The 72,089-nt window shown below is 48.2% G+C and overlaps 1 long non-coding RNA gene across 2 annotated transcripts; it reads left to right on the top strand.

Annotated features, from left to right (window-relative positions):
* Positions 1 to 47,554: 47,554 nt before the first annotated feature.
* On the top strand, positions 47,555 to 51,231 carry LOC115324371. 2 transcript variants are annotated; one of them, XR_005717931.3, is made up of 5 exons: positions 47,555 to 48,346; positions 48,645 to 48,771; positions 48,851 to 49,238; positions 49,316 to 49,509; positions 50,610 to 51,231. It is a non-coding gene; the product is annotated as an uncharacterized LOC115324371 (long non-coding RNA). The 2 variants fall into 2 exon arrangements; XR_006076633.1 differs by having other exon boundaries at positions 48,851 to 49,509.
* The last annotated feature ends 20,858 nt before the right edge of the window (positions 51,232 to 72,089 follow it).

Here is a 72,089-nt window from a genome sequence, read left to right as displayed (position 1 = left end):
CGGGCTCACGCAGCCAGCGGCACAGCTGTGTTGGTTGTGTCGTCAGATGTTCAACAACGCCGAGGTATTTTCATTTATCATTTGGAATGGCTTCAAGAGTGGGAAATTAATCTATTTCGCGGATTGTTAACGCCGAGGCGAGTGCCCTCCGTTGCTTTGATTCTTTGATCTTGCGCCGTCGGGTTCATGAAGTCCGGAGTAAACGTACGTATACGTGCGTCTGCTGGTTCGGTGTTTTGGACTTCCTCAAAACTCTTTCTCACGCGCATTTTCCTTGTGAAGCTTAGTAGCTCATTACACCTCATCGTCGACTGCGCTCATTTGACTACGACGGACGAGCCTGCGTGATGTGAATTTCACTGCCTAAGATCCTTGGTGTGCTGTAAGAGGGCTAATAAAATATCACCGCGAACTTCTGAACAAACGAGTCGAAGTTTCGTCTGCTATCATAACTGATCGCCTGTCACAATATTAATCAGTAGCGTTCCTAGACTCCGTCCCCACAGGCACCGTTCTTCGTTGCCCGGGTCGCGGAGGCTTCTGGTGAAGACATCGTTCACGATGTGCCGGTGCATTCGGACAGCCTGCCGCATCCAGCTCCCCAAAGCAACGCCGCCAACGCAGCCCCCCCCTCCTGCCTGCCAGTTCTCTCCGCGTGGTGGCGCGAGCGTATGGATAAACATGGCGGCGCCCTGGAATTGGCGCGGACACTGGTCTATATAAGTCGAAGGCGTCCGTCATACGCAATCTTGCTTGAAGCCTCCCGAGCCTCAAAGGAGGACCAGCCCAGATCACCCTGCACTGCCTCGTTGGCGACCGCTCCATGGTAGCCCAGTGCCTGGCGTCCCACGTCTCTCTGCCTACGCTCCATATTGGCGCGGACATCCCCTGGGACACACACCACTGCATTTGCAAATGTTAGTCCGGGTACCATTACTGCTTTCCACAATTCCCGCGAAACGATGAACCTGTTGCAACTCCAGAGGCTTCGCTTACGGAGAATGCTGGCTCCTTGTAGGGCTGCTTGGCGGAGATGGGTGTAATGGCCTTGTAGGTAGTCTGTGTCGTTCGACATTGTGATGCCCAAGTACTTGTAAGAATTAAGAATTGGTACATCGGACCCTCCGGGACGAAGGCTATCGAGAGTTGTCTCGAGGGAGCCCGAAAACACTACCGCCACTGACTTGCTGGTATTAAATTTTGAACGAAGTCCCATAGCCTCCTTGGAGCATATGTCAAGAAGTTTTTGCATTTCCAACACTGATCCTGCGGTCAGTACCACATCGTCCGCGTACGTCAATCCCGGTAGAACCCAGTCAACTCGATCACCATGCTTAAAGTGACCATATTCCTCGGGCCCCGAAGCGGGACGCGTATCGGAAGGGAGGGAGGGGGGGGGGGGGGGGGGGGGGGGGTATTGTGTTGCGAGACTTAAAAAGTTTAAATTTCGGTAACAAACCATACCTTTCATTATTTCGTATACACCGTGTGCATTTCTTTTTCTTGATTTGCGTACTGTGTGGCTTGCAGCTACAGCTATCTAATACATTTAGTTGGAATATTCCTTTAGTATTAATGTATTTATTTTGTGTACTATGTTCATAGTACTGTTCACATCTCATACGCCAATTAACTTTCAGCATCTTCTCTGTCGAGCATATCTTGTTCCTTGATCAGAGGAAGCACCCTCTCACCGTTGTGATCCTTTCATTTAATCGAATCTTTCATCTATCCGCGGTTCGAGGAGCAAAAGTGGGACAAAACAGCGTCCCACAAGCAAGCTGGTGGGACAGCGTGACCACGGCCGGAAAAGCGGGACCTGTCCCGCTTAAATCGGGACGTCTGGTCACTTTAACCGTGCTCCAAATGTGCTAGTGAAAAGCCCAGTCCTGATTGTATAAGGTGCTTCTCTAGAGTGGATACATATAACATATACAATAGGGGAGAAAGTGGGCACCCTTGGCTTAAGCCCCTCGTCACCAGCACCTCCTCAGAGTGAGCATCATCAAGGTGGGTCATAACCGTGAGTGTTGTCCACTCCGGCGGCATGTCGAGCTGTTGTAGGCTTACAATAAGCTGGGCATGGGAAACACTATCATAGGCCTTTGCGATGTCAAGAAAACAACGTATTAGGCTCCTCTTCTCTTTCCGTGCAACCTCAATACATTATGTTAAAGGGATACTTCAACGAAATTTGAAATATTCCCGTCGTGTTCAAAAATAGGTTGAATATGATCCACAATATCCGTAAATGACAATCGCACGTTTGTATTTTGAACCTGGTGGCTGTATTTTTCGTTATAAACGGCCCACTCCGGCAAGCGCTCGGAGAAGGCCCAGCGGAGACCACGTGACATCCAACGCAATCGTGATGTAGGTCGTCTCAAGACGAGCAAAGCTGCGGCGAGGCTGACGTCGAGAGGATGGCCTAGTCCTTCCAGCCACCGAAGCGGCTGCTTTTGTACAAATTTTGAGTGACGGGTTAATCTTCTATAATCTTGTAGGGGGACAATAGCGACTTCTGTGACACACAAAAAGCATTCTCGGGAAGAGGGGAGTTCCTCCTGATCCTCTTCTCTCGTCGTGGCCGGAGGCGAGACAACCTCCGTCACTAGCTGCCAAGGTTGCTAGACGGGCATTACAAGCGAGGCGTTAGCGACATCCACCAGGTGCTCTTTGCTAGTCGTTTAATTCGTTTTAAAATTCCTTTTCATGACTTTTTTAACAAGATATTGGTATGTTCGATTTGATGGTGCGTTTTTGAACACATATAGACCAAAAAATGAGCGCCGAAATTTCGCTGTAGTATCCCTTTAAGGTAAAAATATGGTCCTCTAATCGGCGTCCCCGTCGGAAGCCTCCTTGGATTTCTGTCAGTATACCCTCCTCCTCTGCCCATGCGATCATGCGCTTTTTCATGATGTGGGCGAATACCCTATACACCGCACTTGTCACGGTCAGGGGTCTGTACTGTCGAAGGTACTGACGGTCACATCCGTTTTTAGGAATCAGGACAACCCTGCCGCATCCCCAATCTCGAGGAATCTCTTCTTTTCCAGCTGCAATATCATTAAAAAGTGCTGCGAGTTGGTCCCTGTTGTTGTCTTGTTGCGTTCACCAGCGACAAGAACGAAGTAAAGAACAAGATACAAATTCCACTCACCAGGGCAGGAAGCAGTTTGCAGCCGCGTTGCGAGCTCTTCGAAACGAAGAACAGCAAAACGTCGCCCCGCTGAACCTTGGCAGCGACTCCTCCGACGACTTCGACATCCTGGATATAAGCCTCTGTTCAGCAGACACCCGCCAAGACTGGATAATCACCGCATCCGTGGTTCAAGGCACTGGACCTCGCACCACAGTCGAGCTCAAGGTGGACACCGGCTCGCAAGCAAACCTGATCCCGTTTTCGGTCTTCCGAAAGGTGGGCCAAACATCTAGCCTTCGGCCCAGTGGCGCAACACTCAGAAACTACGATGGAGGTGTGATAAAGCACTTGGGCATTGCGACGTTGCGACTGAGACTTCATGGCATGGAAAGATCAGAAATTTTCTTTGTTGTAAAGAATGGACGCCAAGCAATCCTAGGGCTACAAGCATCGGAGATGTTCGGTCTTGTCACGCGCGTTGGATCTGTAGGCATTGAGAGGATCGTGCCTCAGGAGTTTGCAAGCGTCTTTTCGGGAACGGGTTGCGTCAGTCGTCGTTACCACATGGTTCTCCAAGAACACGCCCAGCCAAGTGTTCAGCCGGCCCGGCGCGTGCCTCTAGCTCTTCGCGAACTTCTGAAAAACGAGCTGCAACGAATGGTAAAGCATGGCATCATCGAGAAAGTCGACGCACCCACAGACTGGGTAAGTCCGTTGGTAATTGTAAAAAAGAAAGACGGGTCTCTAAGGGTGTGCCTCGACCCTAGACGCATTAATTCACAATTGAAAAGAGAGCATGACCAGTTGCCTCGGCGGGAGGATATTGAAGCCGAGCTGTCAGGAGCTCAATTTTTTACAACGCTGGATGCAAAAGCTGGTTTTCACCAGATTCCGTTGGATGAGGATACATCAAAAATATGTACGTTTGGAACGCCCTTTGGAAGATACAAATTTCTTAGACTTCCCTTTGGCATTTCTTCTGCGCCAGAGATTTTTCAGGAGACTCTAAATGAAATTTTTGATGGAGTACCGGGTGTACGAATCTACATAGACGATATTCTCATTTGGGGACGTACTAGACGGGAGCACGATGAGCGTTTGCGAATAACCTTGCAGAAAGCTGCAAGTGCGGGTTTAACATTCAATGCGGAGAAGTGCAAATTTGCCTTGCGAGAAATTACATTTCTAGGAGACATTATTAGCAGTAATAATATCAAGCCCAATCCCAGTTTGATCAGCGGTCTGTCATCGATGACTGTGCCAGAAAACAAAAAAGCATTACAACGTTTGCTGGGAGTAATCAACTACTTCGGCAAATACCTTCCTCACCTAGCGCACAAGACAATGTGTCTCAGAAGCCTACTAAGGAAAGATGTAATTTTCGAATGGTTACCAACCCATCAAAAAGAGTTCGATGATTTGAAGACGCTGCTTGCAAAACCACCACTCTTGGCAATCTTTGACCCGCAGAAACCTACAAAAATCTCGTCAGACGCATCCTCTACAGGACTGGGAGCAGTACTCTTGCAGCACAATCAGAATAATTGGCGACTCGTGGCCTATGTGTCAAGGGTATTAACAGATGTTGAATCGCGCTATTCTCAAATAGAGAAGGAGGCACTAGGGATAGAAATGGGCTGTGAAAAATTTCACCAGTTTGTCTACGGAATGCACACAACAATTGAAACTGATCATCAGCCACTTATCTCCATTTGCAAGAAATCCATAGGTGACATGCCCCCACGTCTTCAGAGATTCTTTATTCGTTTGCTCAAGTACGATTTCACGATGCAGTTCGTTCCCGGAAAGAACCTGCTAGTGGCTGACATGCTCTCAAGAGCACCAGTCAATGACGGCTCCCAAGAGTCAACTGCCGACGTTGAGATTCACGCAACCGGTGTTCTGTGGGACTTGGTGTCTGCAGCTACCCTGACACGGTTGACAGCAGAAACTGCAAAAGATCCAGTACTACAACAGGTAATCAACGCAATTACCTCACACCGGTCGAAGGCGCCTTCAAGTCTTTTGAGTCGGACTTAACGGTAATAGAAGGAATTCTATTCAAAGGAAGCAGGGTTATAGTGCCTCAAAGTATGCGTAAAGAAATGTTATTGCGTCTGCATGACGGACATCAAGGAATGAACAAATGTAAGGCTAAAGCACGCAGGCTTATTTTTTGGCCCGGATTAAACGAAGAAATAACATCGATGATAAACAGCTGCTCCGTCTGCAAGCGCTATGCCTACGCACTGCCATCTGAACCTTTTTTAATGCGTGAAACACCGAAACTTCCATGGAGTCGGGTAGGAACGGATATATTTGAGTTTGCCGGGAAATCGTATTTAGTTGTCTTCGATGCATTCTCTAATTACCCGGAAGTTGAAAAGCTAGACGACCTGACAACCACGACAGTGATCGAGAAACTGAAAGCCATATTCGCAAGGCACGGTGTACCGATGGTGGTCACTTCGGACATAGGCCCACAGTTTTCGTCTCACGAATTTAAAACATTTGCTATGTCGTATGACTTCGAACATTTAACGTCCAGTCCCAGGTTTCCACGCTCGAACGGCCTAGCAGAAAAAGGAGTTCAGATTGTAAAGCGAATTTTTAAGAAAACCAATGCGGTTGGTGAAGACAAATGGTTGGGACTCCTAAATTATAGATCGACTCCGCTTGAAGGGGGCCTTTCGCCGAGCGAGTTGCTCATGAAAAGAATTTTAAGGTGTAGGTTGCCCAATTACAAGCAGAGAAAAACACAGCGTAAAGAAACACCAGCAGCAACACAAAGGAACTAATCTCGAAGAACTTCACCCTGACGATGTTGTAAGAATCAGGAATGCTGGGTCATGGGAACCAAAAGCGAAAGTAATTCGCAAGGTTGCACCGCGGTCTTGCGAGGTGTGAACAGAGGACCATCGTTCATTTCGCAGGAATAGGCAGCACCTACAAAACACACAAGAACAGTTCCATCTGGAGGAGGCCGACGGTACTGGCAGTGAATCGGAAGAATCTCTGTACTCGAACGACAATGAAGAACCACCAAGAGTGTGCCAGCCCGCCGTAGCCACAGCTCCAAGTACGCCTGAAAACCGCCTCGACGCAACTAGAGCTGCGAGCACAACAGCTGGGGGTACCTCCCTTCAACAAGGGACCCAGCCTCGAAGATCAACCAGGCAGCGCAAGCCTCGGTTGTTTCGGCGGATTCATGGCGACAACGGGAAGTACGAGCGGCGTTTTCTGTATATCAGGGATGGCGCTCCATAGACCAGTGGTTCTGAATCAACATGGTTCGTAAACCGGCAGAGGTGACAGAGGATCCCATCCGCACCGGGTCTAGCACTTTTCGGTGTAGAGCGTTTTGCTGTAGGGCATTTCGGTGCGGACTTTTTGGTGCACAGACATTTCAGTGTACGGACTTTTTGCTGCAAAGACTTTTTGGTTTTGGACTTTTCGGTGAGCGGATATTTCGGTGCACGGACATTTTGATGCATGGACATTCGACGCTATGGTTTGCTCGGCAGTATCTCTTTTCCAACGTACGCAGACACGCTTCACATTGTGTTTGCGCGTTGAGTTGATAGAAATAGTCTCCTCTATAAGGTGTTGACTTTATTATTGGTCCTGCGTGTAGGAAACGACCCAAACAGCAAGACGTTTGAAGTTGTTTGTGTATTCAGAACAATTTTGAATATCTTCAAATGCGCCTCCTCCGCGTAATCGCACGACAAAAAATAATAAATTAATAATAAATTGTGATGACCTCGCACGACAAAAAAAAAAACAAAAAAAAAAAAAAAACAATGTAATTATTACTTCTAAACTCATTAGGGAATAAAGTAGGCGTGTGCGGGTACAAAATAAGTGTAATCAAATCAAATATCGATTTGAATCAAGTAAACAAGCCGAATTTGGTGAATGCTAAATCTATTTTATTTGGTATCAAATATTTGCTCATTCTCGTACGAAAAAAAAAAAAAACAGTGACCACAGATCATACACAGAGTATGATCTGTGGTCAACGTCTCCCTCCATGCCGTAATGATGTCGCCGGACGTAAAGAACTGCCTTACAATCGTGCTTATACAGGGCGATTTTTTTTAACCACTAGACATTTTTCTAAAAAAGACGTCAGAGTTACGCAATTGCGGTTTGTGCCTTATCTATAGTCATCAAAAGCACCAAATCATTCATTTTTAAAGAGATGTAGTGGACGTGAAGTGGCTCACGGCGTCCTAAAAAGCCTAATTTGGACGCGAATCGTGTTACCGCAATCTTTTCGGCCACCGCACTCCTCGCCCCTTCTACAGTGGCGTTGTCACAGCGATGCGCATGATTTGTCGCTTTAGCTTCATGGCGTTAGGCTGTGCCACGCGGAGATGGAGCCCACATAAAATCAGAACTATATTTTCGCGCCCAAATAAGGAGGACGCCGTATAATAGTGTACGCGCGTTACATCTTTTTAAGAATGGACGGTTTGGTGGCTTGCGATTATGGCCAACAACTTTCTAAATACAAGATGCCGTTTTCTTTTCTAATTAAAAGGTTAATTAGCGAATTTTAGGCAATCGGTCGGTTTTAGTTGCGTTCGTTATTGAACAATCCTCGCCTGGCCGTATAGCTCACCTACACAAACCGCAATGGCGCTAATTTTCACTGGACAATTTGGTGGCTTTCGATTACGCCCAACAACTTTATAAATCAACTATCCCGTTTTCTTTTATAATCAAAACGTTTATTAACAAATGTTAGGTAATCAGTCGGTTTTTGTTGCGTTCTTTCTTGAACCCAATCTTCGCCTGGCCGTTTAGCTCACATCCACAAAACGTTAATTTCCACGTTTTTTTTTCTAATATCTAGTAGGTGAAAAAAAAAAAAAACAAAAAAAAAACGTTGTATATAAAATAGAGGGCAGTTCTTTTCTGATATAAATAAAGCGTGGGGCACGCATCTTGCATGCATCTCTCATTTTTTTTCCGGCCTATGAAAACAAATCCCGGGACATTCGAAATTGAGTTTATGATGGGGCGGGCGCTTTATCACGGGGTATTTTGTCATGTTTCATAAGCTTTATTACTAGTCAGAAGGAAGCCACGCGAGCCGCATCACGTTGCAAACAGCTAATTCGGGTGTTTCTCAAGCAGCTCTAGGACTTTCCAATTGACATTTTGGTTCTTAATACATCTAAAAAAGTTTGGTACTTAGTCCTAAACATTTAGTTTATTAGGCATAATTAAAAATACTGCAACTCTCGCAAGACGTCTACCCAAAACATAAAGTTGGCTTCATTGGCGTAAAGTGGCTGCGTCTTTCATTTTTATGCTTGGTCTTTAAAGATTCGTGAAAAGCATTCGTGACCTTATCTGTCAAGGCGCGTACGCGGACAGCGCGGCCTCCTCGGCAAGTTGTTCCCTCATCGAAGACGACAATGAATAAAAGGTGCGATAAAAATCTTAATGCCTGAAAAAAGCGCAAGTTTAAAATAATTCTAAGGGTGTCAGTTGATTTTATTTTTACTATATTCAAATTTCAACACTCGTCGCGGGCAGCATGAAAGGAAGCACTGCACTCTTGGCGCAAACCAGTGCCCAGTCAACGGTTCTACACTCAAACACGCATCACCACCCGACCTGTTTGAAAAATAAATAATTTTCAGTACTTTTGGTAGAAAAGGCGAATTTTCTACTGAGCGTGATATTTTGTGGACCCAAAAGTCCTGTAGCCGGGATCGGTAGTTCATAGCTTCAGGAAGACGAAGAACGACGGATGCATTATTTCCCGCGGAAGTACTGTTTTGAATTTGAATTACATATAAAATTGTATATGCACAAATTGTGGCACGATACCGAACTTGCTTGATTACTTTTCTTTTAAAGACAACATAACCAGGCATAATCTACAGATATTGCAGAATTCATTTTAATTGGCGTACAGCGCGAAAGACAAGTATGGACATAAAGAACACAATAGAGCTCTGCATCTCTACTGCATTTCTTTCCGTACTTGTGGACAGTTAGTCCACATGATTATATTCAAAAACTGCCAAATCGTTTAAGCCTACCCCTTTTTATAATTTTTTTCGTAGATGAATTGTGGCGAATCCCGGCTGGGTTCGGGTAAAGATCTCGCACGTGTTCAAGGACACATTTCGGCATGATTTCCTGCTTGGTGACGACGTTGAGCTGACCGCTGTTCCACTCCTTTTCTAAGTAGGCGGGGAACGCCAGACGCCTAAATTATCCAAGCAGCCCCTAAACTTGCGGTAGTACACCTTCCGAACTCCTGGGTTTTTTTGGAGATGGCCTTCGCCCACCCTGACAAAGCCCCAAACAATTATGTAAGGGCTGCAGAGGCTATCTGGGCATTCCGTTTCTTCATCAGCGAACAAATGCGAACAGAAGAGAATGAAAACTTCGTAATACCTGCTGTCTTTTAATAAATGGCATAATATTGCTAGTGGCATAATATTGCTAGTTGCACTATTTTACGCGAAGAAAATTGTGATTTTGCGGTTCTATCTCCGTGTTTCCCGTTCTCTTTGCTGATATGCAAGATGTTTGTCGGGTGTCAAGTTTTCAGTTACATTTGTCGACAGAAACTAAATGCACGTTTGGCCACGAAGAAATTTTTTTCAAAGGCTGAAGATAGATGAAATATACCATAAACCGTTTCAGTTTTTATGGAAGTTTGTTTTTACTCTTCTTAGTAGCTTCAACGAGGCGGCCGTCACTCTAGAAAACACCTGTAGTACGAACCTATATATTATGCCCCAGAAATGGTCAGACTGGGTCCCTCTGACTGCAATATCTTTGACTTGTAATTACTCATGATTACTACTTTGTACAAAAAACAAAAACAAAAACAAAAAACACAATAGCGATATAATTACTCTTCAGTGTGCCGTTTTTAGAACGACAAATTTTCAACTCTCTGGGTAGAGCTCAAAGTTCGGATAAAAATACCCATCTCTTTTCCTTCTGCTGTGATGTTCAAGTTCCGTTCACTCGAGATAAATATGCGGTGGTGTAGCGTGTGTGGCCGCATGCAAAAGTATCTGAATGTAAAAGAACTTGTTGTTGGGCTAGTTGGTGTTGACTATCTGAGTGTGTTTTAAAACTGCAGAAAAAGAGCAAAAAAAAAAAAAAAAAAAAAAGAAAAGCGAGCCAGCCCGAACCCTTCCGAGCTCATATCCAGCCTGCCTAACTAATCCCTGGTTTTTGGGATTGAAGCAGAGAAGCTTGAAGGGTGACAGAGATTTTGTCGGGGGGCCGGTAAGCCCATTAGCACTCGTGCGAGAAGGCCGTAAAAAGCGAGGAGGAAAATGGAGGAGGAAAGGGGAGGAGGAAAAAAAGAAAAGAGGGGGAATCTTCTGCCACGCTGAAGAAAATTTTGAGCCCCCGCCTTTAAAGGAGTCATGAAACGCTTTTTCAACTTTTTTCTGTTTAGCTTTCCTCCTCAACTTATAAATCGCGCATTGTACCAAACAGTTCAAGAAGTCGGAAAGGGGGGAGTCCCCTCTTGCTCGGAATCTCCCTTGTGTAGCCCGGACACAGCCATTGTCCCCCTAGAAGATTAGCCCGTCGCTCAAAATTCCGACTAGTTGCTTTCCCCACCCCGTTCACCCCGAAGCTGACAGTGCTGTGGAAGCTACGTGCTCGTTGGGCCAGCCACACATTTTCCACGTGATCACGCTCTCTCGCGCATACCGACCCGCAGAGAATGAGGTCAGGTGATGAAAGGGAGGCGGCTGATTGGTCCGGCAAGCGCGTAGCTTCCACCGCAATGTCAGCTTAGGGGTAAAGGGATTAAGTGAGATCCGGTGTCGTGTGAGGTGCGCTTGGGCCCTGGTGACGCGCTGCGGGGGCCCGGTTATGGTGGCTAGTAGCCCGGTGACGCGCTGCGGGGTCCGCGGATGTATCACAGTGAAAAGGCGGAGAGCTTACGAAGGGAAGGAGGTACGAAATAGTCCGCTATGTTTTGCAAATTTTCGTAGCGAAAGTCAAGCTTCTGACTTTCTACCTTTGTTCTTTTGGCCCACTGAACGATGTGCTATTAGTAAAATCCCAATATAAATTGATTTACTCCACTCCAAAATTCGTTCCATGGGTCCTTTAAGGTAAAAAGATGGTCCTCTAATCGGCGTCCCCGTCGGAAGCCTCCTTGGATTTCTGTCAGTATACCCTCCTCCTCTGCCCATGCGATCATGCGCTTTTTCATGATGTGGGCGAATACCCTATACACCGCACTTGTCACGGTCAGGGGTCTGTACTGTCGAAGGTACTGACGGTCACATCCTTTTTTAGGAATCAGGACAACCCTGCCGCATCTCCAATCTCGAGGAATCTCTTCTTTTCCAGCTGCAATATCATTAAAACGTGCTGCGAGTTGGTCCCTGGAATCCTTGCCCAGTGCTTTGAGCACTCTTGCCGGAATGTTATCTAGTCCCTGGGCGGTGTTGTTCTTAATATGCGCTGGTGCGCGTATAACTGACGCCCTACCAATTGTGACATTATTGCAATCCGGTGCACAGTCTGCGTCTTGCTTGGGGCAGAGATTTTGTAGTGGTGTGTCTCCGGGAGGCGAGAAAATTTCAACGAGATGGTCTGTAAGGCATTGCCAAAGTTTCTCTGTGGGCAGCCCTGTGTCTTCGAACGCCCGGGGTTTTCAACTCCGTCCACAAATGCAAAGGGAACGCGAGAAAATCGCCGCTTCCTGATTGTTTTGGGGATCTACGGAACGACAATAGTTTTTGACATAATAAGGAAATAGTTTACAATAATTTGCGCTAAGTTGTGCGCCATGAAATAACTTAATTTTTTCTTTTTTGAATTGTCTGAACAGCATCATGCAGCAGACGGCGCGGCGACGTCACACCGTTCACGTGACCCGCTCCGGCCAATCCATAAAGTCGATCTCCGCTGCGTAAAACAATCGTCTGCTTCAAACGCCATTGCTTTGAAAATTGCCTTCGCAAAATTTTCACAGGCATCCAATATTATTAAAACTTTGATAAAGTGTTTAGTGCTTTACCAACTTCACGACAGGCTAGTTTCAAAAAGTGTGAACTTGGCATATATTTTTTAATCAGCCGTGTTGAGTCGATCTCCATGTAGGCCGCCTCCTGGAACCGTGAGTACCACGTGACTCGCGCCGAGCTGCTCTGTCGGCCATGTCGGCGAAACACGCGGATCAAAGGATTGCGCTACTCTGCTCCGTAGGAATTGCAAAGGTACAGTGGCAAAGGGAACAGCCGACAAACAAATCCAGACGAAGCCTTGGATTGGATTGGATTGAGGGTGCAACACTAGGCTTGATCCAGTTATTGATACTAGATTTAGTAACAAATGGGAAAGCCGCAGACCCCAATCCAAGCTTAAAGGGATCTTGCAACGATTTTCCTACTTCTTCCTCCTTAGCTTTTAATCCTCAACTCAAACGCGAATTGTGAGATCACGTCGTCGTGACATTCTTCGGCACCGGTGCGATGACTCCTAGCTTCCACCGTGCTTTTTATGCACACCATAGAACTTGTCATTCCCCAGTGACGATAAGTTCCGTCAGGGCACTCATCGGCCACGAACGCGAATCCGAATATTCGTCGACGGATTTATTGTTGACGTGCGCATACCTCCAAGTGACGCAGTTTTCGTGTCCAACGCGTGAGCTGGGCTCGGCTGACGTCAGGTTGGCACCGCTGACGCGCTTTGGGAACCACGGATATGTATCAGTGAAAAGACTGAGAGCTTTCGAAGGAAAGAAGGTACAAAATAGTCCGCTATATTTTCAAATGTTTGTACCGAAAAGCTGGCTTTTGACTTTCCACCCTCTTTCTTTTGGCCAACTAAACGATATGCGATAAGTAAAGTTCCAATTTAAAATCATTTATCCCAGCCCGAAATTCGTATTATGGCCCCTTAAAGGGGCCCTGCAATCATATTTAAGCGTCTACCTTTTTTGCGGTTTCCACGTCTCTTGGGGTTCGGGCAAGCCAGCGGGCACGGAAAGAGTAACTAAATATCAGTGCGCCATATTTTAACCGGACGACGCGGAAACCTCCTCCACCGACGAGGGCGACCCGCAGTACCGAAAGCGCGCAAAATGTGACGTCTTTGGTCCTTGGCTTGCCACTGGTCAAAGCCGCTAAAAGCTTTTTTTTTTAGTCGAGATACAAAATATAAGTGTCGCGAACCGTTTCAATTATGTATGAAAGTAGTTTTTGTTCACTAGTTTAGATCAGAAAAGAAACAAATGCAGTTTAGAAAGTACGGAAACAAGAAATGACCCGTCGACATACCCGCCACCAAGCGGCGGAAAAAACGGCGCATACTAGAAAGAACTAGTGGGATGAGGCTACGACGAACGAGGAGCGTAGAAAGGTCCCGGATGTACGCGGCGGCGCTGTGGTCGTATAACGGCTCAAGAATCCGACCGGTTCCGAGCGTTCCGAAGGCCTTCGGCGCGGGCCCTGCTGGCGATTCGGCCATTTGGCGGCGCGTCAGCGCGAAGTGGCTCTTGTTCTGAACTATTCTTTACCCCGTGTTTGCTGTCGTTCTTTACCCCGTGTTTGCTGTCGTTTAGTCGCGCTGCAAATGCAATACGAGCTGCCCTGGCCGTCCGCTTCATACAGCCTATCCAACACGTGCTTTAGTGGCGCCCTCTCGAGCCGTCGACACGGAGTGCGGCAGCCGTGTGCGCTCGATGAGCTCACTACTCCTCCTCTAGCTCAAGGCTACTCAAGGCAGGACCTACGACGTCATGAAGGAGGTTATTTTTTGTTTGTTTTTGTAATTCTAATTTGCCTATAACTTTTAAAATAAAGCGAAATTTGAGAAAAGTTGGATTAAGTTACTACGTTCAGTACGCTAAGGTTCAGTGCAAATTAAAAACCAGTAAAAAAGTCATTGCAGGGCCCCTTTAAAGGGGTAGGGAAACGAAATATCAGCGCTCATTTTTTAGCTTTAATGTGTTGCAATGTCGCACCCTAACTTCAAGAACACCAGTCTTCCGTTGAAAAGCACAAGAAAACTAATTTTAAAAGGGCACTCAAGCGGTTTTAGGAGAAGCTACTTTTTGGTGCGATTAAGGAAGTGTCAGTGAATGAGTATCTTCAGTTTTAGAAGGCAGAACCGTCCATTAATCATGCAGAAATAAAATACGTGCGGACTCTTTTTTGTGCTTGCGAGACCAATGAAATTATCGTATGTTTGAAAATTTTGGCGGTCTTTGTAAAGTTTCGCTAAAGAAACAATTTTCAGTTCATTTAAAGGTGTACTCCACCGATTTTTTGAGCTACCTCAACTAACCATATTTTCTGACTCCCCGGCCTTTACTCTCTCCGGTATGCTATTTAGAATCGCGAAATTCATAATAGGTATTGCGAAATCGGCAAATGAAAATGATGCAAAAACCAATATTCAAATATTCGCGCACTTTTCAGTGCCGTGACGTCAGTGGCAGGCAGGCTTGCCAGTCGAGCAAGTAGTCTAAAAATAGAATATGCCAATCATTTGTTCCGTGCTGAAGCGCGGATACGGGAGCGAGCTTCCCAAGCATTCATTTGACACCATGAAACTGCTTCGAATCAGTTTAAAACAAAATCTACAGCCCAAAGAGTGAACACCTGCCTTCCACTGACGTCACTTTTTCATTGTTGCCAGTAGAGAGTTCGAGCTTGAAAAACACGGTGAGGACCAAAACTGTAAATTCAATAACTTTGCAGAAAAACAATATTTTGACCTAATATTTGGGATACTATTTTCACGATGTTTGTTGGTTAGTTTAGCAAAATTTCAAGCAAATCGGAGACAATGAAAAAAACAGTGGACTACCCCTTTAAATATGTTGTGCATGATAATTTCCCAAGACGTAAAATATTTCTAGTTTAGAATACGCGATACTGCAATTATCGTTTCACAAACAAGGGACTACGTTTTCTCCTTGCCTTCCTCCGCGGGGGGTGAATTTCCCGTTCCCCAGGGATGCGCGGAAGCGCACGTATCTCCGCGCACTGCAGGCCGGTCGTGCCGGTCGCGGGCCGGCCGGCTCCTTCTATCCGCAAACATGGCGACGGTGGTGATCGTCGGCGTGCGTGGTGAAAGCTCATCGTTCCGCGTAAAAGCGCTATACTTGACTGTGAATTTTCGTCGTGTGTCGCTATGATAACCCAGCACGTACTAGAAAGGAACATCCACCTACGCGTGCGGCAATGTCGTGGCAGCACTCTCAAGACAGCAGAAACGCCCGTGCCGTCGTGTTCGTTTACTTCGACTTCAGTGGTGCTTTCTAAGCATTTGTGTCCTCAAACATCGCCCGGATTTCTTATTCGGCGCATTTCATGCGTGTGCTCAAGTTCAAGGTATTACTGGCGCGTACCGTATAAAGGATGCGAATTTTCACGCGTTTTCATCACCGGAAAAAAGTGTAAGCCGTTTACAACTCCCTGTAACACCGAATTAGAGCGCAGCTCTTGAGGAGGAGGGAAGGGTACTGGGGGGGGGGGGGGTGAAGTGACCTGGGGGGTCACGTGACGATGCCGATGATGTCATCAGTGACGTTACTGATGACGTCATCAGTGACGATGACGATGCGGACTCCGATGACGTCATCAGCGATTATGAAAATGCGGATGTCGGTGACGTCATCAGTGACGTCATCCGTGATGATGACGATGCAGATGCCGGTGACGTCACTGATGACGTCATCAGTGACGATGACGATGCGAATGCCGGTGAGGTCATCAGTGATGATGACGATGCGAATGCCGGTGAGGTCATCGGGGGGTCACGTGACCTCGGGGGGTGTCACGTGACCTCGGGAAGTCACGTGACTTTGGGTGTCACGTGACCTTGTGATGACCTTGGGGTGACCTTGGTTACGCCGACGCCGCTCAAGCCCGGAACGGGCCATTAAGAGCTGCGCTCTAAAGAAGTGATTAGCGTTAGCAATCCTGAACGCTCGCAATGTCTATCTGATCACGAAATCTTATTTCTACGATGCTATATCGCTGCTAAGATTACATTGTCTTTTATAATCGTAGAAAAGGCGTGTGGTGATATTTGTACTATTACAATGTCGTGTATTAGAGTCGTGATCGTCCAAGACGGCGGACTGCATCTTTTTATTTTCTTTTTTTCACCCACTGTACCCTGCAAGCCTATCAAGAAAAAATAATAATAAAGCTTTAGGCTATCGAAAACTGTCTGTTACGCTGTGCGTCCCCTTTTTAGGGGGGCCGCTGAAACAGCTGACGGCGGCGTATAGAAGCGGTCGCTGAGCTGACGACCCGCTGCGCTTGTTGTAGTGGTTGCAGGTGTGTGCACGCGCGGCGCAGTGCGGCCGTTCCGGTTGCAACGGACGCAGTCGTAGGTACGCACTCGTTGCACATGTCTGAGCCAGCATTTCCCCCGTACTCCCGAGGAGAAAGTCAACGTGGCGACATCGTTTGACATCACGTACCAGAGGTAACGCTGCGAAGTCAAACGTTGGTTTGGTTACGACTTGCCCCAACCGCAAATCGTTTGCGGTTGGCGCGTTTCGTCGTCCTCGTGACCTGAACATGACTTCGAAGCGCTGCTATCGTCCACATCGCACGTCGGATTGGCGTCATAGGAAATCATCCCCAAGTCGGCTGTCCGCCGAAGAATTTCAACCTCTAACGGCGTCAGGTCCTCGAGCGTAGAGAACTCCGCCATGATCGAAGCTCGAATGACAAAGAGGTTCGTCCGATGCGGCTACCTCGGGATCACTGCGCTGACTGCGCGACGGAACGTCGTCCAACGCCATTGGCCCGAGATCCTTTTGCTAAGCGTGCGAGGACCAATGAGAGTGGTTTCGTTTTCGGATGGATTCGAGGTTTGGCGGCCTTCAATTACATTTTTATTAAAGAAATAATCACCGTATGACTATACTTTTTGGTTTTTAGGGATACTTAGGGCGTCTAAATTCAGCTGCCCGAAGGAAAAATCCATCAATGTAACCCTGTTTGGCAGTCAATGTTTTCTAGTGGACCGCTGACTGTGCCTGACTGTACGTCAAGCATGTCTGATTGGCCAACAAGTTACTCTGACCGACAGTCAAACTCCAGTCAGACTCTGCTTGTCGGCTTTCTGATGGTTTCCTGATGGCAGTCGGCCGCCGCGAAATTCCATCAGGATGTCTTGGTGGCGATTCTGACTGTACATCGATTGTCTCTGACTGTACGTCAAAAAGCTTTGACGTGCAGACAGACGTACGGTCAAAGGACGTAAAGTTCGTTCGGACACCACTATTTCGTCAAATCTATGAATACGAAAAGTAATCTATGCGCGAGAAAACGATTTCGGGACGTGAGCCCATAAAACCGCTGACGTTAGATATTTGACACGCAACCGACCGACAACCTTGATGAGAAGCCCGCCGAAGCGCCGAGAACGACACTTCGCCACTTCGCTTCGCTTATAGAGGCTTCGCCGCTTCGCCGAGCTTTCATGAACGATCGCTCTCGACTCGTTTTGTTTGCCCGCTTGCTCCAACCTGTCGATCCTGCCAGGATTCTACAATGTCTTATGTTTTAGTAGAAGTTCTACCCGACAAGACCCAGCCTGTTGTGAGTTCCGACGATGTAAGGGACTTTAGCGGTGTAGTCGAAGACGACAAGGTGTACCAGGTCTACTGGGCCGGTGACGCGCGAACAAAAGGATCGTTATACGACGCGAAAGTACTCTACATGGCAGGTGAGTAGAACTGAAGTACGGCGAGTGATGTACGAGTGATTTGCATAACATACTGACGGCTTAACTGCATTTGCAGCCGAAGCATCTCGTATAAAACGATTATTGAAATCGAGTTTCAAAAACGGTTCCATAGCATAGCGGTTACGGTGTGCGATTTCTACACAAGTGGGCGCGGGTTGGAATCCGCGGTTGTTCTGCCTTTTTTTTTTTCTTTTTTTTTCTCGAACATTTTGTTTTATCGAGGCATTTGGGGATATTTATGAGTGCGTATAGCTTTACTCTTATATAGATGCTGCCCTTGTTGATGAAAATCCCTTGGCAGTGGCAGTCAGACGTCATCTGATCGACCATCAGATGACGTCTGATGGTCCATCACGTTCCACCAAGGCTGCTGACTGGCAGTCAGTGTCCCAAATTACGTACCTTGATGGAATTTTCAATAGGGTGTCATCATCAAAACACGTGGTGGATGCATGCGGAGTCTATTTGGCAGGTAGTCTAGCAACGTTGTGGAATCTGCTACGTAGTCGTGACGTAGCAGATGAATTCGGAGCAGCGCCGCCCTTTGGAATTTGAACATTTTCCTTATTAGCTTTCCTCCTAGCTCAACTCACAAATCGCGCATTGTACCAAACGGTCCAAGAAGACGGAACAGAAGGACTCCCCTCTTCTTCAAACCGTCGTTCGTGCAACCGGAAACAGCTAATCTCCCCCTGGAAGATTAGCCCGTCGCTCAAAACTCGAACAAAAGTTGCTTTCCCCACCGCGTTCGGCCCTAAGCTAAAGGGCTGTTTATACTCCGTCGTAACGTCAACGAGCGCACGCGCTCGTTCACGCTCGCTGACGCTGTCTGCGAACGGGGTGTCTATACTCCAACGTCAAGTTGAACGCGGCGCCGCGCTGAGCAGCTCGACGCGCGACGTCGTAGCTTGCGACGGACTTGGACATGCTCTACGTTCGACGTTGGACGTCGGCGCCGCCGACGCAGGCTATCCCAGAAGCCCTCGCGCGAATACCTCATTCGGAAATCAGGTTGGCGGGGTCGTCGGGGCCGTCGGGGCCAGTCGGAGTGTGGTGCGAGATGCTCATTTCTGGGATCTGAACCTCTCGTTCTTGCCGTGTGTCGTGTGCTGTTGTCATGTTCCCGTGTTGGTGTGCGTATTTAACGTTCGTGCGTTTGACAGAGCGATTGTGAGCATGGACGTGGAACGTTCCGAGGATGCGCTACCTTCGATTCTCGATAGGCCTATTGACCTAACGAGCCGGTGGTGGTGGGCCGTGGTGTTGGGGTGCCGGCAAAAGCTGGAAGCTCGATGACGCGCCAGAGGTAGGGTTAATTAGAATTAAGGATGACCTGATGTGTGTGCTATTTATTATCATGTGCCAGTCGCACTCACCGGCAGTCATTCCCGATCGAAAAAGCGTCGTCGAATGTACGGGAACGGCGGTCACGGAAACCTCTGAACTATTTAGCCGGCCAGAAATTTTAAATTGGGCTGTCCCAGCTTGTAAATGGTCTCAGCTTGTAAACGATAGTAGCGATACGCGATGACAATTGGACTGAATCCTGTATTGTTTGTATAGGCTTTGCAAAGTGCGTTACAATTTCGAACACGTACATTGCGTAATTTAGGCATCGTCCGCTCTCTTCGGTGTCCGTTTCTCAAGTCGGCGTGAAAGTCTACTATGATGATAACATTCCGGCTACCTGTCAGAAAGAGGTTTCTGTGGAATATCGAGTGCATAGATTTCATTGAAGCATTCCGGCGAAATCGCCGTAGTCGCTTGGCAGGATTCCGGCGAACCTGCAAGCAGCTAAATTCAAAGGTTATCGGGCTTTTTCTTTCTTTTCGTTGACATTTATGTGACATTTAGGAGGAAATAAATGCTGGTTTTCACTCGTTATCACCATCATTTGCTTGTTTTTGAACTGCTAAGCGCTACGCCGAATGATTGTTTTGAAGCGTGACATGACAACACGAGGACGAACCACACTGACCGATTGCCTCTAGGCTAGATGGCGCAAGCTACCGCCCATTGTGTGCGTAGAGACGATGCGGTTGCCACGGAGACGCGCATGCGTAAAGTGGGGCAGTTCGTCGGGGCGCGCTGGACCAGCGTTGGTCTGCGCTGGACTGTAAACACCATCGTTTGGGCGCTTCTCGGCTCAACGTAGTGGCCGACGAACGTCGGTCTGCGCCGGCGCGCGTTGCGTTCGTCGACGTTGGAGTATAAACAGCCCTTGACAGTGTTGTGGAAGCTACGTGCTCCATGGGTCAGCCACACGCTCGTCACCCCACGGGTACTTCGAACGGCTCGGTTGTAACGCGCTGACGCTATTGGGGAGGAGGACAGACCGTGACGCCCCAAGCGGTTAACTTTACAACTACACGTTTTCGCCGTCCCGCAAGGCCCTCCGCAACCCGCTACGATAGCGGGAACTCCACACTCAAGGCTATCGGCGCGCAGGCGCAGTAGCAACTTCTTCGTTGCGGAACGCTTAGCGGAGGGGGCAGCGCGGTCTACTGCAAGTCCGGCTTCAGGGCGCTGCCATCTTGCCTGTCTGGGGTGCGCTTGGACCAGTCATAATCCGATTACGAAGCCTTGCTAAGGCGTCGTAATCGGATTATGGCCGCTCCCGAGAGCGCACCCCACTGAGGAAGATGGCGGCGCCCTGAGACCGGACTTGCAAACGTGTATTGACTCAGCGCTCGGCCGACATTACCGAACGTGGCGTCAGTGTTCGGCTGAAGTTCGTGCCCTCCGGTGAGGGGGAGGAGGGGCTCTTTTGTTTCCACTACGACCTGCATGAACAATGCAGCATGCACGGTCCCAGCTCAGCACAAAAGCCGAAGTGGGTCAAGCTCGCATTCTCTGAGGATAGATCCGGCACTTAACGTCGCTTCGTCGATTGTTAGTATCTTTTACATTAAACTGTGCCCCGCGCTCTATTGTAGAAGATGACATGGACATGCCCATAAGGCCTGTCGGCATGTGCACAGGCCTTGTGTTGAGTAAACACCGAGCGTGGGGAGAACAAACGGGTCACAGCGCCCCTTATTAGCCCCGAGAGCGAACACAAGCGTCGCTGCGGTCGCCGCGCCCTGATTGGGTGAGGTGACCGTGACGTCAGGGGGAGGACTCCGCACCGCGATCTCGCATCGGCTCGCTTCCCTGCACCGGTTTCCTGGTTTGGCGTTGTGTGCCACAAGCTCTTCGAGGAGCTGGACTTCGTTTACTTGGTGTACAAGACGTTGAGTTAGGCCGATATTGATGTGCTCAGTGGCGGATCCAAGGGGGTGGGGGGGGGGGCGGTGGGGGCGATCGCCCCCCCAAACGCCTCGCCAGGCAACCCCCCCCCCCCCCCCCGGGGGTTCCTCGTCAGCTCAAAGAAAAAACGTAAGCAATCGACGCGAGGGACAAAAGATTAAAACAGCGGTGGGTGGACGCGCCTGCTGGGCGCTTCCAAAGTGGGGTTTATCTCCGTCAAGGTCACGGTACGTCTTCCCGACAGGGACGGCACCAGGAGTTTCGAAGTGGAGAGGCAGTGGGGCGGCGCAACAAATAGCAGGGTCCTCGACTGCAGGCACACTTCCAAACAAGGCCAGCACGTCGAGCACGGGGGGGAAATACCTTCAACTAATCTAGTCCCCTTTCTCTCTCTCTCTCTCTCGGTCTCCCTCTCTCTCTTTGGAGGTTGTCTGCGAAAAAATTTGTGCCCTGAAAGCTCCCAAACGCAGACGCCAAGCAGCCTTCCTCAAGGGTACGATCCTATACACAGCGGATTAACCTTCCTCTCTAGCGGCCGCCTTTTTATCACTTTTCGTTTGATGGTTTCTTCGTGGTTCTGGGCTTGTCTTTTGGCATGTCTTTTTTGGCTTGCTTTGAGATGCTGCCGCCCACGGGCTCACTAAAGGTATCCTATTGGCACGGTGTGCTCATTGCCAAGGGAAGTGCGGAGGGGACGTACCAGGAGGAGACGTTCCAGGGGGGGGGGGGGGATGCAGCTTGTACAACGAGGTGACCAATTGCTCTTCTCCACTGAGAGAGGAAGCAAATGCTCTGGCATAGCCTCCTCTATACGGAGAAAGCCTGGCACATCGACGACGGAGCCATAGAGCGCGCGGCCGCAGGAAAAAGGAGAGGAGGAGCGCGCCGAACGGTGACCAATATGGGAGCGCAGAGCAGAAAGGGCAGACCTAGACAGCGAGCGCTTGGGTCATGAGCGGCCGCTCCCCGAACCACGCTTCTTTTTGTGTTTTCGTCACCGTCGTTTTCGTACTCCGGGAGAAACGGGCGTGGCGATTCGAAAGGGCGCAGGGAGAAACGGGAAAGGATGGACGTTGAGTTTCTCCTCTCCGCGATAGTGACAAGAAAAGAGAGAGAGAAAAAAAAAAAGATTGTTTCTGCGTTTGGCCGCTCGCTCTTTTGTGGCGCTAGCGGGCAGGGTTCTCTCCGCTCCCGTTTCTCCGCCCCTACTTTCCCATTTACGGCGGCCGTCTTTTCACGCGACGCGCCAGGCTTTCTCCGTATAGAGGAGGCTATGGCTCTGGGTACAGTGTAGTCTGGGTCCGAGCTTCTCCTGAAGACGCTCCGGACTTCCCCACGACCTTGGCTTAAACTTAAGCCCGCTTTCGTTTTCGCCTTTGTCCCTCACTGAGGATCAGCGCCGCAGCGCGGAATACAGAAAGAAGCCGACGAGCGCCAGAAGGGGGAGATGTTTCCTTTAATGGGTTTAATACTGCCTGCGGTACGACTTCTCGTGGCGGGAAGCTAATAAAAGAAAGATAAACGGTACGAGCACTCTAAAGGCTGCAGGCTGCTTACACGGGGTCCTCAAGCCGACGCCGTAGGCATTTATTTGTATACAATGCCGTTTCAACTTAGGGTGGCGGGACATATTTTAGGAAAGGCGCCCGCTACCCCTTGTCTCCCCTTTGCGCCGTCTTTACTTTTCGAGTTAAACGCGGCTTCTGTGGATTGACGGCAGAGCGCGCGGCTTTGCTGAGCGAATATCTGTGTGTCGAACGGAACAGAGGCGGGGCTTGCTGGTTTGCAACTGCGGCTTCGAATTCCCTACCTAGGGACTTGGGGAAAACGAGCCTCTTCAAAGATGTGACTATAAATAAATTAAATAGACAGTGCCTGTGCCCGTTCGAGTGAACACCGACTCCCAAACATCCATGCTGCAGTCGTGATCGGCCTTTAGCCCAGTTGAGATTCGCCGACCGGACAACCGCTCTGCCCCATTATATCTCTGCACCTGTCCTCTCGACCCTGACGAATGAGCTAACTACCCAGAAACAAGTAAGTGTTCCTTTCATACAGAAAATATCCAGACGAAGTGCAATTGAATATAATTTGGAAGGATCCATTGCTTGTTTAAGGTCTTGTCTAAGTTTACAAGTTATAGTTGCCGAACTGCAACATGCCTTCAAAAAAATTCAACAATTATTCGCTTTCGTTATCTCCAGTTGCATCTACAACACGCGAAAACACGAGTTTGGATTGGCAATGCCGCATGTGCTGCGCTCTGGACATTCCAAATATACGGCGAATAACCGACGAACTTGCCTGGCAGCGTTCGTTTCGCTCTTTTTCTGTTTCTAGCGCGCTGCCACGTGAATGGAGTAATCCCGTTTTCTATGAACTACAAAATTCCTTGCTTTATGGTGTTCAGAAAGGATAGTGCCACCACAATTGTCTAGATACTTACGTCTGCGTGGTCACCCGAAAGGTTTTAATTCAAAGAGTTCATTCCCGACAGGCAAACCGATACAAAAGCTCTCATTATCTATATTATGTTATCAGAGTTTAGTAAAACGATAACTCCACAAAAGATATAAACACTCCCCCCCCCCCCCGCCGTTTTACACCGAAGAACCGCCCCCCCCCCCCCCTAAAATGGAGGTCTGGATCCGCCCCTGGATGTGCTTCCGTACATTTTATAAGCCTGCTTGTCCCTTTTACCTTTAAAAATGCGTTACAAATCCCGAAAGTTATCGGCGGAGGCGATTCCGCCGATGAACCTCCCCGTCCGTCCACACAACACAAGGCAATCTTGCGAGGGGTCGGTGAAGCGGTGTCGGAAGTGTTTCAGACGGTGGAATTCTGTTCCATGCATGTTCATGATTTAGCACGATATTACATCCGGCTTTCAAGGCATTTGAAGTGGCATTTATATCATGGGCCTTTGGGTGGTCGGACAATTAGCTCGCGACCCCGACTCTGCGTTGCCACTCTGCATGCGCTGGTTCGCAGATGTTTTAAAGGCCCTGCGCCTAATGATCCTTGATGTGCTCGTGGAACAGGGTTGTTTTACATAAATGTAGCTTCTTCGTGAATTAATTATATAGTTTATACGGGGATGCAGGCTTATTTCTTAGAATATTCACAATTACTGGAAATTAGTATGTATAGTAGCAGCAAAAACGGCCGAATTGCCCCCCAGTTGCCTGTATTATATGTATTGAACTGCCCAAAATATGCACAGCAATAGTGCCGTAATTTGGAATATTGATACTTTTTTCCTGACATTCTTTATTCCAGCTTTGGGTATTCGGAAAATACACCGTTCAGTCTGAATTGTCATTTCCAATTAAAAGAGACACTGCTAGCTGCAGGTCCCCAAAAGCTTCCTCAGCCTCCAGACTCCCTACAGCTGGACTCTCTGACAACAGAGGAAAACAGGAGTAAAAGCAAGCATGTGAACGGCTGTCCAGTGGTAGGTGCAGCACTAGTAGCAGAATATTTGGAACCCTTGAAGGGCGACAGTCTGCGTGAGAAAAGCTTCTGGTATTTTAGCTTCACGACAATTCGATTTAAGTAAAATCTCAATTTTAGGGCTTAAGGAACTAATAACGAGCTAGACACCTTCGCCTAGGTTTGTTATACATTACTTGAGGGTTGATATAAACAAGTTCAGAGATACCACCCGTGTAGTCCATTGAAATACTATCCGAATCCAGCAAAGGTCAAATACGAGCAATGCATATAATAAATGTTCCTTGTTTTTTTACTTTGCCCCTGCACTTGGGCTGTCTTACTTGTGATTCTCTCCCCATAGCCAAGACTGTACTTAGTATGTTGCTTGAGCAGCATTCAGCTTTTCTGCTTCGGCGATCTTGTTTAAAAACAGAGGTACAAAAAAATAATAATAGTATACCTAACCTTCCAATTCATTCAGACCATCAGCAGCATGTATTGTGCGAGATGTAAATCTATAGTGATGCTTGTGCAATTGTGGCCATATTTCTTTATTTTCGTATACCAACTGTGATTCATGCGTTACCTGCCCTGTCAACCATGCGTACAATTTCGGTTGAAGTTTCGCCTGAAGCTACAGGCTATACCTCAATAATGTCTGATATGAAAATTGACACTTCCAACGAAAAACACGCCAAAAAAAAAAAAATTTCAATAGGAACGAGCGCGCCGACAGCTAGCGTCGTAACAGCCTCCACAAGGCGAGCGGGGCGAGTCAAGGAAAAATTCTCTCCTCGCCGTGACGTCACCCCAGTTCGCCGTAAGGGGGCACCACGCGAGCTTCTCGGGGCTAATAGTTCGATCTCCTGCCCATTTTACACCACCACAACGCTGACAACGCCACCAAGGGCAAAGCTCATAACCACGCCTGCCTTGCTACTCCACGAACACGGGGAATCTTTTCTTTTTGATTTTGTTTGCGCCGGATATCCCATGACGCATCGCGCTCACCGCTCGCCTCTCTTCGAGCGCTGGCTCGAGTGCACTGTTTGGAACAAAAAATATAGCCAGTCGTTCAAAATACAAACGTGCGATTATCATTTACGGCTATTATCCGTCATGCTTGACTCATTTCCGACTGAAATTTGAATATTTCAATTTTTGTTTCCGTACCCCTTTAAAGCGAAAGTATCTAAAAGTGTGCATCTGGCAGGCCATGCTGCCATTCGTTTATTGACGTGTGTGGTTGAGCTTCATGTTTTCATTGTGTTTCCGGAAGTGGCCTCTTCACTGACGATGTCGGCGGCAAGAAAGTGCTCGTTTAATCCACACTGGACGAGTCCGAATATTTCGGAATATGCAAGTTGGATTAACCCCGTGCAAAATGATCCTCACAGTTCTCAATGCCTTATGTTGTAATAGTCTTATGTATTTAGCCGCCTCTACAGTTGGTCAGGGAATTTCAAAATAATAATTTGCTAGACACTCTGATTTTCCTTGATGCTTGGGTAATTTAGCAATAGGTCTATTATGGCTTCTGCTTTTGCTTCTCGGTCCTGCAGGGTTTAGACTGAACCATACTTGAGGGTTATACCCAAGCCATGTAGATGTGCTGCACTAGTCTAGTCAGCTGGTAGGAGCTCATTGCATTGTACAGTAATTTATTTGTTGGAGGCTGCAGGGGGTGTTGCTAATAGGGTGCTGGGAGTCTCTTTATGAATCGTCCATTTACCAGCAAAGAGTGAGTGCTAGATATTTATTTCTTGGGAAGGTGATCTTGTGCCCATTTGACGGATGTTTGAAAAAGTAGTCATGAATCAACTGGACTCTCCTGTGACTTGAAAAGTACTTAGAATACTAATTACTGATAAAATAAAGAATTGTTATATGCGTTGTAAGGGGGTGTAACTTGCACCACCTAGCTGGTCTAGGGACTATTGCTGCCAAAGAAATTATCTGTCCCCAGAATACTGTCACTTCGAAAAACTTTTAGCCTTTTCACTATGGTGAAGAAGGGAGACCAGCGAAGCTGTACTATGGTGGGATGACCTATACTATAGGTCCTATAGGGCGACTTCTTGGATGACCTCAAGGACAACGCCTGGAGGACGACCTCGAGGACGACCTCAAGGAAGACTTCTAGGACGACCTCGAGGACGACCCCAAGGAAGACCTCAAGAATGACGTCTAGGACAACCTCAAGGACGGCTTCTAAAACGACCTCAAGGACGACGCCTAGAGAAATTCAGCGTTTCCACTCTGGTGAAAACGAGAGTGGAAAGGTTGCCGCCATCTATGAGCGACGGTGGCAACCAGACAGCCAATTGTCCGGTTGCTGCCGTCGCTCATAGATCGTGGTAGCTGTTCAGAGTTTCTTTATTTGGTGACGGACACTAAACTGGGGAAACTAGCCCTTAACAGCTCCGCTGTAAAAACATTTGGGGTGGAAGCGCTCGAATTTTCGCTTCAGAAGCAACTTTATTGATGGACGTATTAATCGGGGATTAACGACTGGCATGTATTCTAACACTGAATGATTTAACAAATTTATGAAAGGTTTTGGGATATCCCTTCATGAAAGATACTGGTGCATTCCCTTCACAATTAGCAGCACTGTTATTTTTTGTGTTTATAATTTTTGCTTGGTGCCAGAGCCCAGTTCATTTTTACCGAACCACAGGCTAACTCCGTCGGGTGCTCCGAGGCAAAGCGCCACCATTACGGATTTCCAGTTGACGCGTTCGAATTTCGGCCGAGGTATCGCAATATGACAGGCTTATTGCGGAGAATGCATTGTGTAACCACGATCTCGGTTGCACATCGAAATATGCAGGTGTTCAAAATTTATCTGCAGTCCTCTGCTGGGACATGGCAGGGCCGGTTTTCTCGAAGCGATGGTAAACCCATTTTGGTAAACCACGGTGCCTAGGAAGGAAAAAGTACCTAGGTAACTGTAATAAACGGCTGGATATAGAACAACACTATTATTTTTGATTGGGCAGTAAGATGCGCCATCTATCGGTGAAACAAGCATGTCATTGTGTTTATCCTCTTTTCCGCTCGTTGTTATTGATCTAGTATGGCATTTTAAGTCAAAATATAGTAATGTTGTACTTGAAGACCAATTTATTTGCTTCAGATGGTACCAAGAAATTTTAGCTACTATGCTAGAGTTTGTCGACGAATATTCGAAAATGTAAGAAACATTTCCTTCAATATGTTTCGCCATAAACTACGCATAACTTTCCCGTGTGCCTTCCAGTCTGGCAACGCCGATGCTGTAGTCTCGTTTTTGTTCCTTGCGACGCACGTTTCTGCGATCCCTGCTGGTCTCAACTGTTTGCCCTCTCTTCCGTTTGCCCGACCGATCCCCCGGTGACGAGAAGCTAAGCTTCTCGTCACCGTTCAATTGCTGGCGACCGGGGATATGTAGAAACCTCGATGGTGGCGGCATACTGTCGGCGCACTGCGAACAAAAAGAACAGTACAATGTCCCACCTGTTCACCCGGAACGAAGACTTTGACCCCGTTTCTCCGCAAAGTAATCGCTGCTCACGAGTTGGCGTGCATAGTGTAACAAATTAAACGTGTTAGTATAAATATATACCAACACTCGTTCGCAAAACATTTTTTTACTCACCATAAAAACACTTGCAAGGCTTATGTACCGTCATATGTCTTGGATGCCGGACTGCTGAAGACTGATGGGTTCGCGGAATGCTGCTGTCGGTTAGTTTAGTAGTCCCTCTGAGCTACCGCTTTGCTTGACCTGCTAATAGGTTGATGGTGCGTCATTAATATTACAGCCGGATCGAAATGAATGTTCAGCAGAACCAAGCAGAACTATTAGCCCTCATTAAGCGACGTCGCGGCCATTTTGCTTGTAGGTATACTGCTTCTTCCTCGGCGCTCCTGCTCTCCCAATCACGTGACCTAGAATTCCCCCTTTTAGGGACAATAGTTAACTTTAACCCACGGTTCGCGTTCGAGAAAACTGGCCCAGGTGCCCTTCGTTGGTTTGGCATGTTAAATGCCAAATTCGACCTTTTATGAGCCATAGGCTAGTTCACTGGCCGACTGACAATTTGATTTACAAACCGAGTTCCAACTCAAAAAGGTAGAGCGATGGTAAGACGGGCCGGGGAGGAGGAAGCAGACGGAACGCTAAAGAGAGATTGAGGTTTCCCCCTCTTCAACGGTCCGTCTGTTTCCTCCTCCCCAACCCGTCTTACCCTCGCCTTATCTTGCATTGCTAGACAACCAGTAGAAAAATGTTACGAAGCACTATTTATAGCAGCCATCGCTGCTAGTGCAGCGATGGCTGCTCTCACCACCTCATACTTGTTGTAATTCCAAAGTGCTCTATTTTTCATTACAGCTGCATTTCTGTTGCCCTTACCTATTATATACTTTCCATGCTCACTAAGATATTCTGCACCATCACATATCCATACTCCTAGATACTTGTATTTACTAGCTCTCTCAACTGTAATATTTTGTATCTTCAGCCTCTCAACTTCATCCTCGTTAAAAATCACGACTGCTGATTTTTTGTACTGAATTCTAAACCTAATTTCACTCCTTCCCTACCACAGATGCTCATTAATCCCTGCAACTCTGTCCTGTTGTTAGCCATTAGTACGATATCATCCGCATACATCAATCCCGGTAAGGATTGCTGAATTTTTTGGCCTAGCTTACTGTAAGAAAGGTTAAATCCAAGCCCACTCTTCTCTAGTCTATTCTTCAATCCTCTCAGATACAACATAAACAGCAAAGGCGATAACGGGCACCCCTGCCTAAGGCCTCGTCGTATCTCTATTTTCCCAGTCGCCTTAAAGGAGCGATGCAACAATTTTTGTACTTTGCGCAAATACCGCTTGAAACGGACCCCTAACGTTAATGACCTATGAAACACGCGTTCGTTTTTCACCCCACGCAACAGTAGTCCCAGAAAAAAATTAAAAAAAGCGAGCAGCGTTCACCCCCTCAACTCGCAGCCAGAACAAGTGGCCACGTGATCTGGAGCCGATTATATGCCGCCAGTGTTGATCATAGCCACGCGCTGGGGTCGGCAAAGCGCAGGACACGCGCTGAGTTCCAGACATTGTTATGGCTCGGCTGTTGTCGTAGTTGCAGCGATTGGACACGGGTCACAACCCGAATGCTTCTCGAGCTAGCAATTGTCACGAGCCCAAGTCGAGTGCCCACGCAATGCTCGGGTCCAATCTATGAACCGCATTCAAATACCGTCACTTGGGTGTACTGCGATCCCCGAGTTACGTCATCAAATTTTACAAAAGAGAGATTGAATGAAAATGATCGCTTTTGTCCTTAAAATTACAGCGCAACAAAGGAGTTTCTTGGCCAATGGCGTTGCGTGTGAGTATCTTTGAGTCCCAGTTGTGCCAGTAAGCTCGTGTAGAGAGAAAAACATTCCAATTGAATAACGTTGCACAGCTCCTTTAAGGTGATAACAAGGTGATTATAACATGGGAAGGAAATTTCCTTCCCATGTTATAATCACCTTGTTATCTTTGTAAATGTTCCTTAATAGTGCTGTTAGTCCTTCATGTAGGTTTAATCTCTCCATTATGTCCCATAGGTTCCTTTGGTTCACATTGTCATAGGCACCCTTGATATCCAGAAATGCCAGCCAGAGCTGTCTGTTTTCTTTTTGCGCTATTTCTATTCACTGTGTCAGAGAAAATAAATTGTCCTCCAACCTCCTTTGTTTCAGAAACCCGTTCTGTAACTCGCCCAGTATGCCCTCCCATCTACCCATTCCTTCAGTCTGTTCTTTATAATCTGCATTACCAACCACGTCGCGAGCCGCGCGCCGTCTGATGGCTGAAACGGACGAATAAATAGATGTACCAGTATTTTGAACGGCAGGCTATATTTTTCGTCCCAAATGGTGCACTCGAGCAAGCGCTCGAAGAGGAGCGAACAAAGAGCACGACGAATCATAAAATATCCGACGCCACAAAAAAACAAAAAACAAACAACAAAAAAAAAAACGATTTACATTATGTGTGACGCTGCAAGGCTGGCGTGGTTATGGTTTGCCGTTGTGGTGGACTTCAAGGTTAAGCCGAGCTGTTCGAAGTATCCGCGGGGTGACGAATGTCGTGCGCGTCGTGTTCGTGTGGCCCTAGAACAGTGGTCGGCAACCAGCGGCCCGCGGGCCGGATCTGGCCCGCGAGGCAGTATCGTGTGGCCCCCAGCCCCCCTGCACCTCCCCCCCCCCCCCCCCCCCCTCCAACGCAGTCCGCTAAAAAAAAAAAATAATAAGGTTGACCTTCTCTCCTCCCCTCCCCCCACCAATCTCAGAGAGGTCGTGGGCGTTCATCTTTTCCCTTTCCGCCGGATGTAAACAATGCCCTGAGGGCATTCCCCAATCTCCCGACCCAGTGACCTCGTTGGCAAGGGCTTTTCTCACCCCCGCTCGGGGGACGGCGACCTGCCCTGTGGACCGTGGTACACCGTGCTCTGCGGTTAGCGGGGTTCGCGACACAAAGCACAAAGACCAATGCCGCCTTCCGAAAAGTCCTCGAAGCTGGATGAGACATCGGGGAGCCCCTAATTGGAAAGCACCAAGGCTAGCGGGGTCGAAAAGCTATTACCTCTAAAAGGGGATCTTTCGCGCCATCCCTACACAGGGGAAGAGAGGAAATCTCCATGATAGTATAAGCAGGCCGCGGAAGCCGGCTTTTACCTTTTTTCCCTGAGTTCTCGGAGTTGCCGCGACGTCCGCGGTTTCCTGACACTTTGCTTTACTTTGTAATTTTTTTCTGGAATTTCATGGACGAAGGTTGTGCCGCGATTCGGTGGGTAACAAAAACAGAGCCACGTGCTTGTCCTTAGCCAAGTATGTGGCTTGGCGGAGCTGAGCTACAGCGTGAACACAGGGGGGAGAGGGGGGGGGTGTGCAGGCACTGTTCAGTGCGCACGCATCGATCCTCGGCTCTGTGTATTGCCCAGCACCCCCAGGGAAATGTCAGCGGGTGCTCAAGCCCCCGTTGCTTCTTCCCCCCCTCCCCCCCCCCTCCCCCCCCCCCCCCCCGTTCCGGGGTCCCTGTCTTTGTGACCGTCACTTGCGAAACTCGTTCTGATTGGATACTTGCTACACGACCAATCAGAACAAAGCCACTGAGGGCAGAATGGTGCGCACTTTGCTTGGACTCAATAGAACAGTCACTCCTTTGCGTCTGTTCGGGCAGTCCGGTCGTCTCAAGGGCCCTATCGACAACTTGAAAAGTAAGTTTCAACATTACCTATTACTCACATAAATGTGTTTTCTAGAATTCGCCTTTTTAACAAGTGTTTTTTTTTCTTCAGACTGTTCGTCTGCAACATGTCACTGTCTAAATGCGCCAAGAAGCGAAAAATAGATTTGGAATGCCGGACATTCATTGATCAGTGGACAAATGATTATTTATTTGTTCAACATAAGGATAAGGCGTTATGCCTCGACTGTAAAAAAGCGCTTTCAGTATTTAAAGAATACAACCAGCGTCGACACTACCAGTCCCACCATCGCGACAAGTACGACTCTCTGATGTCAGGAGCCAGAGCCGCGAGGATCGAAAGTTTGAAGAAGAGCCTGGGCATGCAGCAAGACGTCTTCAAGAAGAACGTCCAGGAGAAGATGGCTCTGGTTCAGGCCAGCTACTCAATCTCCAAGTTGATCGCAGAGAGTGGGCGGCCTTTTACAGACGGGGAGTTTAGCAAGACGTCTTCAAGAAGAACATTCAGGAGAAGATGGCTCTGGTTCAGGCCAGCTACTCAATCTCCAAGTTGATCGCAGAGAGTGGGCGGCCTTTTACAGACGGGGAGTTTAGCAAGACGTCTTCAAGAAGAACGTCCAGGAGAAGATGGCTCTGGTTCAGGCCAGCTACTCAATCTCCAAGTTGATCGCAGAGAGTGGGCGGCCTTTTACAGACGGGGAGTTTAGCAAGACGTCTTCAAGAACAACATTCAGGAGAAGATGGCTCTGGTTCAGGCCAGCTACTCAATCTCCAAGTTGATCGCAGAGAGTGGGCGGCCTTTTACAGACGGGGAGTTTAGCAAGACGTCTTCAAGAAGAACATTCAGGAGAAGATGGCTCTGGTTCAGGCCAGCTACTCAATCTCCAAGTTGATCGCAGAGAGTGGGCGGCTTTAGTTTAGCAAGACGTCTTCAAGAAGAACGTCCAGGAGAAGATGGCTCTGGTTCAGGCCAGCTACTCAATCTCCAAGTTGATCGCAGAGAGTGGGCGGCCTTTTACAGACGGGGAGTTTAGCAAGACGTCTTCAAGAACAACATTCAGGAGAAGATGGCTCTGGTTCAGGCCAGCTACTCAATCTCCAAGTTGATCGCAGAGAGTGGGCGGCCTTTTACAGACGGGGAGTTTAGCAAGACGTCTTCAAGAAGAACATTCAGGAGAAGATGGCTCTGGTTCAGGCCAGCTACTCAATCTCCAAGTTGATCGCAGAGAGTGGGCGGCCTTTTACAGACGGGGAGTTTAGCAAGACGTCTTCAAGAAGAACGTCCAGGAGAAGATGGCTCTGGTTCAGGCCAGCTACTCAATCTCCAAGGTGATCGCAGAGAGTGGGCGGCCTTTTACAGACGGGGAGTTTAGCAAGACGTCTTCAAGAAGAACGTCCAGGAGAAGATGGCTCTGGTTCAGGCCAGCTACTCAATCTCCAAGTTGATCGCAGAGAGTGGGCGGCCTTTTACAGACGGGGAGTTTAGCAAGACGTCTTCAAGAAAAACATTCAGGAGAAGATGGCTCTGGTTCAGGCCAGCTACTCAATCTCCAAGTTGATCGCAGAGAGTGGGCGGCCTTTTACAGACGGGGAGTTTAGCAAGACGTCTTCAAGAAGAACATTCAGGAGAAGATGGCTCTGGTTCAGGCCAGCTACTCAAACTCCAAGTTGATCGCAGAGAGTGGGCGGCCTTTTACAGACGGGGAGTTTAGCAAGACGTCTTCAAGAAGAACGTCCAGGAGAAGATGGCTCTGGTTCAGGCCAGCTACTCAATCTCCAAGTTGATCGCAGAGAGTGGGCGGCCTTTTACAGACGGGGAGTTTAGCAAGACGTCTTCAAGAAGAACGTCCAGGAGAAGATGGCTCTGGTTCAGGCCAGCTACTCAATCTCCAAGTTGATCGCAGAGAGTGGGCGGCCTTTTACAGACGGGGAGTTTAGCAAGACGTCTTCAAGAACAACATTCAGGAGAAGATGGCTCTGGTTCAGGCCAGCTACTCAATCTCCAAGTTGATCGCAGAGAGTGGGCGGCCTTTTACAGACGGGGAGTTTAGCAAGACGTCTTCAAGAAGAACATTCAGGAGAAGATGGCTCTGGTTCAGGCCAGCTACTCAATCTCCAAGTTGATCGCAGAGAGTGGGCGGCCTTTTACAGACGGGGAGTTTAGCAAGACGTCTTCAAGAACAACATTCAGGAGAAGATGGCTCTGGTTTAGGCCAGCTACTCAATCTCCAAGTTGATCGCAGAGAGTGGGCGGCCTTTTACAGACGGGGAGTTTAGCAAGACGTCTTCAAGAAGAACGTCCAGGAGAAGATGGCTCTGGTTCAGGCCAGCTACTCAATCTCCAAGTTGATCGCAGAGAGTGGGCGGCCTTTTACAGACGGGGAGTTTAGCAAGACGTCTTCAAGAAGAACGTCCAGGAGAAGATGGCTCTGGTTCAGGCCAGCTACTCAATCTCCAAGTTGATCGCAGAGAGTGGGCGGCCTTTTACAGACGGGGAGTTTAGCAAGACGTCTTCAAGAACAACATTCAGGAGAAGATGGCTCTGGTTCAGGCCAGCTACTCAATCTCCAAGTTGATCGCAGAGAGTGGGCGGCCTTTTACAGACGGGGAGTTTAGCAATACGTCTTCAAGAAGAACGTCCAGGAGAAGATGGCTCTGGTTCAGGCAGCTACTCAATCTCCAAGTTGATCGCAGAGAGTGGGCGGCCTTTTACAGACGGGGAGTTTAGCAAGACGTCTTCAAGAAGAATGTCCAGGAGAAGATGGCTCTGGTTCAGGCCAGCTACTCAATCTCCAAGTTGATCGCAGAGAGTGGGCGGCCTTTTACAGACGGGGAGTTTAGCAAGACGTCTTCAAGAACAACATTCAGGAGAAGATGGCTCTGGTTCAGGCCAGCTACTCAATCTCCAAGTTGATCGCAGAGAGTGGGCGGCCTTTTACAGACGGGGAGTTTAGCAAGACGTCTTCAAGAACAACATTCAGGAGAAGATGGCTCTGGTTCAGGCCAGCTACTCAATCTCCAAGTTGATCGCAGAGAGTGGGCGGCCTTTTACAGACGGGGAGTTTAGCAAGACGTCTTCAAGAACAACGTCCAGGAGAAGATGGCTCTGGTTCAGGCCAGCTACTCAATCTCCAAGTTGATCGCAGAGAGTGGGCGGCCTTTTACAGACGGGGAGTTTAGCAAGACGTCTTCAAGAACAACATTCAGGAGAAGATGGCTCTGGTTCAGGCCAGCTACTCAATCTCCAAGTTGATCGCAGAGAGTGGGCGGCCTTTTACAGACGGGGAGTTTGTTAAAAGGTGTTTGTTGACAGTGGCTGACGATCTTTGCCCGGATAAGAAGAATGTATTCAAGTAAAACGTATCGTAACCTATAGGCTATAGCAAAACAGAGCGACATGCGAGACAGAAGAACAAGTTGGGGCACATGACGAGTGCTGACTCCCAACTGAAGGATGCTACTACAAATATGTAGTATATAATATGTGAGCACGTCCATGTACGTCCACTTCCAGAGCTCATCCATTAACCTCTCTTGTTCTTCAGGCTCGTATGCCTGGTTGCGAATACCATAGTGCAGGTCTACTAACTCGCGCACTCAGCAAACATTTTCCTTACAGGCAGCCGGCAATGGCCAGGAGGCGCCGGCAGAGTGAGAGCACACGGTTATACCCTGTCTCGTTGTAACTTGGCGAAGGGTGAACGATAAGCTCCACATTGCGTGCCGAAGGCTTCGAAATGCGCGAGCACACATATTGGAGCATGACGCATCGAAAAGCCTGATGCTTCTTCGGAGTAGAGGCGCGCTCCGGTGATACGCGGTCACGTACCCATTGGCCCGCCAGGGCAGTAGCTTCCGCTATACTGGCATGTTACGCGATAACGGCGTCCTGGGTTACCCAGTATTTCTTGCTTTAGACGCCAGGCTAAGCGGCACCACGAGAGTAAAAGCTCACGTTTGAACAATGCAGCCGCCACACCCTGGGGTTCCCAATATTTCTTGCTTCGGCCGCTAGATGGCGCCAAACCAAACAGCATTGCAGGTTGCCTATTTGTGGTGACTTGAGCCTTGAACAATACGTCACTCTGTGCAGGTTCTGGTCCGATTTGTCCAGCGCACTAATTAATTATCGCTTTGTGTATCGGATGCCCAGCGATATCTCTTCAGCGCTGTCATTAATTATCGCTTTGTGTATTACGAGAGGGAAATGAAAGTTGAAACATTTCGTACACAGAAGACCCGTAGTGCTTGATGACGTGTCTCCGGAACCACGCGAAGGCTCTTCTAAACAAAATGCCACGCGCGGTTTCTGAGAAAAAGTGAAACGACATAGACGCAAAATAAAATTCGTTTATTGGCACAACCATACTCTATGAAAACAAAATGCTGCAACACACCGATGTGGATGCCTCGGTTTTTATAAGCAAAGCGCATGTTTCCGTGCGAGGTTATCAGCCGATTCATATAAAAAGCGAGGAATTGCTGGCTAACACTCCCTTTGGTAACCGATATGCCAGGCGTATCATATCCGGAACGGAATAAATTCATCACCCTGTCTGAGCAGGGCCTATCGCAAAGAGCTATTGGGGAGGAGGACAGACCGTGACGCCCCAAGCGGTTAACTTATCAACTACACGGATGGGGACAACAAATACAATGACGCAGCGTTCGGCCGACATAACCGAACGCGGCGTCAGCGTTCGGCTGGAGTTCGTGTTCTCCGGCGAGGGGAAGGAGGGGCTGTTTTGTTTCCACTACGGCCTGCATGAACAATGCAGCATGCACGATTCCAGCTCAGCACAAAAGCCGAAGTAGGTCAAGCTCGCATTCTCTGAGGATAGATCCGGCACTTAACGTCGCTTCGTCGATTGTTAGTATTTTTTACATTAAGCTGCGCCCCGCGCTCTATTGTAGAAGATGACGTGGCCATGTCGATAAGGCCTGTCGGCATGTGCACAGGCCTTGTGTTGAGTAAACACCGAGCGTGGGGAAAACAAACGGGTCAGAGCGCCCCCTATAGTTGGATCTCCTGCCCAATAGCTAGATTTAGGGACCGCCCGGTGTAAACCGGATGACAGGGAGGCGACACAAAAGCACCCCGAGTTACGGCCGCTTACAGCGCGCCATCGGCGAAACGCGGATGTCCCAGACGCGCTGCGCGAGGGTCGAGCACATCTCATAGCGAGTTCGTTTCACACGCACGGGCACCGTTCGAGTTCTCTGACTTCTCTCCCAGAATGCGTCGCACTCGCGGAGTGTTGCACGGAGAACTGGACTCAAACGAACCCGCCAAATGCACCGAGGGCAGAAGACTGATGCTGCCGCCATCTATGTTGTAGAAAAGCTACCGACCTCAAACCGAAACTAGCGCCTTTCTGTTCGGAGTGAGGGGTGGGGATGCGAGAGTGCAGTTACTACCAACGTTTATCTGTAAACGTTGAACGCTGTAATCTGTAGTTTATAGTTGCGATGACTTCAAGCAGCTCGGCTGCCGCAGAGATAGTTACAGACGGCGTAAATTTCCGCACCCAACTGTCTACAAAGCAGCTGGTTGCGATCTTTCTCTTATAACCGTTTACACCGAAGAAAACTGATTATGCTGTCCGAGCAGAAGCTTGATCCGTTTAAGCATGGTATTATGCGTGAACCACTGAACTTGTACGGCTTAAAACTAGTCTATTGGGATATCCAGCAAAACTTTTCGTGGGACTTTTCATTTCGATCGTCATTACAGGCGGATCAGATATTTTAATTAGCTTTGGTGAGGACGTCGAGAACGAGAGCTTTCTCGAGCAAAATACGACGGGGCAAGTTAGCTGACGTAGCTAAATGTTAAACACGATGATGTTGCCCAAGCCTCGGGTTGGGCAAGTCAGAGGTTTTTGCTGGGGGAGTTTTGTTGACAAATTTTCAATTCTTCACCCACACACGGATGGTGATAGACATCTCGGAAGCCGCTGATGCGTTTGTTCTGAGCATTTCTTGACACACTGGTATATTTCAGCGTGTGTACGGCAACAGAGCGACTTAAAACCTGCAAATAAAGCACGGGATGTCAGTTGCTTCCTTTATGAAAAAGGGTGATTCCACGTCAGTTCATGCAATGGTGGTCCGGGTCATAATTTTGATATTTTTGTTAAAAATATATATAAAAGCCATGTTCTTGGGAGAAACATTCCGCTATATATGAACGCCATAACGTTTTTTTTTTCGCTGAGATATAAAATAGAGAAGCTCGAGGCGTGGAAATTGAGAAGATTCCACTATTCTACTTTGCACAGTCGTCATTTTCTCATCGAAGCTTTCACGTTACCATAACGTTTTTAATAAATTTCACAAGAGATATAAAACACACATACCCAAAAAAGTAGAAATATGAATAACATATTTCTATACAAACAAAAAAGTCAAACATGGCATAAAAACACGTTTTAGAGACATATTGCCACGCTCGTCAGCGGGCGACCGCGCGCGTGGCCGAGTGGTTACCGTGCTTGACTGTCGTGCAAAAAGTCTGGGTTCGATTCCAGTCAGTGGAATGCTCTTTTATTTGTTCTTTCATTGCGTTCTCGTGAGTTCGAGAACATTCTCGTCAGATCGAGTTCTGAATGTTCCAGTCGCCGAACAATCTAGGCGGATTGTTCCAGAACCCAACGCGCGTACATAAGGGACTCCGCGTGCTAATCTGCAGTCAGTCTCGCCCCAGCGCTCGATCCTGCGGTTTCGCCGACTTCGACGCCCGCGACGCTTTGTTATTATCTTTTGTACTCTTTTATTTTTGGCACAAGTTGGCCACATTAAACGTTTATTTCTTCCTGTTCATCTATTCTTTTGGTCACCACCCGTGACATATTGGTGGAGGTGCTGGGTAACGCATGCTCGTGCAGCGTTCCCATCCGAGGTTTCGCAGTGCAAGTCCGACGCCAAGTCCACGAAGAACCGACGAAGGCACTACCGAGATCCGGTTCAGTCGTCGCACCCAAGGCCTACACCCGGAATTCGGACTTCTGCCGCCCAGGACCAAGCAGCCAACGAAGCCGACGATGGCCGACCAGTCGCCGACCCCCGCCGCTCCTGCCGTCGGCTACCTGCCCGCCGCTCCCCGTACGCCGACTCCCTTCCACGGCGAGATCCATGAGGATGTCGAAGACTGGATCAAGCACTACGAGCGTGTGGCGCGGCACAACGGATGGACTGCGGAGCAGTGCCTCCAGAACCTCTACTTTTCGCTGGAGGGTACTGCGAGGCATTGGTTCGAGAATCACGAGGCTTCGCTTACGTCGTGGGACATCTGTGTGGCCGAGTTGCAGCGGACGTTCGCCACCCTACACCGACGGGAGAAGGCAGAAGATCTCCTCCGAATTCGAACGCAGGGCCCCGACGAAAGCGTCACAAGCTTCGTAGAAGATGTCCTCCGCCTGAGCGCCCGTGCCGACCCACGAGCCACAGACGACAAGAAGCTGCGGGTCCTCATGCGCGGGGTGAGAGACGACATCTTTGGAGGCCTCGTGCGCAACCCGCCGGGCACCGTCGAAGCCTTCGTCACCGAGGCGACAAACATCGAGCGCGCCCTCCAAGCGCGCGCTTCCCACTACCAGCGACATCCAAGTGTCGCTGCAACCGCGCTGCTTGGCGGCGAGAACGCTCCTGGTACGGACATCCGCGAAATTATCCGGGAGGTCGTCCGGGAGGAACTCCGCCAGTTACTGCCAGCCGCAAGTCGTCCAGCGACACTCTCCGTTGCCGAGGCTGTGCGCGAGGAAGTACAACGGGCGCTCCAACCAGAGGTTCCCGTCACCACGGTGGTACCGAAGGAACCGACGTTGAGCTACGCTGCCATAGCCCGACGACTGCCGCAAGCTCCCCGCCAAGCCGCGGCGCCATCCCGAAGAGACGCCCCAACGCCGCAGTATCCCCGACGACAGGAAGATCAGGCGCACGTTCACCCAGACCGACCTGCGCCGAGGAAGACAGACGTCTGGAGGACGGCCGACCGACGCCCGCTGTGTTACCACTGCGGGGAAGCTGACCATGTGTACCCCCGATGCCCATACCGACGACTCGGGCTACGCGGATTCCACCCGAATGACCCGCGCCCCCGTCATGGTGAACGCCCTGTCGAGATCGACGAGCACTTGCGACGACCTCAGTCCCTCGAGCCTGCGTCCCGCCGAGAGTTCCGGTCGCCGTCACCGCGACGTCCAGCTTCGCCGATGCACCGACCACGACGTGAAAGCCTGTCCCCCCTCGCTCCTCACCGGGGAAACTAGGCGCGGCAACCCCTGGAGGTGGAGTTGCCGAAGACGACCGACGCCAAGATCCTCCACGAACGTCGGGGGGCCCCCACTCGAAAGCTGCCAGAGACCAAAACAACGCCGCTGCAGTGGTGTCCAATAGCCTAAACGTCATCATCGACGGCCACGACGCATGTGCACTCGTGGACACCGGAGCAGACTACTCAGTCTTGAGTGGGAGGCTCTCCCGCCGCCTTCGAAAAGTCACGACGCCGTGGGATGGACCTCAAATACGAACCGCCGGAGGGCACCTCATCACACCCATCGGGAGATGCACTGCTCGCGTCGAGATCCGCGGTGAAACGTGCCCTGTGAAGTTCATCGTTCTACAAGACTGTTCCAGAGACGTTATTCTCGGCATGGACTTTCTGTGTGAATACGGCGCCGTCATCGACCTTGGTGAGAACAGATTGACGCTGCGCAAGCCCGTTCCGTCTTCAGAGAAACCTCAAACAGCGTCAGCCGCCGTCCGAGTCGCTGCCGACCACGTGAACCTGCCGCCGCGATCAAGTGTTGTCGTACCCGTAGTGGCCGATGTAGCTACCTGCGGCGAAGTTGTTCTTGAAGGCAACCTTCAATTACTCCTAGAAAGAGGAATAGGCGTCGCAAGAGGAGTGGCTGAACTTCAGGATGGGCGCACCGTGGTCTTCGTGACAAACTTTCGACAAGAAGCGCAACACCTCACGAAAGGTGCCGCTGTAGGCAACGTCGAGGAAATTCGGAACTCCGCCGAAATCGCCGCGATTGCTGAAGAATCATTCCCACCTCAGCAACACATTACGGCACCAGCACAGCTCGACATTGACCGCAAGCTTCCAGGCCCGAAACGACGGCAGCTAAGTGACCTTCTCGCCGAATACAGTGACTGCTTCGCGACGTCGTCAAGGGTGCGCCAAACCACCATTGCGAAACACCGCATCGTTACCGAGGACGACGCGCGCCCTGTGCATCGATCGCCGTACAGAGTCTCCGTTAAAGAAAGGGAGGTGATCCAGGAGCAAGTGCAAGAGATGCTGAATGACGACATAATCCAACCCTCAAGCAGTCCGTGGGCCTCTCCAGTTGTACTGGTTAAGAAGAAGGACGGAACGCTTAGGTTCTGCGTGGACTACCGGCAGCTGAACGCGGTGACGAAGAAAGACGTCTACCCACTTCCCCGCATCGACGACACGTTAGACCGGCTGCGCCACTCTCGATACTTCTCATCGATGGACCTGAAGAGCGGCTACTGGCAGATCGAAGTCGACGAACGGGACCGAGAGAAGACAGCTTTCGTCACGCCGGATGGCCTGTACGAGTTCAAGGTGATGCCCTTCGGACTATGCACGGCGCCAGCAACTTTCCAGCGTGTCATGGACACCGTACTGGCAGGACTGAAGTGGCAGAGCTGTCTCGTCTACCTCGATGACGTCGTAGTGTTTTCCAGCGACTTCGACGAGCAGTTGCGACGACTCCGTGCTGTTCTTCAAGCCATACGGACCGCCGGACTCACCCTCAAGCCGTCAAAGTGTCGGTTCGCCTATGACGAACTGAAGTTTCTAGGTCACGTGGTTAGTAACGAAGGCGTTCGCCCCGACCCAGAAAAGACTCGCGCCGTCGCGTCATTTCCAGCGCCGACAGACAAGAAGGCCGTGCGAAGATTCCTTGGACTTTGTGCCTACTATCGTCGCTTTGTTCGGGATTTCGCAAGGATTTCCGCACCACTCAAAAACCTCACGAAGGACGCCGAGAGGTTCGAATGGGCCGAGGAACAGCAGCAGGCATTCGACGAGCTGAAGCGTCGACTGCAGACTCCTCCGGTTCTAGGACATTTCGATCAAGATGCGGAAACCGAAATTCACACGGACGCAAGTAACGCTGGACTTGGCGCGGTACTGGTTCAAGTGCAAGACGGCACCGAGCGAGTTATCGCCTACGCAAGTCGGACACTGTCCAAGGCGGAGAAAAATTACTCCACGACTGAGAAAGAATGCCTTGCTGTCGTCTGGGCAATCACGAAGTTTCGTCCGTATTTGTACGGGAGCCCGTTCCGTGTAGTCACGGACCACCACTCGCTCTGCTGGCTTGCGAACCTCAAGGACCCGTCAGGACGCCTCGCTCGATGGAGTCTACGACTACAAGAGTTCAACATGACTGTGGTCTACAAGTCAGGCAGCAAGCACAGCGACGCCGACTGCCTGTCCAGAGCCCCCATCGAAACACCTTCGAGCAGCAGCAACGACGAAGACGACGAGTGCTTCCTAGGTGCAGTGAACACCGACGACATGTCACGACGTCAAAGAGACGATCCTGAGTTGCGCGCGCTAATCGAGCACCTCGAAGGACGAGGGGGTACTGTCCCCCGTGTCTTCTTGAGAGCTAAGTTCTTTATCGAATCCATCGTCCTCCGGCACGGCGCTCCCGAAGTTTTGATCTCTGACCGTGGATCATCGTTCATGGCCCAGCTGACGCAAGAAATCCTTCGTCTCAGCCACACCAGCCATCGGCGCACAACGGCGTACCACCCGCAGACCAACGGGCTGACGGAGAGACTCAACAAGACCATCGCCGACATGATCTCCATGTACGTCGACGTGGAGCACAAGACATGGGACGAGGTGTTGCCGTACTTCACATTTGCATACAACACGGCCGTGCAAGAGACCACCGGTGTGACACCCTTCCAACTGGTTCATGGTCGTAAAGTAACGACAATGCTGGACGCGATGTTACCCCACGAACCGGCTCTCGACGGAAGCGACGGCGCCCAGGTGGTTGCCCAACGGGCAGAAGAAGTCCGCCAGCTCGCCAGACACCGTATTCAAGCCCAACAACGTGTCGACTCTGGCCGCTACAACCTTCGTCGTCGGGACGTCCACTTCCAGCCCGGAGACAGGGTGTGGGTTTGGACACCGATCCGCCGCCGTGGTCTCAGTGAGAAACTCCTAAAGCGCTACTTCGGACCCTACAAAGTACTTCGTCGACTCGGTGATCTGAACTACGAGGTGATGCCCGACGGAACACGGACTTCATCACGCCGCTCTCCACGACCGGAAGTCGTCCACGTCGTGCGCCTCAAGCCGTACTACGCGCGATAAGACTGCGAACTGTGATCTTGTGCACCGCTCGATAGGATTGTGTTTTGCGAGCCTCCGTAGGTTCCCATTTTTTGTTTGTTTCGCTCTGTTTTGTTGCCTTTTACGTGGCATCGAGACGATGCCTTTTTAAAGGGGGGAGTAATGCCACGCTCGTCAGCGGGCGACCGCGCGCGTGGCCGAGTGGTTACCGTGCTTGACTGTCGTGCAAAAAGTCTGGGTTCGATTCCAGTCAGTGGAATGCTCTTTTATTTGTTCTTTCATTGCGTTCTCGTGAGTTCGAGAACATTCTCGTCAGATCGAGTTCTGAATGTTCCATCGCCGAACAATCTATAGGCGGATTGTTCCAGAACCCAATAGACCGATGTCACCAAGCAAACTGCGCAAGCGCGCGCATTCCGGAAGTGGTGCCGCCGCCATGCTACTTGTAGGCATCCCTTCCCGGCTTCCCGGCAACATACGGCTGCGCGTACGTACATCATCATAGATTACACTCTCAACAAAAGGGTTGTCGTAGGGTACTACACTTGGGGTCGTCAGAAGCCGTCACAGATATCGCTACCCCCCCCCCCCCCCCCCCCCTTCGTTACACTAACAACCCCATGGGCAGTCACACGGCACGCAATCAGCAGGTAATCATAGTGAGCACCCCCAAAAGCAACATGGCGGCTGGCAAGCGACAGTGGAGCAATACGAGTAAGGCCTAGCGAGCTGGACTGCTTTTTGCTAAAATACGATTCTCAAGTGCGTACGCCCGTTCGATGCCTTCCGTGCGCACAAAGCACTCCGAAACGCGCCTCGAAGCACCGGCACCGCACCTAATACGAGTAGGGGCGACGATATGAAGGGGGGGGGGGGGGGGGGGGGGCATTCGAGGGGTCTGTTCGCGATTGCTTTCGCGAGGCCGGCTGCATTTACTTCGCGGCCAGAAAACATTTAAAGAAGGAAACAAAATAGCGCCCAATGGAATGATGTCTTTATTGAACAGAGCATCTGCTTGCTGAGCTTGCCGCAAGTGATCCGGCGTTTTCAATTGACAGCGGCGAGGCGAAGCATCACCGATTTAAGCGGCGTCGGTTCCGATCGTTCAACGCTCCTGCTCACCTGTTAGCATTTGTTATCCACTTTCAAGTCCCTGGTAATCCTCACCGCGTCTGTGCACGCACTTGGCGCTATTCACCGCACGGAACACCGATTCAACAGGCTACGGGACTGATCCCCTTTGGACGAGAGGCCGAGGACGGAACCAGACCGAACCCTTTGTGGCTGCTACGTGGAGCCATGGAACGCAACGCCTCCATGTTTTTCACTCAAATAAGTAGACACGTAAACGCGCGACTCCTTGAATTGGGCGGCGACACGTAGCAGCCCACTAACGGACAGCGCTCAAACTAAAGAAAAAAATACTTGCTCTGAGCGCCTCGCCAGACAATGCCGTATGTACATACATATGCCACGCCACACTTCACTCATACGCGACATACGGACATCACAGCATTTTATACATCAACGCAATCAGGAACAGCACAAGATACAACATCACATATTGACACCCTACTTTCTATACAGACGTCTAGTCGACACCACCAGCTTATATACTACTGTATTTTGTGTGACCGATTAGGATGGTGACCACTGTCATATTTTGCATAAATACGAAAAGACTGTGCAAGATTTAGCCGTATATATTCTTTTCCTCTACTGCCCTTAGGAAAGCGCTCGTATCTCTAATGTAGGGCCATTGCAAAAGTGAACTGCAGGTTATAAATAAATTTGAATAGTTGCTACATGTCACACTTTGAACAGTTTCGTTTTCTCGCTTGCCTACACTTCAAGTATACAGAAGCCTGTTTAATTAAGTGTATTAATAATCGAAGCCAATTTCTGAAATCACAACTTTCTGAACACACTGATGCATTTTCTTTTCTTTTTTTACATACCCAGACTGACTTTAGCGGCGGTTGGGTACACGTTGAGTACACTGAGCACGCGCAGGTGATTTTAGCGAAGCCCGTCCGCCGGTCCTCCCCGAAGCGTGATTTCAGTTTTCTTCTTTTCGCTAAAGATCCGTTCTGTGCGCTCGCGCTCGCGCCAAGAAGACAGTGCAGAATTGCTGCTTTCGGGCCCGTGCCTTCACCTGCAACGAACGCGAAATACGTATGCTAAATTATCTAAATCCTGGTTGAGACAGCAGTGTTTGACTGCGTGCGTCTGACTGCGTTGCGGCAGCAAGAAATCAAATGCTGCTTATATCGCGTGCCAAGATGATTCCTTGAATTGGATTCCACGCTTGATACGAAGCACAAACGTGCCGGTGAGTGGCTTTCGGTTCTCGACGCAACGCTGTCAAACGTTAGTGTCTGAACCGGTCTTGTTTGAAGCATTTTTTTATCGAGTATGCTCGATGAAATGTGCCAAATGAACCAGAGAAGGCGAATCATGTACCTCGAGACAGAGAAATAGTGAAATACACGGACATGATCCCAGGGGGGCTATGTTGCGCTTTTTGCACTCCCAGGAGACTAGGGAGAGGGAAGTGACGTCAACGACACAGCAAATGCAGATTGGATGTTGACAGAAGAAGACGAAATCAACATCCAATCTGCGTTTGCTGTGTCGTTGACGTCACTTCCCTCTCCATAGTCTCCTGGGAGTGCAAAAAGCGCAACATAGCCCCCCTGAACCGCACAATAAAAGACGACGAGAGTATCTCGTCCGGCGAACATTCAAGTCAACTCACGCCTGTGCGTAGCTTCCTGTGCTTTTCTAGAGATTTGGTTAAATTCCTCGAGCACGACGCCAGCTGCCAGCTGTTTACTGCTGCACATGGTAAAACCCGCGACGGAACCAAAAAGGACAACCGCGATACTTTTTATCTGCCTCGGGTTTTAGCAGGCGCCTACCAAGGTTGCCTGTACTTGTTTGTTTTCTGCCAGTTTAGGTGAACTGAGCCACACGCTTGTTTCGACCGGTTCAAATTTGAATAAATGATAACCAACGCACAAAGAAAACAAGTTTCAAGTACCTTTTGAGATTTTTGAAGTGACTTTTACTATTGAACGACTGCATGCACTTGAATGTTCAATTCAAGAGTTTATAAAACGTGACTACCCCATGCTTGTCACCTGCCAACAGGGTGCTAACTCTCAATGGCTGGAGCCCAGTGGGTCGTTAAGTAAGCCTGTGGGGTAGTTACAGCCGTCAAAACGCACGATGACGAGAGGAGGTGCTCACTTTTTCTTAGAGTGTATCATTTGGCACGCCCCGGTATCACCTTGATTCTCTTGCATGTTTTTACTTCATAAGATTGTGTTGTTTGTGATGCCTTACTTTCCTCAGCAAGTGCAGAAAAGCAGTTTGTCGTCTTATCGCTTTAGAATCGCCTTGTCGTCTGCTTCGTCGTCGTCTGCTTCTGCGTCTTCGTGAACGTGTAAGCCCATGCCGCTCACGGGGTAATCCCACTGCGGCCGCGGAAAAAACAAAACATAAAAACAACGGCGCCACTACTCGAGCATTCCGACTTCTCGGACGTCTCAATTACCTTGCAAACAAGTGAACATCTAGTGCAATAGCAAAGAGCAAGAAAATTCGAGGGACAATCGGCTCGGTGTAGCACCACGGAACAGCATCAAATGCGATGAAAAACTGAGCTTGGTGGTGCTTAGTCTTGTGCATAACGTTTAATCAGCCATCAAGTAAGAGTAGCTGAATAGACTTTCTCGGTCAGCGATAGTTTTCTAGAAGTTTCATTCTGGTTGACAGCTTGTGAGACAGAGTACAGATAAACAGCGGGAGAAGCCTGCACACAAAGAACTGATCTACAGAAAGGCCATGCCTGACGCGCCGTAATGATTGGCATTTATCAAAAAGAAGCAGCCATGCCAGACACCTGAAAGCTTGGGGTGGAGATGATTTTTCGTGCACAGTTTCCATTCAGTTTTATTTTGTTTGCGCAAGATCCGAACACTAACAGTCGCCTGACGGGGGAAGCTTTTTTCTGCGGTCTCGACTGGCACTGCTAATGCAGAATGGATCAGTAACACCAGCCTAATAGACCACCACAAAATGGATGAGGTTCGTTTGTTACATTTTTGGCGGTAAGTACGTGTTGCACTTCTAAATTGCATTATGTAATCTTTTCGCGTAGGTATGGAAAAAAAAAAAAAAAAAAAAAACTGAAGGCTGCTTTTGAAAAAACGTTTTTATATCAATTGGTGCATATCGGGAATCGCTGCTCTTTTTTAGTGACTGTCCTGATCTTTTAAAGCACAGTTGTGCTTGAAACATGGCGTCGCAATACCAGTTATAACAACCAAAATACACCGAGTAAGAACACTCTAAAAAAAATCCGTTCTTGAAAGGTTCTTCGCCGCCCCAAGAACTCTTTTTCCTCGTGAAGAACTGTTTTCGCTCAAACAGTGTCGCCCCCTGGCGCACCAGAAAGGCGACCGGGCGATGAAGAACGTTTGCCTGGAAAGAAGTTCTTCATAACGTTTTTGTTTTTTTTTGTTTGTTTTGTTTTCGAAGAAGCGGCTGCGCGCGAAGGAGTGCCGGTGGTGCCGCTGCGCCGCGCCGTTTGCCTGCGTGAGATCTTGTAAAGGCGAAAGTAACGGCGGCCAACAATTCGGGGTTCGCTGTTTACTGTTTCGACCTGGTTCTGTCGGCGGCATTCAATGGGTGGGGTCACGGTGCGAGAACATACAAATGTGTCTAGATGGAAGCTCCAGGACGTGTCAGATTGGTTGACAAAGCAAAACCTTGGAGACTTCGCCCAAAAATTCGAAGGTAAGCAGAATGCTCCGTCCTCTTTGTTTGTGTTGGTTGGCGGCGTCGGTTTCGTCTCGCGTTTTCAGTTTCCAAGTTTAGTGCCGGTAACGGTGACTGATCGGGGTCTCGATGGCGCTATCCTTCCATACTTCCATGTGCACGCGAATATTTTTTTATGAAACTTGTAGTGCAGTGTGGATATTTGGACATGTGTTGTGAGCGAGGAAGTGCTTCCGGGTCTTTCGGCGATTGGTGAGATTTGTCCTTGTTTGTGCGATTTCAGCATGAGCGGATACGAGTGTTGAAAGTTTTCGCAGTGCTACCACATTGGGAGTCATCTGACAAATCATGTCCAGATAACTCTTGGTGACCCGGACTTTAATTCTGTTTGCAAGTTGGGTGAGTGCTCTCCGTCTGGACGATATTTTATTGCATTTGAGAGCTTCAGGAAGCACATGAAACGTAAAGGTGTCGAGGGAGGATCTGGGGAACCAGAAAATAAAAGCAGTGTGGGGGTGATGCATGCCACTGCTTTATGCTTGTCCCCTCCCCCCATCTTCACTCTCTTTATACTATATTTGTGTACACCATCGAAATAAAAGGGTAGAAAAATGTGGTATAACTTCTGTCATTAACATATATAACACATATGTATGATATAATCTGTATGTGCAATATTTTATCTCCTTTTATGCAGAAGAGGTTGATGGGAAGACATTACTAAGCTTGTCAGTGTGGATGATTGAGCAGTTTCTCCCTGCTATGAAACTGCGAGTCAGACTGCTAAAACTGATTGAACAGCTAAAAGGAGACATAAAAGAAAGGTGGAGCACATTACCCAATTGGAAATTTGCGTTCCATTTGTGAAATTCGAGATGCACTAATTACGTTGTTATCTTTCAGCTTGCCTGGACCCTCCAATGTGCCTCGTGCTAGTAACACAGCAGCCTCAGTTTGGTCTACAGAGGTTGTGAGAAACGTATGGCCACAGAGATATACTCTTCCAGAATTTCCCCCGCTACTGTTACAGAGGCTGTGTGAAAAGAGTGAACGTTTCCTTCAACCACAGCGAAATGAAGCACGAACAAAGTTGGTCGCTGCGTTGGCAGACGACATTCTGAGCAAAACTCCGAAAGCAGCAGCATTTGAAATCCTCACTTATATATCTTAAAATAGAGGCTAACATTTGTTGTTTTTTCTTTCCAGAACGCCAAGTCGGTCTTAGCTAGATGATGTCATGCGTGCCCTCCAAGCGGCATACCCCTTCCTGGCCGACTCCACTGTACGCTGCGTAAGATTTACAAGAACTTTTTTTCATACTGACAATTGAAATGCTTTTATCGAAGTTAATTATATGCATTGTAACAGGCTTGCTACTCATCAGTTTCACTGTAGGATTCACTGCGACACAGCCTTATTAACAAAATGAAAAAAAGAAAGGTTGCTTCTTATGCATCTGCCAGAAGTTCAGCAAAACAAGGAAAACTATGGCAAAGGTGGTGGGCGAAAGCGAAAGGAAAAACGCCAGCAGTGACTGTATTCAAAAATACAAAAGGACCATGGTAAGTTTGTTACAACCTGGTTCTGATACAGTTAAAAGAAATAAAACTAACCTGGAAGCGGGAACTGTTCTTAAATAGTTATTCAGCTAAATGTAGTTATATAATTGCTGCACCATATGCTTCAAAGTGCTTAGCCTGTTACATTTTGCCAAAATGAGAGGAACCTTTATACAGTTTTCAGTTGCCCGTCCAGAGGAGTGGTTAGAAGCTTGGGAATGACCTTACCAAATTCGGCTTGATTGTTTTTAAAAGGCATATTTATTTTTCGCATGCAGATTCTTGTTATGGAGTCTTAAATATACGATATTGATATTCACGATCAAATGACGAAATCTTTGTTTTATTATAACCTTTAGAAGTGTAACAAAACATCACTTTGAGTACTCAAAATGTTTCTGTTTTTACATTATTTTATTTTAGTGGTACATACTGTTTGCTTTACTATTTATTCTGTACCTAAAACCACCATTCACAGCAGTTCATACTATCCATCATCACTCAGACTGTTGTTGCCATGTCTGGTGCTTCTATGTGCAACTAAGCAGATAGTGCTTTAATTGTTCGAGAGAATCAAACTTGTCAAGCAATTGATGTTAACAAAAGGTTGCACAAGAGTGGGAGGGCAAAGTAGATAGTGTTTTAGTTGAGCATGCCAACACATTAACCGTATGATAATATTCACAGTGGTAAGAATAAAGACGAAGTTTTTGCTTACTTGCCAATACATCTTTTAGCTGCTCCTAAACATACTTTTGGCTACTCCTAAATGGACTTCTGACTACTGCAACAGGTGCTCCAAAGTGACTTGAACGAACCACATTGCTGTAAATGTAATCTGTAAAAGTCACAGTTGCATGGCTTGTCAGATATATCAAATACTCTCTGGTTGTCTCTCGGGTAAATCTCTTTTGCTGCATTGAACTGCCTTATTATAGCTAAAATATAGAGTGCATATAACTTGATCTATTTGGACCCGTGCACCCACTGTTTAAATTACAATTTTTTACATAACATAAAATAAGGCTTGCGGAGTTCGTCTGGTACACAACTTTGTTCTTCAAATCTCATATTGTGTGCATGGCACTGACTTTTTTTTTCAGGTTCCACATCATGAAGTAGAAGGTACCGACAACTGTGCAGACCACATAGAGATTATGGCTGCTGAATGCCCCAAGGCTGCAACAGATGTGAAGCTCTTACTTCAAACAATAGCACAGACGTCACAGGCAAGGAGGGTAGGCATCGCTGGCAAGACCATCACTGATGTTATTTAGCTGTACCCGGCCCTCTGCATTCCCGAAGTGGTAATTCTAACGCCTTTCCCACTAAACTTTCAAAGCAATAGACAGCCTGATTGGTGGATCAGTTTTGTCTCGTTTTGAGTTACTTCAAACCTAAAAAGGGTATACTAAGAGACTTAGGCACTGTCTAAATTCAGCTAACAGCCTGGTTTGCAGCTGCCTACTTGCAGTGCCGTTGTGATCTTTGTCTGGGTTTAACACCTGTTTGTGCCATGCGCCCTCGCAGTGTGTGGTTGGAGAGAGGCATCATGAGAAGGAAGGGGCAAGTCTTGTTTTGCCGCAATTCCATTTTTCCTGCTTCCACACCTGAGTGGTTACCTTGTCCATCTCGTCTCCAAGATAGCATTTTTATCTATAAAGTATATCTCAACAAGAAAGGGTTTTGAAGTTTTTTCAAGTCAGTTTTTGTTTTCTTTTTTTAAAAGTCAAATAATAGAACTAAGCTCGCTAACGTGCCACATATGAAATCAGACATCTAGAACGTTGTCTAAATTTTCTCAAGGCCAAAATTTCAGCGTTTCATTTCAGTGTTCCACTAGGCCGTGTTTTATTTGATTGATATTTTAGGCAGAGAAGCATTCTACTAATGTGCTACGTTTCAATCTAGTCATGTTCAATAAACGTCCGTATGTTTTTTTCTGTGAACCGCGGTATCTTGTCTCCATTTCACCATTGACAGGTTGGACGTTGCAGAGCATCTCTTGTTTCTCCTACCTCTATTCCCTATACCTCATACTTGGTCTTGACAAGAGTATCAACGATGAATGTGTACTTGAATACCCATTAAAGCCAGTGGTTCTGCAGTAGATGTAGTGCCCCAGAAAAGGAGCCTTGTCTTTCAAAGCCTGTTTTGCACGTCTGTTGACGTTTACAAAACGTCTAGGTGATGTATATTGCCTCTTTGAACAGTTCGAGACAGTCGATAAAGAGCGGTTTACAAAAGAGCTACTGTACACCTAAAATTGCTGCCCAAGTCGGTTTTTGCGAATAAGTTATTCAAGTTAACTCGAAAGTGGTCTTTGCAACAAACCTTTCATTGAAAAGGTTCATAATAGAAATCTCTTTCGGTGAAAAGTAACTTAAAAGTTAGGGGTGAGCAAGTAGTGGTTGAAATGATATCCTTTGTAGTTTTTTTTTTTTTTTTTTTAGTTCTCTCTCGGATGGAACGGTTTTTCATCGAATACCTTTGCAAGCTTCTTATAAGCTTTTTCAATTGACCAGTAAATCATGAAAATCTTTACTGAGTTTTTTTAGGGTCTAAGGAAATAACAGTTCTACAGTTCTAAATAACCTTTCAAGGGAACTTTACTGTTGGGGTGTGCGAATACCCCTCGGTTCAAATAGTGCAGCGATATTTCTAGATTCAAGAAGTCCACTGTACACAATGACTTTCATTGCAGTGTTGAACCTAGAAATAACGCTCTTCTTTTTGAACCGAGGGGGCATTCGCACACTCAACATAAAAGTTCCCTTGAAAGGTTATTTAGAACTTATTTCCTTAGACCCTAAAATAACTCAATAAAGGTTCTTCATAATATTAACTGCTTAATTAAAAAAGAGCTTATAAGAACCTTCCAAAGGTACTTGACGAAAAATCGTTTCATCCGGAAGAGAACTAAAAGAATTGTTTCAGCGACAGAAGGGCTGGAAAGAACTTTTTAAACGTTCCTCACGAAGAACTCTTCCATTGAAAAGAGAACTTAAAAGAACTGTTAAACGGTTCTTCACCAAGAACTGTTTTAGCGAGAGGAGGGCTGAAAAGAACTTTTTAAAAGTTCCTCACGAAGAACTGTTTCATTGAAAAGAGAACTTAACAGAACTCCTTAAAGGTTCTTCGTGAAGAACTTTTTTATAAGGTGCTTAAAAGAACCTTTTAGGGTGCAAATTATGGACAAGCCGAAGAACTCCAAAAAGTTCTTTTTCGAACTGATTTTTTTTAGTGTGAAGTGTATTAAAAACGGCCTCCGCAAAGCAGTGCGGAGGTCCTATTTGATATAGACCAACGAATAGGCCGCTACAGAGCAAATGGTCAGAGAGATTCCAGCTTACGGAACACTTCGGCACGCTGTATGTTTCGTGCCCTGTAATATTACATATTTTAGCTGACGTGCAATAATTGGATATAAATTATGAAGCGAATCGCGAAACAAATCGAAAAACGCTATTTTTCCTGCCGCTCTGTCCGGCTCTGTCGTCCTTTCTTTGCCATGCTTCTTTCTTGCTGGAAGACATAATATCCGAGGCCGTTTTGCCTGGTGCTGTTATTATAGCTCCGTGGCATACAACATCTGAAGCCACCGATTGAAAACCATGAGTCAACACCTGGCTAAAAGTCTCGTGCTAACCCGAAAATTTCCAAACGCCGGGCGTACAATGCGCGCCGACGCGGCCGGAAAATTGGGGAGAACTACAGGTACCAGAATGCACCGCGGCAGCGGTGGCGTCGCGCAACTCCTCGGGAGATCGGTCTATTCGCGTACATAAGGGACTCCGCGTGCTGATCTGCAGTCAAGGGAGGAAGTGGCCGAGTGGGCTAACGCGTCTCAGCTCGGAGCGTGGAGCGAAAGCTTGCGCTGGGAACCTCCTGGGTTCGATCCCCGCCGCCCCCGCCCGTTTCGATCTGGATGAGTTTCGTACCGGCACGCGTTCGTGTGATCACTACTGCGTGATGCACGTTAAAAATCCCAGGTTAGCGGTTGTACCGCACTGGCTAAATTTCTCATCTACAGCTAAGAGACCGATTACCCGTTGAGGTGCATCTCCATCAAGGCTGTATAAACATAACGAGCAAGCCAATTTTTTTTGATCTGCAGTCAGTCTCGCCCCAGCGCTCGATCCTGCGGTTTCGCCGACTTCGACGCCCGCGACGCTTTGTTATTATCTTTTGTACTCTTTTATTTTTGGCACAAGTTCGCCACATTAAACGTTTATTTCTTCCTGTTCATCTATTGTTTTTGGTCACCACCCGTGACAATATTCACAATTTTTTAGCAAATAAACTATCTTCTATAATACTTCACAAAACATATCAAAATGCGCGCCTTTGAATTATATTTACGAATGTATAAAGATAATATGCCCACCCTTAATTGTCTTGTTGTTATTAACGCAGAAATGCGGCTGATTTCGCAAAATGTGTCAAGATTGGACGTCGATATTTAAAAAACTCCATCTTTTATTTTTTTTAAACTCCCCTTGGCAGTTTGCAGTGACATGAACTAACCTGTGATGGCAAAACATTGAGTAACATATGACCTCCAAACGGGAAAAGCTGCGACAAACCTTCACTCGGAGCGAGCCGAAGTCTCGTTATAGCGGCATTGCCGCATAACGTCCCCTTCATGGAAGCGTCAAAAGCTGGAAAGCGGGACTCTGTCGTAGAGAGCGGAAAGTCGTGCTGTTCCGAGCATTGCTTTATCGTTGTGTGACTGTACCCCCCCCCCCCCCCTCCTTCCCCCGCCCTGCCCTCTTCTTCCCGCCCCTTAACACGAGCAAGAAACGCTTGCGAACGTCACTGCTTGCGGTAGTTATCGTAAGCATGCACATCACATTGCCTTGAAACCCAAAGCTGTGAAGAGTCAGTTACGGAAAAATAAGGCGAGAGTATTTGTAAGAGAAAATATGCATGGTCAGTTGGTCAGGAAACATTTCAATCTAAACCCAGAGACGAGGAAAAACAAAAATAACGGACAGTGCGAAACGAACTCTCAAACGCAGCTGAACTTATTCACAAGAAGAACGACAATAAATGCATGACCACGCGGAAAGAAATAAAATAGGGAAGATCAAGACATGCGACCGCAAAGACTTGACCGAACCTAAACAGACAAACTAAATCACTCCAAGGTTAAGGACAGCAACGGGAACGGGCACCTCTCCCAAGGACCTGAACAGATGGGTTGCACCACGCTATGCGAACCCACCGAGACCGAACCCCTAACCCCCTCTTCTATTTTACTGCCGTAACCCCCTTCCCAACACACACACAAACACACAGACACACACACACACACACACACACACGCGCGCACACACACACACACACACACACAAACTACACTCCAACACCGAAAACCCCAAAAACATTACAATATAAAAAAAAACTTTTAGAAGGTAAAAAAAAAAAGACGGCTGACTATCGCTATGCTTACAGTAGACTCAATGTCTTTGGTGCTCAATAAGTGGTACTACAAACAAACAACACCAGCTTAACCATGCGCGACGCACCGATTATATCTACAATGGAAGACAGAAGTTGATAACCACAAGGACATTTTCTTTCCGAACTCTGACCAGATATTCGGAGCCGGGAGAGAGGAATTCAGAACCTCTCAAATAGGCGTTTGCGAGGACGTTTGAAGTTCTGTCATTTACGAAGCGAGTAAGAGTCTAGTGTCAAATCGAACAGCCATGGCCCAACGATTCAGCACCGTGCGATTGTTCTGTGTGGACTATCTACGGAGACACAAGAAGAAAAGATAGCGATAAGCACCTCGTATCGGTAGGGAGACTCAACAAAGTGCGGTTGGAAAAGCTACTGGCTCCACGGACAGTGAACGAATCTGACCTTTTATGCCAACATTGCTACAAATACTTCCAGAATGAGATTGCTACTCCTCACAACGTGAGTACATCAGACTCTTCTTTCCGGGACTCTGGTGAAGTTTTTGGCTGAAGTGAGTCAAGAATTGTGTGCTGCTAGTCCGTCGGTAACTCCATTGAAACCACGTAAAACCATTAAAACAAAAAGGCGCGAAGCATATTTGAAGAAAAAACAAGCCCTGCCCTCTTCTTCCCGCCCCTTAACACTTCGATTAGAAGAAAGCTGTCAGGCGTTTATGGCATGAAAACCGGCGAAGACAGTTGTGAGCACTGCGCGGAGTGGTTTGACGCGTTCCGCGAATCGCTGAAGGCATGCAGTTCCCACCCGGAACGCAAGCGATTGTACACGCTTCTGCCACCAAGCATCTCGAAAAAAGAAATATTGCGTCTGGTGCCAGAAGCGACTGCCTACATGATTGATCAAACAAGAAAACTGAAGCGTAAAGGTGGTGTACGGGCAACCTCTGATCCCTACATGGGGAAGAAGGCGAATGCCGAAGACGTGAGAGTTGCACTTGAGTACTAGACACGCGACGACCTCGCATGCTCTATTCAAAGCCCCAACAAAATGGACGTCGTCAAAGCCATGATCAACGACAACAAGACCAAAGTCGTAAAAAGGTTTATGACCAGCTCTAATAAGGAAGCTTACTAGCTGTTCAGGAAGGACCATCCCCATCGAGAACTAGGCATCTCTAAGTTCTATTCCCTACGACCAAAATGGGCAAAAAAGAGTCCCGAGCATGAGGTGTGCGCTTGCATATATTGCGTCAATTTTCAGTTGCTTTTAACAGCAATAACAAATGCCTCACAGGAGAGATTTACTGAAGACGACTCCAAGCGCATCTACCTCGGCAGCGCTTCACAAAACGATTGCTTCCTGCGCCGTTGCGAAAAGTGCCCAAAAATGCAGAGCATCTCGCTGCAGTCGCTCCATCTCGACAAAGACGAAGAGATCTGTTACGCGTTATGGGACGCTGGCGAACTCGTCAAAAAGGTTATGGAGACTTCCGCTTTCCTAAAGGAACTAGAGTCATGGAGCGAAAAGTATATGAGGCATTCTTACATCCGTGACCTTCAACGAAGCCTGATACGTGACACAAGAACCGCCTTACCACCCATCCACTTTGATTTTGCGGAAAATTGGACAGTCATCTTCCCAACCGAAGTGCAGAGTTTTCATTGAAAAAAAAACAACTCAAGTGTCTCTCTTCACTTGTGTGGTTACGTCCACGCAAGGCATGGAAAGCTTTGCCGTTGTCAGCGATGACACGACACATGACACAGCTCACGCTCTTCTAGCCACAAAAGCCATAGAAGAGTATGTTGATGAACATTACCCGCTCTTTTCTGAAATAATTTTTGTATCCGACGGAGCGGCGGCGCATTTCAAGAATCGCTTCCAATTGCACGAATTATCTCGGAAGCCGTACTCCTTGGCAAGATGGATCTTTTCAGCCACTGGACACGGAAAAAGCGCTTGTGATGGAGTAGGTGGTGTTCTTAAACACCACGCAACGCTCACCAACTTGAGATCTTCGCTCAACTCAACGATTGTCACCGCTAAAGACTTTGTGGAAGTGCTGCGTGAAAAAGTAACAAATGTCTGCATGTTCCACCTGTCTTGGTGGAGAGTTTCGTGCGGTGAAGCAAGTAGAGTGGGCCACCGTAAAACCTGTGAGAGGAATCCAGGCATCTCATCTGTGGAAGTCATCATATGCCGACAGGCCGGATGTATACATGGCCACTTGCGCAACTGAGAGTTTTAAGCTTAGGTATGCATAGTTGGCGAATTTGCAGAGTGGGGCCGTTTTGTTTTTGTGAATTGTAAGCTAAGTAATGGTATTCCAGCCTAAAGTACATTTTCGTGTCAGTTATCTAACCCCTTCTGAAAAAAAGAATTTGAGAAATATAAAATACATGCCATAACTAACGCTCAAAATATTTGGTGCTGTGCGGCAAAGCCGCTATGACGAAGACGTCGGCTCGCTCCGAGTGAAGGTGTGTCGTAGCTTTTCCCGTTTGGAGGTCATACGTTACTCAATGTTTTGCCATCAAAAGTCAGTTCAAGTCACTGCAAAGTGCCAAGAAAAGATTTAAAAAAAATAAAAGATGGAGTTTTTGAAATATTGACGCCCAATTTTGCCACATTTCCAGAAATCAGCTGCATTTCCGTGTTAATAACAAGAAGACAATTAAAGGTAGGCATATTATCTATATACATTCGTAAAGAATATTTATAGGCGCGCATTTTGATATGTTTTGTGAAGTACTAAGACAAATGGTTTATTTAAAAAAAAATTGTGAATATGTCTCTGAAATGCGTTTTTATGCCATGTTTGATAGTTTTGTTTGTATAGAAATAATTTATTGATATTTTTACTTTTTTTGTGTATGTGTTGTATATCTTTTGTGAAATGCATTAAAAAAGTTATGGTGACGTGAAAGCTTTGATGAGAAAATGACGACTACGCAAAGTAGCATAGTGAAATCTTCTCGATTTCCACGCCACGAGCTTCTCTATTTTATATCTCAGCGAAAAAATTTGTTACGGCGTTCATATGTAGCTTAATGTTCATCCCAAGATCATGGCTTTCATATATATTTTTAACAAAAAGATCAAAATTATGACCCGGACCATCATTGCATGAACTGACGTGGAATCACCCAATAGCAGACGCTCACAGTTCAAGCTAGCGTTTGATTCCGTTGCCCGCGGGACGCGATTTCTATAAGAAAATCTACTTTTTTTTTCCTTTCGGTTCCCCGACACATCATAACAAACGAACCCTCGTCGTCTGCTCCCGCTCCTCCCCGGCCTCGCCGGAGCGAGGAATGACGGGATTGCATTTTGGCGCACGCTCTATTTTCTCGGTGCAGCGAGTGCATGCACGCGTGGGGTGCCGCCGCTAAAACGAACTCGGAGAGTGCAACCACCCGTGGAGTGCCTGCCGAAACGAACTCGCTGTACGCCGCGAGTGTGCACGGGTAGACACGAGTGCCGTGAAACGAACTCGCTATTAATAGGACCGGCACCCTCGCAACCCGGCGCATTTTCATTAGTTCCCAGGGGCCCTCCACGTGGAGCAGCCTGTGTCGATGTCTACGCGTTCTGGCGTTCGGGTTTCATTACGTGCTGACTGTACAAGCACAGAGCTTTGAGGCACACCGAGCGGACGCCACTTGGGGGATATGTGAGACTGTTAGCTGAAACGAACTGAGGGCAGTTAACAAGAAAATAGTCAAGCCATAAGAAGTTTGGGATAGAGATTAAGTTGACCTAATTTAAGAAGCAAAAGCTTATGACACACCTTATCAAATGCTTTCGAGAAGTCTAAAAAGATGCAGTCGGCAAGAGATGATCGGTCACGAATGGCGTTTAGTTTATGCTATTTTATGCTAGTTTATTTAGTTTAGCTTCGCACGAATACGTTTTAAGGAAGCGGTGTTATGAAGGTATGAAGAACGAATTCGATTCAAGAAAGCTGGCGTGGCTAGAAAACAGAATGTGCTCTAAAATTTTACATGGGATGCTTGTGAGCGAAATTGGTCGATAATTAAGTGGAGAATTCTTGTTACCTGATTTGTGGAGTGGAACAACCTTCCCCACTTTCCACTCAGCAGGAAGAAAACCATCATCAACTGTCCGTTGGAAAACTTTTGATAAAATAATACTGGTACTTGTACTTTCTTAATAATTTTGGGTCAATTAAATTTCAACCAGGGTCAGGAAATTGTTTAAGTGATCTAATTTTGCTTTCAACACCACCGTGGGCTAACAGGGAACGTTGCAAGGTAATCACATGAATTTATATTAGGTAATGGGACGTCTGTAGTTACTGTAAAGTTGCGTGTAAATATGTCATTAAGAACGGTAGCACATTAATTAGAGGGAATGACATTACCAGGACTGTTGACGAGGGTGATATCATTATTATCTTTTGGGTTAATAACACCCGAAAACGTTTTTGTGTCAGTTGTTAGCATGGCTGGCAAAGTATTTTGAAGATATTTCTTTAGCTTCTCTAATCGGTGTTATGTATTAGCCCCGAGAGCGAACACAAGCGTCGCTGCGGTCGCCGCGCCCTGATTGGGTGACTTGTACAGTGACGTCAGGGGAAGGACTCCGCTCCGCGATCTCGTATCCGGCTCTCTTCCCTGCCACGGTTTCCTGGTTTGGCCGTTGTGTGCCGCAAGCTCTTCGAGGAGCTGGACCCCGTTTACCCGGTGCACACCCGCAGGCGATATGAAAGTGAACTGCGGACCGTCGACCGGTGCGTGCTATCAGCGCCATGATGCGGCTGCCGCGGTGGCTCGCTTTCTTATCACTCGCTTCGCCAAGATTAAAGAGACCGTGAAGGCAATTTAATTTTTTTTTTAAAGAAGGTGTTTTTGGAAGCATTGGGGTCCTGGCATGCCACACAATTTTTTCTAGAACGTTATTTCTGTACCTGCAAATAAATTTGCGAAACCGAAACAAACATTCAGATTTCTTCCCTTTTTCGCCTCTGGAAAGGGAAGTGACGTCAGGGAGCACTGTCGGCATCGGTAGGATTTAGTGCACACTCAGTGTGGTTCCCGTGGTTCGCTCTAGTGCACGGCGGTCTGTGAAGAAAACCTGGAAGAAATGGACGACAACGCCGCGCTCGCAAACGAGTTTGAGCTCCCGTTCAGTGACCTCACGCCGACTAAACGGAAGGTGCTGCTAAGGACGCAGAACTCTGGATTGGCGAACGATGCAGCAATGCTGCGCATTGCTACATCGGTCGGCAGTTTATGCAAACTAACGTCGCCCGTTCGACCGCACGTCTTTAGCCGACCTTTCGCGCAACCTACTACTGCACATAAACGCGGCATGATTGGTGAGACACCAGTTCGCAAAGCGAACACGAGATGACGCACGAAACCAAAACCAAAAGTCTGCCGCCCCCGGCGCTCGTACCTTTTTTTCTTTTTTTTTGTCCATGGTTGCTCGATGCTTGTTACGCGCCCGAGGTAGCAGTGCGGGATGCTTTCAACCAGTGACAAACGGAGGGATCGCTTCAGATTATGCTTTTATACACGGTATGAAACCTTCTAATTCCCAACTAGAACTTCAAAATATTATCCAACGTTCAAATAAACTTTTTTTTATCACATCTCACCACCGAAATCGAAACCAAGAGCGCGTCTATCGTTTGAACCAATCGCCAGACGAGGAGCCCGTTGTCGTCACGCTTCGACGGCGCACTTTAGTTCACCTTTCTGCCGCCGCCTCGGTGGGGTCTCAGGCATCGTTCCCGGCGCTATTATTACCGCGCCTGTTTGCTCGATTGGTGCGGCACCCAAACTTCTGTTCGGGCTAGAACTTGGTCAACAGTATCTGAGATGTGCCTGACATCCATTTCAATCGTCGAATAAAACTTCAAAACTGCCTTCATGGTCCCTTTAAGCGCTTAGATTGAGCGCTGTTCTCAGCTCTGATGCTACTCCCCGCAGAGAGCGTGGAAGTGGGTTTCGATTTCGGCATCGCTTTTTGTGGGCGCCGTGCCCCCGTCATTGCCGGCAAATGATGTGCACATTGCACGTGAACTAGAGCGGACGTTCTTCGGCATGGTTTATCAGTGACTGAACCGCTTGTTTCATTCATGAGTGAACGCTATACTTGGTTTCAGCTTACGTCCGAGCGAGGCTATGTTATGAGCCGAAGGGCCAATCATACAGCGCAAAAAGCGCAGCGTCATGGCGTGCTCTCTGCGCTTTATAGACCAGTGTCCGCGCCAATTCCAGGGCGCCGCCATGTTTATCTACGCTCGCGCCACCACGCGGAGAGAACTGGCAGGCAGGAGGGGGGGGCTGCGTCGGCGGCGTTGCTTTGGGGAGCTGGATGCGGCAGGCTGTCCGAATGCACCGGCACATCGTGAACGATGTCTTCACCAGAAGCCTCCGCGACCCGTTCTTCAACAGATAAGATGTCGTGAACATTCGAGAACCCATCTCGATAAAAAAAACAAGAGAAAACCTTTCTTGTCTTAAATGTTCTCGGTGTCTGCTGACCCTTGACATCCGCGTTTCAGTCCGGGTTCATTGCGTAGTAAATATTTCGCTACCGCTTTCTTGTAGCTTTCAAATGCTTGATTGTCGGCTTCTTGTATACGACATTACATTCGTGACACGTTTGAGACCGATTTTCGCGATCTGCTTGCATTTCTGCGGCAGCGCGGCTCTGCCGAGCCGAAATAAGTGGGAGGCGTTCACTTGATCGAACGCCGTTTTAGCGAATGAAAACGAGACCACGACGTTTCATCGAATGACTAACGAATGCCCGCCCGCCCCCCCCCCCCCCCCACACACACACACACAAACACACACTACGAGCGTCTGGGTTCGAAACTATTAAATGCCAGTTCTAAAGGATGGTACTTACTTGAAGTGGGAGCTGGAATTCTACGAGGTACCAGGAGACACTTACTATCGGACAACGAAGCACGGTGCCTGTGGGGGCGGAGTCTAGGAACGCTACTGATTAATATTGTGACAGGCGATCAGTTATGATAGCAGACGAAACTTCTACTCGTTTGTTCAGAAGTTCGCGGTGATATTTTATTAGCCCTCGTTAGAGCACACCAAGGATCTGAGGCAGTGAAATTCACATCACGCAGGCTCGTCCGTCGTAGTCAAATGAGCGCAGTCGACGATGAGGTGTAATGAGCTACTAAGCTTCACAAGGAAAATGCGCGTGAGAAAGAGTTTTGAGGAAGTCCAAAACACCGATCCAGCAGACGCACGTACGTACGTTTACTCCGGACTTCATGAACCCGACGGCGCAAGATCAAAGAGCACCGCCGCCATCGCCACCCGGTTTTCTCTGCACTTTGCGCGACGACGGCACTGCAACGGAGGGCACTCGCCTCGGCGTTAACAATCCGCGAAATAGATTAATTTCCCAGTCTTGAAGCCATTCCAAATGATAAATGAAAATACCTCGGCGTTGTCGAACATCTGACGACACAACCAACACAACTGTGCCGCTGGCTGCGTGAGCCTGACACAACTGGCACCGTTGTTGCTCGTGAAGGCCTGCTTATTTGTAGTTGAGACGATGATTCCACATCTTTCGTGCCACTCGTGGTGCTTGCAATAAATTCGAAGGGCAGGGGAATCTTCTCACGAGGACGCTGAAGACACTCGACACCGGAGCCACCAAAGCGATCGCACAAACCGTCGCCATGTTTGCTTCTTCTCCGTCACTCGCGGCGCGGTCAACTCGTCGCGAGATGTTTTCTGGTTCGGCTAGATGGAAACCAACAGCGGCAAAGTGGCGTATGGACACACGGCTCTCACATTACGGGCACTATACTCCCATACCGCGGTAAACAGGACCGATGCCGGCGAAACGGCAGTCGGCACACCAGCGAAGAAGCCCTCGACGGGAACCGGCGGCGCAGGCCGACGCAGCCCCCCCTCCCCGTGAGCGTCTGGGTTCGAGATTATTGTTCGCTTTTGTTCCTTGCGGTCGAGGCTAAAAAGAGCACTTCCGGACAAAGGTCTATAGACCTTTTCACCCTCCGCCGCATGGGCGCTGCCATCTTGGAATCACGTGATGCGGCCGCCATTAGGTTGCTTCAACTTGTTGCTCCGCTCTCCCGTCCGCGCCTTGGCGGATGCGTTGAATTCGTGTTTTTCGTCGCGTTTCACCGCGTCTCTTGCAAGTTGCCTTACTCCGCAAAGTGTCTTCCATGCAATTGCATTACATCATTATGCGCACAGCTTCTGTAGTTGATTTTGTAACACGTTTTGAATATTTTTTACCGTCGGCGTGCGGGATACGTGTGAAAAGGTTTTAGAGGAACAGGAATCAGCGTTAGCACTTGCGCACATTGAATATCGAGAGTTCAAAAACCAATAACTTGTGAGAACTTAGGTTTGATTACTAATAAGGGCGGAACATTTGCAATAGGAAACCCAATGTTCTTATATATGAGTGCGCATTGGTGTCAAGGAAGGAAAGAAAAACACTCAGCGTAATTAGCCACGTGTTTTTCCTGAAAACATGGTGTTTTGTAGTTCCAACAGATCGAAAACAGTTTCTTTTGATTACACCAGGGAACTTGTGAACAAGGCGCGCGGGAACAAAAATTTAGTTTGAATTATTTTTTATGCTAGGAACAATGGTACCTTAACATTAGGCAACTTGTTTGTTCGCAATATCACACCTATATCTGTTTTACGTTCTTAATCGCGTGTGTGACATGAGCATTCGCTTCATCGGTTTATTTAGGAATTCCACGGAATTGTATATCGTGCTTGGTCCCATGTCCATAGTGTTTCAGTTGCTTGAGTCATTTTTTAATAGAACCATGCAGTTTCAATTAATTTATTTCAACACAAATATTTGAACTTCCCGCGTAAGAAACTGTCACAGACAGCTTGATAGTGCCTATGATTCACAAAATGCGGCGCCGAAAAGAATCCTTCTGCATGAAAATCACCCGAGTGCAGCCGGTTGTCGACGGCGAATAGGGATTTACTTTCAGTAGCTGGCGACGTCAAAATGTGCAAAGCGCATCGCTTCAGATCAGTGAACAGCTTTCTACACAGGTCCTTGTCTACGTGATTATATGAAACTTTTTTAGTCATTATAAAATACGTTTCGAGTCTCGAAGTTAAAAAAGGTTGGTGTACGGAAACCAAACATCGAACAGTAAACTTGTCAGTTCATCTGTTCTTGGTGATTCAGCATATTGTTAATCATGTTGTCGACCTGCTTTTCACTAAGCACTCATGCAATATAGTCTGTTGCAATATAAGATGATCAGTTCAATATCTGACTTGAGCGCGAGCTATCTACCTTGCGTACCGCTCGGTGCACGCACAGCCAAAGCACGGCGGCAGGCAACGAGCGCACGCTGCAGGCGGAGTTTGTCCTGCTATTTACTTTTTTTTTTCTTCTTAAAATTAGTGTCCGCGGGTACGGCCGTGGACAATGGTTCTCCTCCCTGTGCATCAGCGCAGTTGTTTCACCGCCGAACCTGGCCGAAATTAACGATGGATGGAATCAGACGCATATGGTGTTCATAAAAAAAGATCGCAATTTAGGCTCGAAACCACTCTGTGGTTTGCCAAGTGGCTCAATACTATTATTTCATTCGCTGTGTGCTACTAGAAAGAAATTCATATCGCAAAAGTAATCGAAAGTGGCATGAAACAGCATCACAATCGCTTGCACGTTGAAACCGAAACCGACCAAATTGAAGCAACCTAATGGCGGCGAGTGCGCCAGCGCCCTCTACCCGCCGGTCAAGCAACTACTGAAATGAAAAGGTCTATAGACGCTTTGCAGCAGCTGTGCATGGGCGCCGCCATAACTGACCTTCAGTTTTTGCTCCCTCTTATTCCGTTCGCTTCACTTCATCATTACCACAGCAGGACAGGTTATTGCCGTTTTAGATGCTACTGTGTTCTTGTGCCCAGCATAGGCCCTTGTGAAGACCCGTCAACGCCCGCTTTAGTAGCTCGGCATCTCGGTAAGACAAGAGAAGGGCGGCTATGGCGGCTCAATCTGGCGCGTGTGTAAAGCGTCTATAGAACTAGCGGGCAGAGGAGCACGCACAGAGAAACGGCGAATACCGGCTGGCCCTATCAACTGCAGAAAGCACGCCATGATGTTGTGCCTCTTTCGCTGTTTGATTGGCCCTCCGGCTCATAATATCGGTCGCGCTCGGAGCTAAGCTGAAACGAAGTATAACAACTGCGAACGCTAATAACTGTTCTTTTTAAGAAACGGAAAGGATAAGTTACTTTTTGATTTGTTCCACAGCTTTCCGGTTTAGCACATATCACAACAACAACAAATAAATGACTAAATCACACTGTCTACCGATAGTGTCTCAAAGGCTCCTTCCGCAATTCTCGCGCTTTCTGCGGGGAGTGGCAGCAGAGCTGAAGACAGCGCTCAACGGCGAAGAGCGCGACAAGAAAGCGAGCCGCCACTACAGTGTACTATAATACTTGGGTACTGTTGGGACCGGAGGGGCTCGCTAAACGTTACTAAAACACTCAGTTGGGAAACTCGCCGTCGAAACCTGGGCCGCTGGCGTCCACCGAGACCGAGCTAAATGCGACAACAGCGCCACTCTTTATCATTTGTCTCTACTGTGGTCACCTTGAGGTTTTTGAAAGCCTGTTTTTGCGTAAAAACAAACGAAAAAGACTCTTTTTGTATGAAATTTATTGGAGTTTAGTACAAAAAGAGGGGCGCTTTATGTTTTTAAAATCTTTAGTTTGCAGGGTTTTGTGGCACAATTAATATTGTTTTTATACAACCATGCCTCAGCGGGCCTTTCAGGTAGCACGTCCCGCTCTAGGTGCATTTTAACTTCGGTAGTTGAACGCCGCGCGTCCGCCGGGGAGACGGGGGCGGCACCCCTGTTAAAGCCGAAATAGAAGACACGTGCAGTTCCTCGAGTGGCCGCTGCGGGAGAAATGGTGGCGTTGTGTTCGTCACTAGCTCGGTGCTTGGAGACAGTTTGGGGCCACTTTTTCAAAGCTGTCTCTATGGGAGTTTCCCAACTGAGTGTTTTAGTAACGTTGGGCTCGCCTGAAGCGCGTGGTATTGATCGCGACAGGTGTCGACACCGGCGCGTTATCCAGAAGGTGTGCGCATGCGCGGCTGCACGCGCGAAAATATGAATCCTTGGTGCCGCTTTGTCGGAGTGCACATAGGATTTCTGATGCAGCTACGACCTGCCAGCGGTCGTACCGCGGCATCAATTATACTGCCGATCGTTAGTAACATGATGCTTCAATGTATTGGACGGTACAAGCTACATTACCCTTCCTTTACATAAAAACAATTGCGACTTTAAAGAAGCGGATTGCAAATTGCTTCGACTTTCGGTTTGTCGGATGGTGAGCATTTTAAATGAAATGCCCATTTCCTTGGTCGCAAAGGCCGAACATTAGATATTTCAAAGAGATATCTAAAACTCGGAAACAGTTTTTTTTTTTCTACCTTATTTTATGATGGAACGAAACGGCACATACTAAAGTCTGAGATTGTTTTAGTATGTTTTTAATACCTCAGGTTAACTTCTCTGTCCTCTTTTCTGCCTGTCTTCTTTTTCTTGACCTTAATCAGCTCGCTTCACTTGTCACTCATTCTGGTGTTCATTTATGGGACGAACCACCCAAGCGACGGTCGCAAAGGGTGAGAATCTTTTATTTCTTCATGGCTGCCACGACCATTCGAGGACCACCCGACGTTCACTGGTAAGAGATGGCTTATAAGCCGTGACAATTTTTATTACGCATTTTAACATTGAACTTAAGTCCAGAAACTGAGACAACGTGGGCTGAACAAGTAATGCTTTATAAGATTCAAAGAAAACAAGCAACTATTTCACATCATTTTGAGCAGGAAACATGAGCACACGTAGATAAGGCAAGGAAAAAGTTGTAATAGTCTACAGAACGACATTGAAATAATGGTTACAATGTGCAGCGCATACATGGTTACAATATGCAGCGCATTATCCTCTTGCGGGTAAACCATCTGAAACCCACACGCTCATAAAAATACATTTAACCGACAGCTGCTCATTCCTTAGGTCCTGGGGTACACTTGGCAGCAGAGTCGGTACCGCGCCTGGCGCAAGCACTGGGTGTCCACGAGGGGGGAGGTACTCACTTGATCGAATGACGTTTTAGCGAACGCCCACGTTTCACCGAATGACACTTTAGCGAATAGTCGGACGCCGCGAAGCGGCATTTTCGGGTGGGCCAAATGGGTTAACATTTTTGTAATGAGCCGCCGCAGACTGTCGCCGCGAAGCGGCGTAAAGCGCAGCGCGGCGGATGGCCGGGTTAACGCGCGCCCCCGTTATTCGCTGAAACGTCGATTCGCTCAAATGTCGCTGTTCGCTAAAATGTCAATCGCTCATGTGATATGGACCCCTCGCAGACAGCGCTTGTTTCTTCAAGACGCTTGCCCGATCGCTGCAGATTCTTCTCCCAAAGATCTCTTTTGGCTCTGTCCTTTGAAACGCCGAAAAGGGACGCCGTTTTCACTCCTTTCACTCGGATGAGGCCCGTTTTGCAACCAGGTGCAGATAAAGAAGTTCTGTCGCTGACTCGCCGACGGAATTTCGGCACTACCTACGCGTTCACCATCCGCAAAATCAGAATAAAAGATTAGAGAGTTTTCGTACACCGCGCTGTCCCCTCCGTTAAAGGGAAGCTGAAACACTTCTTGAAAAAAACGAGTTAGAGGTGAATTCTGTCGTATTTTTATCCCGTGAATCTGAATATCACTTTTGTTTTCCCCGAAGATGCAACTAAAAGCGAGAAAAAGCGAAAAAACATTCGACCAGTCGTGACGTCATACTAGGATCTTCGGGCCTCCAAGCGCGTGTCGCTCGTGCGTTCAGCGCGTGCAACGGCAAGCTTGCCAGGTATATTTCCCCGCACTGACACCAGTCGTGACGTCTCTTTCTGATCTTTCTGAAAATAGCAAGAATGCGCGTGCATAGCTTTGACAGGCGCTGAAGATGCGCGAGAGCAGATATTCCGAACGCTCATAGTGTGACGTCACGCCCCGGGAAGGAGGGGCTTCGGCGGTACTTTAAAAATTAATTTCTGAAGCCTCCGTGCACCAAATTGAAAAATAATATTGACATTCCTGATCCTGGAGGTAGAATGAAGGCCATTGAAATGTTTTTTCTCAAATAGAGAACCGCTTCAGTTTCCCTTTAAGCGTTCCGCAACGAAGAAGTTGCTACTGCGCCTGTGCGCCGATAGCTTGACTGTGGACCCGACACGCGCACCGCTCAAAGTGAAACCCACACAAAACTATAAAAAAAAAAAAAAAAAAAACTCTGTTTCACCTTGTGTTGTACCGCAGGAGAGGCTACATGGAAAAGAAGAGGAAGCTCTCGGAGTAAGCAGACGTGTGCACGCAAAGCTCCTGCTCCCACCTGCTAAGCCTGACGAAGAATTTTGTGGCGGCCGGCAAGGCCGTCACGGCATGCCCACCAGAAACGGACCACAAGCTTCAGGAAACAAATGATACTGCCATCACCACCTACACCACCGCCCACCCCGTGAACTCAAATAAAGAAAGGAACACCAGGAGAGACCCAAGACTCCCGGACCACATTTACTCAATGGAAATGGACAAAGAGAATGGCGACGACGACGAACTCGCTAGGATCGCAACAGGCACCGACTGCTATCGGCATATACCCGGAGACAAGGTGGACTTCCTTAAGGTCAGTCACGAAAACGCACAATACCTTATTGAATGTCTCAACCACGCCGCGAGCATTAAGGAATGCATGAGCAACCTCCCGACCATCACAATGGCTGTGCAACTACTTCAAGCCATCGACCTGGAAACGCTGCGCAAATTCGCCGAACACAAGACTGAAATAGAACATTTTCTACAAAAGAAATCTTCTGGAGACCAACCAGCAGAACTGTCTTTAATTGAACCTAACACAGCGACGCAAATGGCGAGTGTGCCTACACTAAAAGAAACTGATGACGTGGCGATGGCAACACAGAGTTCTGAATCATCTTTGAATACCCAAGGAGATGAAGGCAGCTCACAGCTGGCGTCGAAAAGAAAGAAGCGAAAAGCCACCAGTGTGCTTTCTCAAGACCTGCTTCAAGAAGAGCAGGAAACAGAAAGAACCGACATTACGGCGGGCTCCAAAGACGCACCTGCAAACGTGACTCAAAAGACGATGTCACAAGCAGTCCTTATAAGACCCACCTGCAAACGTGACGTAAAAGACTTCTTACCGAAGCATATTAAAGCCGCAGCCCACTCGACGGGCGTGACATCGTGGAACAACATAGCTATCAAATACAATGAAAAAGCCAACATTATCGCGCTCGTCACTAAAGACAAAGAGGCGGTAGAACGACTTACACAGATCACCGAAATCGGCACTCCAGACGGAGCCCTGAAGGTGCAGGCACTGCAAGCACAAGCCCCCAACCAATGTAAAGGGGTCGCATACTTTAGATACGCAAAAGATGACACCAACGAGACTATTCTTCCGGAGCTCGAATGCAGAACTCATAACATTCTGGGAGTACATATTGTGGGACCCATGAGGTCCACAGCCATCCTCACGTTCGAAGGTAACACAAGACCGCAGTACATCAGATACTGCGGAGTAACCTGCAAGGTCTACGAGTACAGACCAAGACCGATGGTGTGCCTAAATTGCCACGCGATTGGGCACAAAGCTGACATTTGCCCCAGCAAAATCCGCCGCTGCGGAGAATGTGGAAGGGCACACAAAGAAGGCGATAACTGCGGAATGCCGCCGGAATGCTACAACTGCAAAGGTCCTCACACTGCGATGGACAAGAAATGCCCGAAACGAGCAATTCCGCCTCCCGGCAAAAACCTCCAGCGAACGAAAAAGTCACAAACAAAACACGGAATTGAACAGTTTAGCAAAGATGAATACTCCTGGCCTCTGCTACCAAACACTAGTGATGCCGACACGATAACGCCCGGGGCGTCGGGCAAGCCGTGGACAATGTTAGTGGCCGGTACTTCGGCAGGAGGCAAAAGTTTACCTCCAATAAAAGGGAACGACCCTTTTTCACACATCATCAAGGCAGAAAGAGAACGAATAGATGAAAAACTACGATCTCTTGAAGACAAGATGACAGAAATGAACGCAAAGATTACCGACCTATTCAAAGGTATGACGGGACTCATCAAGGCTTTCAATGCCAGAGCATAACTATGCGAAAGGCAACAGCTACAACAAGAAACGAAGGCCTCCGTGGATCCTTCAGTGGAACTGCAACGGCATCCGTTCCAAAACAGCTGAACTCAAACTAAGAATCGAAGGAGCGGGTAAGAACGCTCCTCTTGCCCTATTACTACAAGAAGTAAATACTCAGAACATCAACATTACTGGGTACAAAGCATACCAGATACCGACAATCCTGAATCAACAGAACGGACTACATAGTCCTAACGGGACCACTGCTCTTCTAGTTAGGGACAGTATCCCACACTCGCACATCGACACGACGGATATTTGTGACGAACACCAAGAAATTGTAGCAGCGCGGTTACACACTGCCAAGGGAAAACTCATACTAGCCTCGGTCTACATGAGACCACAGAAGAAGGAAGACGAAAGTATGAATTGGCTACAAACCTTAATCAAAGAACAAAAATGTGATGAGGAAATCATCGTGGGAGGTGATTTCAATGCCAAGAACACTATGTGGGGTTATCGAAATAACAACTTAAGAGGAAAAAACATAGCAGAACAGGCAAAAACCGCTACTCTGAGACTTCTCAACAACCCGCATATACCCACTCGCATCGGACAAACATCAAGACAGAGTGACACCTCACCAGACCTCACTTGGGCTTCAAGTAACGTCAGGGCGCGGTGGACCGTCCTACCCGACAGTATGGGCAGCGACCATCTCCCCATCCAGATTGAACTGACGGCGGAACGACACTCAGACGCCAGGAGACAGTCAAAATTCATCAAATGGGACAAGTTCCGCCAAGAATTTTGTGATCTCGCAAACGACAGCGAGCTAGGCCTCCGAATCACGGAAGCCCTCCGAAGTGCCACCGAAATTTATCAAGTTAAATCAGACGACCCTGACCCAGACCTTCACCTGCTTAACCTCTGGGCCAGTCGTCTTCAAGCCCAACAACGCTACAGAAAGAACAAAAAAGACTGGAGATTCCGAATTAAATTCAACGCGGCGACGGCGAAAGCCAAGAGATACACCATCCAGCTCAAGAGATCTCGGTGGCGCAAACACTGTGACGGCTTTAATACCAAGGGGGGAGCAACGAAGATGTGGCGGACTTTTCGCGCCTTTACGGGCAAGAAAAAAGCCAAATGCACCGCCCAAAACCTCGCACTCAAATTGGGCATATCCGATCGCAAGCTAGCTGAAATAGCGAGCGATTATTTCTTCCCACAACCGCAAAATCCCAAAGACGTCCCTGCAGACAGACCTGAGTACCATGATAAGATGGACATGGATGCTCCATTCAACATGGGAGAACTACTAGAAGCATTGCACACAGCCAAGAACTCTACACCTGGCCCTGACCATATCACGGTTGCTGCCTTACGCAACTTACCTGAAGTGGGAAAAGAGCAACTGCTTCGGTACATCAACGAAGTATGGGAGACCGGGAGGATACCGGCGGGGTGGAAACACTCCACCGTCATACCTATCCCCAAACCAGGCAAGCCAACTGATTCGATTCAGAACCTGCGACCGATATCCCTCACTTCTAATTTGTGTAAGATAACCGAACGTATGATCCTGGCTAGGATAACCTGGCAGCTAGAATACAAGAAACAAGCAGACGGCGAAGAACCGGCCTTTTCCTCGGTACAAACGGGGTTCCGGCCTGGCCTTGCAACCGTCGACAGTATCGCCCTAATACATAAGGACATACTGGCAAGACCCCCGAACATGTACCCAAGGACAATAGTTGCAGTCGATATAAAAAAGGCATTCGATACCGTACCTCACGATGCAGTGGTCCAAGGCGCCATCAACCGGGGCCTTAGAGGCCGCTGTCTAGGTTTTATAAAGTCGTTCTTAGAAGGCCGGACGTACGAAGTCGTAGTCGGGGAAGAACATGGACCAAAGAAGGAGAACGTAATTGGAGTACCACAAGGA

The sequence above is a fragment of the Ixodes scapularis genome, unplaced genomic scaffold, assembly GCF_016920785.2.
Source record: "Ixodes scapularis isolate PalLabHiFi unplaced genomic scaffold, ASM1692078v2 PGA_scaffold0__279_contigs__length_252992795, whole genome shotgun sequence".
Lineage (NCBI taxonomy): Eukaryota > Metazoa > Arthropoda > Arachnida > Ixodida > Ixodidae > Ixodes > Ixodes scapularis.
The sequence above is the reverse complement of the archived record's forward strand: the minus strand, read 5'-3'. Positions and strand labels throughout refer to the sequence as shown.